Source organism: Plecotus auritus (genome assembly GCF_963455305.1).
Source record: "Plecotus auritus genome assembly, chromosome: 1".
Taxonomy (NCBI): domain Eukaryota; kingdom Metazoa; phylum Chordata; class Mammalia; order Chiroptera; family Vespertilionidae; genus Plecotus; species Plecotus auritus.
Genome location: NC_137770.1, coordinates 54,842,445 through 54,914,533, shown reverse-complemented (window position 1 = coordinate 54,914,533; position 72,089 = coordinate 54,842,445). Strand labels below are relative to the sequence as shown.

General features: G+C 44.9%; 1 protein-coding gene across 2 annotated transcripts; it reads right to left on the bottom strand.

Annotated features, from left to right (window-relative positions):
• Positions 1–29,828: 29,828 nt before the first annotated feature.
• On the bottom strand, positions 29,829–71,709 carry ANXA2 (annexin A2). 2 transcript variants are annotated; one of them, XM_080667491.1, is made up of 14 exons: positions 71,591–71,704; positions 68,974–69,026; positions 60,219–60,277; positions 56,909–57,008; positions 43,648–43,742; positions 40,964–41,077; positions 37,868–37,958; positions 36,635–36,714; positions 35,181–35,240; positions 33,517–33,610; positions 32,882–32,977; positions 32,529–32,587; positions 31,292–31,414; positions 29,829–30,193 (listed from the first exon to the last, which is right to left on the bottom strand). In XM_080667491.1, the coding sequence occupies exons 3-14, from the start codon at positions 60,264–60,266 to the stop codon at positions 30,134–30,136; spliced, it is 1,020 nt and encodes a 339-aa protein (XP_080523617.1). In that variant the 5' UTR covers positions 60,267–60,277; positions 68,974–69,026; positions 71,591–71,704; the 3' UTR covers positions 29,829–30,133. The 2 variants fall into 2 exon arrangements, with proteins under 2 accessions (XP_080523617.1, XP_080523616.1); XM_080667490.1 differs by lacking the exon at positions 68,974–69,026 and having other exon boundaries at positions 71,591–71,709.
• Positions 71,710–72,089: the final 380 nt, after the last annotated feature.

The window sequence follows — 72,089 nt, the reverse complement described above, 5'->3', positions numbered from 1 at the left end:
CTTACCATAATGCCAAAACAGAGGGAGTACGGGTCAGCAATGGTTCAAGCATCCCAACTCTTTCACCTACTGGGATAAGAGCCAAAGTTACAACCACAACAAATAAACAGACTGGGGCCCAGAAACCCAGTTTCCACTGCCCATGAACTTACACTTGGGTCCTCACCTAGGATTCCCCTAGACCCACTTAGGGAGCAATGGGCCCCACGGGAGCAGAGGGTGGCTAGTTCCTGGGAAGCACATTTCCTTCTCTCTCTCTCTCTCTCTCTCTCTCTCTCTCTCTCTGTATATATATATATATATATATATATATATATATATATATATATATGGTAACCTGAATTTTTCACTCCTCAACAAACATATCTACCTAATAAAAGAGTAACATGCTAATTGACCGCACCTTTGCGATGCCCACCAGCCAACCAGGAGTGAGTATGCAAATTAACCAAACAAAGAATGGCGGGTTAATTTGCATACACAGGCACCGAGCGGCTGGGGCGGGGTGGGAGGCTTGCATTGTCGCCATGGTGACAACGCAGGCATTGCGCACCACCCCAGCCGCTCTGGGCCTCTGGGCAGCGTGGGAAGGCAGAAAGGCGGCTCCGGCCAGAGAGAAGGTGCTGCCAGCAGCCAGAGGAAGGAAGGCCCATTCTTGCATGAATCTTCGTGCATCGGGCTTCTAGTGTAAACATGTTTCTGGAGTAGTAAATGTTCCTCTAATTTATCACTTTACGTGATTGCATAGTATCTATCCCATTACAGGTCCCATAATTCCTTTACCCTCTACTGTTGGATATAAAGACTGTTTCCTTTCTTTTTTTTTTTTTTTTTTTTTTTTTTTGGCTATCATAAACATGATGACATTCTTATTCATACGTCTTTTCAAACTAGTTCAATTATTTTTCCAGAATAACTTTCTAGGAAGTGGAATTGTTAGATCAAGGAGTATGTACTAGTACATTTTTAAGACTAATACCTATGACCAAATTGCCCTCTATAAAGGCTGTACTATTAAATACCACCGTTTTCCCACATCTTCACCATCACTGTGTAGTAGCACTCTTTTCACTCTTTGCATTTAGTATTTTCAAATTTGAATGTACCCACCTTAGCTAAAAATGTTGGCTACAAGAACATCTTTTTCAGAAGTAGTTATGACTCCTGCTGAAATTAGGCAGTTTTGAGTGGCCTTGTCATTCTAGTTTGGGTTTGGGCATCAGTGCTTCTCACATTTATACATGGTTGTTGTTGTTTTTCAGTAAATCCCTGCAAGGTTGGGAGTCCACAGATGCAAAGAGCAGGCATTATGCATTGATCTGAGCTGTTTTATATAGGGACTTGAGATTCCATGGACTTTGGCATCCACAGGGGATCCTGGAACCCGTCCCTCATGGATACCAAGGGTAAAGTTTTGGGGGAGTCCTAAGTTATATGCAGATTTTTGACTGGGAATCGGGATCGGCACCCCTAGCCCCTTACGTTGTTCAACTAGGCACCTTCTAAATTCCTTCTCACTAGCACAGTTTTGAATATTGTCTTCCCTTCACCCCACAGGAGGGCACTCAGAAGCGAGGCTAACCTAGAAGCTGATGGTCAGGCAGCTGGTGACAGCTGAGTTTCCACAAGAAAGCTCCCTGAAGGGGGACACTGCTCCAGCCGACATTTCACCTGGTGATGCCAGGCCATCTTTTCTCTTCCCCAAAGGAACAGATTTACCAAGACCCTAAGGCTAATTCACCCATTAAAGGAACAAAGGGTGGAATAAGGGAGGAGACTGACAGAAATGTTGCATCTGTCCTGGCCCAGAGCCTGCGGAAGCCAGCTCTGGGCTCGGGAGTCCCCATGTCCTGGGCAGTATTTCACTTGGAATGGCTACTCGCCTCTGTTCTGTTTTCCCTTCTTGATTTTCTGCAACATGGAAAGGCGGGCAGACACAGAGCGTGATGCTTGGTGCCTGAGCTGACTGAAGGGGTTGCGGAATATGAAGCAGCACTGATAGACGTTGTCTTATTGATGGAAATAATGTGACAGTGGCAGTTCCTGTTCTGTAGGAACAGGACACACGGGCTATCTGCCCTGACAGAAGACGGACTTTACTGCTCCCCAGGTCACGTTGTCTAAAAAAACCATGGGCGATTAATTCAATGCCCTGTGTGTGAAAGACTGGGCCCTGCGTGGCAGAGGACACGATAGGTAAACTTTGTTGACTAAGAGAATAAATGAACAAACTCTTCCCTGATTTTTAGAAAGAAAGACAGACTGGACCAGAATGACTTGTAACTGCACCCTCACCCCCCCCCAAAAAAAAAAATAAATAAAATAAACAACCTTTTTCTCCTGCTTCTTTCCATTTACTAGTAGAGTTTAATTTGTCCAAAAATTCTTTTACTCACTCTAATTTCCTGTAGCTTTCTTTAAACAAGTATGTTTTTACTCTTAAGTGAACCTTCTTTTTTTAAGTACCAAACCCCTTTGCTTTTCTCTTTGTTTCCCACAAACTCAGGAAGCTTTGGTTCCTTAAATGAGGCCTGAGCTGAGTATATCGAGCAGCTCTAATCAAGGACATGGGCCCACCTGCCAAACCTACTATCGAGTCCACATAAAAAAAAGCAGCTGGCATCTTCCACATTTAACGTGTATGCTGCTGGGGGTTCCCCGGACCCACTTCCACTCTGCCGTCCTCGGAGCCCCTGGTTCCTCGCTGTTTGCCATCTCTCGCTCTCCCGTTTCGAGGTGCATTTCTCAGAAGAGCTGCTGCCCTAATTCCTCCTGCAGCTTGTCAGCCCGACCCAAGCAATAAGATCCAAAAGGAAACAAATCCCACCGTATTAGGTCCTGTTTGATCTTAAACCCACACCATCCGAGATCACAGCTACATAATGCTGGCCCCACAGTTTTCTGAGGAGAATAAATTAGACAAGCACGCAGAGAAGAGAGAAAGTGGACATGCAAGAGCTAACATGTTCGAGAGCCTTCCGTGTGGTCAGCAAGCTAAGCAAAGGGCCATGGTTTCTTTGGCTTCTTTTCCTTTCTTCTTGAGTCTTTCATTCCCTGTTCTCCATTCACCCTGCAGCAAGACAAATCTTTTTCTCTCAGTGAATATTTGTAAGGAATTACTTTTCAATTAGGGATGGCTTGATTTCATTGACATGTTGGGGTTTTGTTTTCCAGAAATTATCAAGTACACTAGAGATGGCAAACGCAAGCCCTGGGAGTTGCCTTGCTACAACCCATCAGCTGGGATGATATCGAGATTTATATACAGATTGTCAGGAACCCGCATGTCGCATTTCATTTTTCCTGCGCCCTCCCTAAGAGAGGCTCCAGCAGGGACCGCGGCGTTATTATTCAAGCTTCCTGGACTCGCTCCAAATGCAGATTGCAACTACAATTCAAAGGGAAACTTATACCAGGTGCTAGGAAAGAGACCTTCCAGATAACATTTTTTAATAAAAATTAACCTTTTCAGAGTTTAATTCCATTCTCTATACCCATAAATAGACCAGCTTTCAGGAACTAAAAACTAATCCTACAGTAATAACACAAAGCTCAGTTTCTCATTCCCTACGATCATTAATATTGCTTTAAAAATCACGAGAAATCTCTTCGACTTCTTAAGCTTTGTAATTCATTTCTGTACACCGATTCAAGAAACCTCATTAATTCAGGTGGTCTTTTTGCAGTACATCTGAGGCACGCAAATATTTGGAATTTTTACCTTAAGTCAGAGGTTAAGAAAAAATTAACTTCTCATTTTCAGAAAGGATTGAGGAATGTGGGGAAAAAATGCTTTTGACGATAACCTGTGTATGTCATCTAATGTGCAAATAAAATAGGCTAACAGAATGGAAGAAGTAAAAATTAAAAGGAAAGAAGGGAAAGGCTTTATATAAATGGTGCTGGTATTTGTTAAGAAAAAAAAAATCTTGTCACTTCCTTAACATTTTTCCCCCTATAACCCAGTTTCAATATTCCAATCAAATGTATGATGAAAGAACTTTGATTTGGGGGAGAAAAAAAATCCTTAGAACACTGATGGACACGCGCGCGGGGCAATTATTTTACTGGACTCCACGCCCCGCGCTCCGCTCTCCGCGGGCTGAGCCGCCCGGCTTTCCACGGGGCCGGATGCACAATTATCCTCAAACAAGAGGACCTTCAAAGGCTGCTCAATAGGTATTTTCCGTTCTTCATTAGAACTCGTAAATGTATAACCTGCACATAAACAAGTCACTCTACCTAATTAAATGGAATCTCTTCGTCTCTATTAAAAATTTAGAAGTGCTGCCCGAGTATAAACATGCCATCGGAGAAGGGGGAGGGAGGCTCTGCTAACATCCCTGCATGACCAGCCGAATCTCCTTTCGGCAAAGCCACGTTAATAATAGCACACGTGCACATAAATTTTTCTAATTATTTTATTATCAGTAACGATTGTTTAAACGTAAAGGATGTTCATTGCTGGCAACGATGCCCCCAGGTGTTATCTGTGTGCGAGGGAAACGCAGCCTGGACTTCAATTTCCTTCAGAGACCGCCACACGCCCCCCGCCCCCCTTTCTCTTTCCAAGGCCCGCATCCCTGGAGAGGTAACATGGCATTTTCTCTGAGAGTTCTATCCAGATTGGAGAATGGGTTGGCTTGGGTGGGTGGGTGTTTTTAATCACATATTTAGACTTAAAATCCTTACAAGCATAATCCAAACAAGCTCTAGTTTGGAAATGGACACGTTCCTAAAATGTTTTGATTTTGTATTGTTTATTTGGTCTTTTTAAAAAACATTTTGTTAATCCTCACCCGAGGATATTTTTCCATTTATTTTTAGGGAGAGTGGAAGAGAGAGGGAAAGACAGAGAGAAACATTGATGTGAGAGAAACGCGTAGATTGGTTGCCTCCTGTATAAACCCAACCAGGGCCGGGGGCCAGGGAGGAGCCTGCAACAAGGTATGTGCCCTTGACGGAATCAAACCCAAGAGCCTTCAGTCCGCAGGCCAGTGCTCTATCCACTGAGCCAAACCAGCTAGGGCTATTTGGCTTTTTGTTAAAGAAAGTAAAGGTTTGTAAATTCTTCCCCTTTTTTGGAAGTTGATGTAGGAATGATGTGGAAACCATTATAATGGTTTCTTTCCCCAGCTAATCAAAGAAGTTTAACTTGTACTCAGGATTCACTTCCAAGGATACCAACATTCTTTTTAAAAATATCGTTTCATGATGTTTAAAACAATATTTGTGACATTGAGCTTTATGTCATAAGACCAGCCAGAAATAGTAGCATGTAAATGTTTGAGAAGGATGTAGATTTTTTTTTTGAGCTGTGAGGTGTTTTGTTAGAGCGCCCTCTTGTGGTCATTTGTCATCAACACAATTTCTGTTCCACATTTTTTCTAAAAGGAACATTTGACAATCCACAATAGCATAACTTTGGCAAAGCTAAGCTGCAATTGGTGATTGAACTTTCTAGTACCTTCTTGAATTTTTGCTCCTCTTCTCTCCTCTAGGCAAACCTTAAATTGCATTCACTCAAACAAACAGGAATGTATGAGAGTTCTTAAACACGTAAGAGCTCTTAAAACACATATACACCAATTAAAACACAGATGCAAAGTAATGTCCCGTAGTGATTTGGGAACATAGACAGTCTTCTTCGTGGAATACCAACCAACCTCGAAGGTCCTTCAGCTGGCCTTGGGAGGAAGGATTTCTTTCCCCAGCATCAGCACCACTGTCAGACAGCGATAGCCTGAGTTTGATGTAGCAGCTGCAGGCTGTGAGGATCATGTCACCCATCACTGCCTGAGAGGTCTTAAAATGCTGATGTTGCCTGCACCCATCTGCAAGGAGGACAAATATCCCCAGTGGAGCAAGGGCCCAGCTGCTTCCGTCCTTGAGTGGAAGTGTTTCTTTTCTCTGGTACCCGCCTCCCATAGGGCTATAGGAATTGAAGGGCGTAAGTACAGTGAAGCATTTCCACAATGTGTTAACTATTAAATTTAAACTATTTATATGGCTTCAGAATGCTCTACCTAGAAGCTTCACTAAAACTAAGAATCTTTGCCCTAGCCAGTTTGCCTCAGTGATTAAAGTGTCGGCCCACTCTATCCACTAAGGGGTTGCAGACTCGATTCCCAGCCCCAGTCGGGGCACATCCAGGAGGCAACCAATTGATGTATCTCTCTCACATCGATGTTTCTCTCTCTTTATCTCTCCCCCTCTCTTCCACTCTGTCTAAAAATCAATGGAAAAAAATATCCTCAAGTGAGGATTAACAACAACAACAAAAAAGAATCTTTGTGATAAATCCTGCCTTTGGCCAGAAAACCTGAGTTAAAGAGGATTGAGAAATGAGGCTTTCTGCTTGATAAACAAATTTCAGGTCTTAAAGGGACCTTGGAGATTATACATTTCAAACCTGTCATTTTACAGGTAAACAAACAAAAACAATGACATGTAGGGGGTTTCCCAAGGTCCCATGGTAAAAAAAACAAAAACAAAAAAACAAAAAACCAGCAAACCTGGGAGTAGAGGAGTCCCTCAGCTATAACCAGCATGGCCTCCTTGCTCCATCTTGTCAAATTGCTTCCTGGCATGCAGCCCCCATCCTGGCCCTCGTCTACAATCTGTCTCTATGCTCCCTGAACGGCTACTGAAACTTCTGCTACAGATTCGTCTGTCCTGGTTCTTGCCTCACAATGATAAATAAATGATAGCTATATTCTGTAAGTCACTGGCAACAATGGAAAACCACAACCAAACTCAATATACACTAAATAGAAAACATTCTCCCTGGAAATTTCTGGAATTCCTATTACATGTAAGCTCATGTATTGTATGGCTTATAAGCCAAACTTCTTATACAAAATGGAATTAGAGGACGTAAGGGAACTGATATCTGCCTTTTTTAAAACTTATAAATGCCAATATTGGTAACCCTCCATGACTGACTTTAAATGTTATTAGGAAGTTCCTTTTAGTCATTTATGAATATAAAAGCACATAGAATGATTCACTGAGGTAAAAGAACTAAAGAGAGGCCCGTGATCAGTTGCTTTCAGCTGATACATACAGATGTGTACATAAGCAGAAAGATTCTCAGGGGTTGATGGACTTGCACCAGGATCTGATGTGGTTGTGGTAGTAATAGAGATGCCCACAAGGTGGCACTATTCTTTTTTTAATTTTAATTTTTTTTTGTTTCGGAATGCATTTTTTTTCTTTGTATTTCCTATTTTTACTTTTTATTGTTATTGGGGTGACATTGGTTAATAAAATTATACATGTTTCAGGTGCACAATTCTACAATACATCATCTATGTATTGTGTTGTCTATTTATCACCCAAAGTCAAGTTTCCTTCCATCACCATTTGTCGCCCCATAAAATACCCTCTTCTACTCCCCCTACCCCTTTTCCTCAGGTGATCACCATACTGTTGTCTGTGTCTATGAGGTTTTCTATGTTTGTTTGTTTGTGCTTAATCCCTTCACCTTTTTCACTCAGCCCCATAACCTCCTCCCCTCTGACAGCTGTCAGACTGTTCTCTATGAGTCTGTTTCTGTTTTGTTTGTTAGTTTGTTCTGTTCATTAAATTCTACATATGAGTGAAATCATATGGAACTTGTCTTTCTCTGACTGGCTTATTTCACTTAACATAATGCTCTCCAGGTCCATCCATGCTGTCCCAAAGGGTAAGATTTCCTTCTTTTTTATGGCCGAGTAGCATTCCATGGTGTAAATGTACCATGGCTTTTTTATGCATTCATCTACCAATGGATACTTGGGCACTTCCAAATCTTGCTATTCTAAATAACACTGCAATGAACATAGAGTGCATATATTCTTTCAAATCAGTGTTTTGGGGAATAAATTCCAAGAAGTGGAATCACTGGGTTATAAGGCAGTTCCATTTTTAATTTTTTGAAGTAACTCCATACTGCTTCTTACAGTGGCCACACCAATCTGCATTCCCACCAGCAGTTCACAAGGGTTCCCTGTCCTCCACATCTTCATTAATACTTGTTTGTTGAGTTGTTGATGATAGCCATTCTGACAGATGTGAGGTGCTATCTCCTGGTCATTTTAATTTGCACTTCTCTAAAGGTTAGTTACATTGAGCATTTTTTCATATTTCTATTAGATATATGTATGTCCCCTTTGGAGAAGTGTCTATTCAGGTCCTTTGTCCATTTTTAAATTGTGTTTTTTATGTTGAGTTTTATAAGTCGTTATAAATTTTGGATATTAACACCTTATCAGATGTATCGGCAAATATATTCTCCCATTCAGTTGTTTTTTCATTTTGTTTATGGTTTCCTTTGCTGTGCAAAACCTTTTTAGTTTATTTTTGTTTATTTGTTTCCTTTGCCCAAGGAGATATATCAGAAAAAAATATTGCTGTGAGAAATGTCTGAGATTTTTTTTTTAAATATATTTTATTGATTTTTTTACAGAGAGGAAGGAAGAGGGATAGAGAGTTAGAAACATCGATGAGAGAGAAACATCGTTCAGCTGCCTCTTGCACACCTCCTACTGGGGATGTGCCCGCAACCAAGTTACATGCCCTTGACCGGAATCGAACCTGGGACCCTTCAGTCCGCAGGCCGACGCTCTATCCACTGAGCCAAACCGGTTTTGGCGAAATGTCTGAGATTTTACTGCCTGTGTTTTCTCCTAGGAGTTTTATGGTTTCAAGCCTGACATTTTAAGCCTTTAATCCACTTTGAATTTATTCTTTTGTATGGTGTAAAAGGTAGTCTAGTTTCATTTTTTTTGCACGTATCTGTCCTAATTTCCCAACATCATGTGTTGAATAGACTATCTTTAACCCATTGTATGTTCTTTCCTCCTTTGTTAAATATTACTTGACCATAAAGGTATGGGTTTATTTATGGGCTCTCTGTTCTGTTCCATTGTTCTATATGTCTGTTTCTATGCCAGTACCATACTGTTTTGATTACTGTGACCTTGTAGTATAGTTTGATATCAGGTAGTGTGATTTTTCCAATTTTGTTCTTCTCTCAAGATTACTGAGGCTATTTGGGATCTTTTGTGGTTCCATATAAATTTCTGGAATATTTGTTCTAGTTCTGTAAAATACTCCATTGATATCTTAATATGAATTGCATTGAGTCTATAGATTGCTTTGGGTAGTATGGACATTTTAATGATGTTAATTCTTCTTATCCATGAACATGGTATATTCTTCCACTTATTTCTATCTTCTTCAATTTCTTTCTGCAGTGTCTTATGATTTTCTGAGTACAGGTCTTTTACATCCTTGTTTAAATTTATTCCTAGGTATTTTATTTTCTGATGCAACTGTAAGTGGGATTGTCTTACTCTCCCTTTCTGATAGTTCATTATTGGTGCATAAAAATGCAACTGATTTCTGGATATTTATTTTGTATCCTGCTACTTTACTGAATTAATTTATCAGTTCTAGTAGGGTTTTTTGGTGGAATCTTCAGGGTTCTCTATATACAATATCATGTCATCAGCAAATAATGGCAGTTTTACTTCTTCCTTTACAATTTGGATGCCTTTTATTTCTTCGTGTTGTCCGCCTGCTGTGGCTAGGACTTCCAGTACTATGTTGAATAAGAGTGGTGAAAGCAGACATCTCTGTCTTATTTGCAATCTTAGGGGAAATAAATGCCTGTAGATTTTGCCCACTGCTGTGTGTTTGTCAAATACGGCCTTTACTACATTGAGGTATGTTCCCTGTAGTCCCACTTTGTTGAGAGTTTTTATCATAAATGGGTGCTGGATTTTATCAAATGCTTTTTTCTGCACCTATTGATGTGGTCATGTGGTTTTTATCCTTCATTTTGTTTATGTGATATATCACGTTTATTGATTTATGGATATTGTACCAACCTTGCATCCCTGGAATAAATCACACTTGGTCATGGTGTATGAGCTTTTTTAGTATATTTGCTGGATTTGGCTTGCTAATATTTTGTTGAGGATTCACATCTATATTCATCCAGGATATTGGCCTATAATTTCCTTCCTTTGTAGTTTCTTTATCTGGATTTGGAATTAGAATAATTCTGACCTCATAAAATGAGTTTGGGAGTCTTCCCTCCTCTTGAATTTTTTGGAATAGTTTGAGAAGGATATATGTTATTTCATCTTTGAACGTTTGGTAAAATTCACCTGTGAAGCCAGCCAGTCAGCAGTTTTGTTTGTTGGCAGTTTTTAATTACTGCTTCAGTTTTACAAGTTGTAATCTATCCAGATTCTCTGATTCTCCCTGATTCGGTTTTGGAAGATTGGATGTTTCTAGGAACTTAACTAATTTGTCCAGATTGTCCAGTTTGTTGGCATATAGTTATTTATTTATTTTTTAATATATTTTTTATTGATTTCAGAGAGGAAGTGAGAGGGAGAGAGATATATAAACATCAATGATGAAAGAGTCATTGATCGGCTGCCTTCCTCATGCCCCCCACTGGGGATCGAACCCGCAACCCAGGCACAGGCTCTTGACCGGAATCGAACCTGCAACCCTTCAGTCCACAAGCCGACACTCCATCCACTGAGCCAAGCCAGCCAGAGTGGCATATAGTTATTTATAATATTTTTTAAATAATCCTTTCTATTTCTTTGGTGTCAGTTGTTACTTCTCCTCTTTCATTCCTAATTATAGTTATTTGGGTCCCCTCTCTTTTTTTTCTTAATGCTTCTGGTTAAAGGTTTGTTGATTTTGTTAATCTTTTCAAAAAACCAGCTCTTGGTTTCATTAATCTTTTTTACTTTTTTTTTTTTTTTTTACTCAATTTTGTTTATTTCTGCACTGGTCTTTATTATTTTCCTTTTTCTATTCACTTTGGGCTTTGTTTGTTACTATGCTTTAATTTTAATTCATTGCAAGCAACAAACAAACAAAAACATTAGTGATTTTCACACAGTCCAGAATAAATGAGATTGTGAAATATATAGCTGATTTAATATAGTATCGTGTTTAATGTTGTAACATATGCCACAGCAATGAAAATTTGCCCCCTACGACCCCCAAGGACAGGCTCCTGCCTGACTGTCCCAGGCCTTGGGAGGAAGGGTGTGTGTGTGTGAGTGTGTGAGTGTGGTGTGTGTGTGTGTGTGTGTGTGTGTGTACTGCATAATTCTATACTTTTCCTAAAAGGTGAATTCTGTCTAAAACATTTGCTCCTTAGATCCTCTCCTGTCTTAAGAGTTTTCTATCTTCAAGGCCAAAGTAGATGCTCTCTAACCAATGCCCCTTCCTCCATAAATTCCCTTCTGAAGGGACTTCACTGTCTTTGTCTTTTGTGGGCACACACGTGCACATACACACACACACAGTAGTTCCTCTCCTGTGCTATAGACAAAACAAAATATTTGTAGTTCTCTTTAGTTGGCAGCTGATAACATCTGGTTGGTCAGAAAGATGGGTGAATAAACACAATAAATGGAGGTTATGAGAAGACCTCAGTGACTGGGGCCAGAATTCTCAAAGCTTGCTTCCAGAGCACTCTTGTTCCACAAACTGAACAGAAATATTGGGCTAATGAAAAAATAAATGGTGCTGGAAGAACTGAATGTCCATATGTGAAAAAGATGAACCTAGACACAGACATTACACCTTAAACAACACTTAGAATGGATGGTAGTTCTAAATGTAAAATGGAAAACAATAAAAATTTCTTGTAGAAAACAGAAAATCTGTATGACCTTGGTTTTGTTGATGAGCTTTAAAATACAACACCAATAGCATCGTTTGTGAAAGAAAATGTAAGTTTGACTTCATTAAAATTAAAACGTTTGCTCTGTTAAAGACACTGTTACGAGTATGAAAAGATAAGGCACAAACTAAAATAAAATACAGGATAGGGCAAAATTAGGTTTATAGTTGTTTGTATGGAAAATATTACAATAATTAATAAGTAATAATACAAAAATAAACTCTGTGTTTCGTGTTCTCACAACTGTAAACCTATGTTTACCACATCCTATATTTGCAGAACACATCTATACTAATAAAAGGGTAACATGTTAATTAGACCAGATAGACCGGATGTCTTCTGGAGGACCTTCCGGATGTCCTTCCTGACAAAGCCGGGGCCCGGGCGGTGCCGCCTGGGGTCCTGGGTGCCTGTGGCCGGCCAGGGCGAAGCCGGCCAGGGTCCTGGGTGCCTGCGGCCAGCCAGAGGGAGGGAAGCCCGGGTCCTGGTTGCCTGTGGCTGTCCAGAGCAGGGAAGCCTGGGTCCTGGGTGCGGGGGCTGAGGCAGAGGCAGTTAGGGGCAATCAGGCAGGCAGGTGAGCAGTTAGGGGTGATCAGGTAGGCAAGTGGTTAGGGGTGATCAGGCAGGCAGGCAGATGAGCAGTTGGGAGCCAGCAGTCCCAGATTGTGAGAGGGATGTCTGACTGCCTGATCCCGCAGGGACAACCAGCAGGCAGACATCCCCCAAGGCATCCCGGATTGCGAGAGGGTACAGGCTGGGCTGAGGGACCCTCCCCCAATGCACGAATTTCATGCCCTGGGCCACTAGTATCTGATAAAGGGCTTACATATAAAATATGAGAGAACGCTTTAGTGGAGTGATCATGTTATAAGGTATATAAATGTCTAATCACTATGTTGTACATATTTTATGTCAACTGTAATTGAAAAATAAATTTATAATAAAGAACATACACAAAAAAGAACTATTAAAAGTCAACAATAAAAACACACAAACAGAATACAAAGGGAGCAAAAGATCTGAACAGACATCTCACCAAATAAGACATACAGATGGCAAATAAGTATATGAAAAGTTGCTCAATATCATTTGTCATTAGAGAACTACAAATGAAAACAACAATGAGATACCACTATACAACTATTAGAATGACTACATCCAGAAAAACTGACAACACCAAATGCTGGCACAGATGCAGAGTAATGGGAGCATTCATTCATTGCTAATGGGAATGCAAAATGGTATAGCCACTTTGAAAGACAGTTTGGCAGTTTCTTACAAAACTAAACAGTCTTACCATATGACTCAGCAATTGTACTCCTCTGTATTTATCCAAATGAGCTGCAGCTTATGTCCCCACAAAAATCTGCAGAGACATTTATAACAGTTTTAATCATAATTGCCAAAACTAGAAGCAGCCAGCATGTCCTTTAATAGGTGAATGGATAAACAAACTGGTACATCCAGACAATGGAACACTACCCAGTGATAAAAAGAAACAAGCTATCAAGCCATTGAAAGACATGGATGCATCTTAAATGCATACTGTTAAATTGAAAGATGCCAGTCTGAAAAAGCTGCCTACTGTTATGGTTCCAATTAACATTCTGGAAAGGCAAAACTGTAAAGCTAATAAACAAATCAGTGGTTGCCAGGAGTTAGGGGCATGGAATTGAGTAGATGAAGTGCAATGGATTTGGGGATGGAGAAACTATTCTGTGTGATACTGTAAATTAAAATATATGTGTGTGTGTGTGTGTGTGTGTGTGTGTGTGTGTGTGTGTGTGTATACACACACTAGAGGCCTGGTGCATGAAATTTGTGCACGGGAGGGGGGGTGTCCCTCAGCCCAGCCTGCACCCTCTCCAATCTGGGACCCCTCAAGAGATGTCCGACTGGCCAAGGTGGGATCGGGCCTACACAGGCAATCGGGCATCCCTCTCACAGTCCAGGACTGCTGGCTCCCAAATGCTCACCTGCCTGCCTGCCTGATTGCCCCTAACTGCTTCTGCCTGCCAGCCTGATCACCCCCTAACCACTCCCCTGCCAGCCTGATCAACACCGAACTGCTCCCTGCTGGCCCGATTGCCTCTAACTGCCCTCCCCTGCCGACCTGGTCACCCTTAACTGTCCTCCCCTGCTGGCCTGGTCACCTGTAACTGTACTCCCTTTCCAGCCTGGTCACCCCTAACTGCCCTCCCTGGCAGGCCTGGTCCCTCCCAATTGCCCTCCCCTACAGGCCATTTTGTGGTGGCCATCTTGTGTCCACTTGGGGCAGCCATCTTTGACTACATGGGGGTGGCCATCTTGTGTGTTGGAGTGACCGTCAATTTGCATATTACCCTTTTATTATATAGGATATTTATTTATTTATTTATTTATTTATTTATTTATTTATTGAGTGGCCAGATGATTATGGCCACCCCATCAGTACTTCATTGGGCCACCTTTTGCCTTCAATACTGCAGCGATTCTTCTTGGTATTGACTCCACGAGATGTTGAAAGGTGATGCGAGGAATCTGACACCATGCCTGATGAATAGCACTGTCCAGTTCTGTGAGATTTGATGGTTGTGGAACCAGCTGCCTGATGGCTCTTTAACTTTGTCCCACAAATGCTTAATTGGATTGAGATCTGGTGATTTTGGGGGCCATCTAAGCAAGGTAAAGTCTCCCTCATGTTCTTGAAACCACTCCTGCACAATACGAGCACCGTGGCATGGCGCATTGTCTCGTTGGAAGAAGCCATCTCCATTGGGATACGCCATCAACATGATAGGATGAACTTGATCAGCAACAATACTTAGGTATATTGTGCTATTTGGACATTGTTCCACATGAATTAAAGGGCCCATATCATGCCAGGAAAACATGCCCCAAACCATAACACTGGCCCCACCAGCTTGAAGGGTTGTACTCATGCATGTGGGGTGCATGCTTTCATGCTGTTTCCACGAAATTCTCATTCTGCCATCTGCATGATGCAACTGAAAATGTGATTCATTGGACCACATTACTTTTTTCCAATGCTCGACTGTCTAACCCTTGTATTCCTGTGCAAATTGGAGACATTTTATTTTGATAACTGTAGACAGCAAAGGTGTTTGAACAGGCCTTCAGCTTCCATATCCCATATGATGCAGTGTATGGTTAATTTGCCTACAAACATCAGGTGGTCATAATAATCTGGCCACTCGTGCATGGGTGGGGTCTGGCCAGCCTGGCCAGGGAGAGGAGACATGGGCGGTTGGCCGGCCTGCCTGCTGGTCGAACTCCTGGTCAAGGGGATAATTTGCATATTAGCCTTTTATTATATAGGATATACACTGAGTAGCCAGATTATTATGTGTTCAGTGTATACATATAGTTAGGAGGAAAGAGGATCTCAGGATGGCATACAAAATATGACAACCCAACTGTATTACAAATATATGGAAGGCAGTGGGTGAAAATGGTGCTGATCTAAGCATCATTGCAAATGAATAGAATCTCTCACACCAAAGGGAAAATGAACTGCTTGTAGTATTGAACTCGAGTTGATAAGGTTGTTTCTTTGGGGATACAGGTTAACACCGGTATTGCTATACATGAATACTGGAATTGAGCAATTAAGCAATGGGTGGCAAATGGCAGGATCCAGGTTTCTCACTGTTGGAGTGGGAATTTACAGATAAACAGGAGAGGAGACTAGAATGATGCAATAATGGATCAGAGTTGGAGATCTCAGTATGAGCTCATGTTTAACTTAATATAGACATAGATGGTTACATAGGGACAATTTTATAGATATGTGTACATACACAGGTTAGCACACACATACATATGTCCTTGTTCCTCCAGCTGATAGGACCTAGAAGCAATGACATTCCAGCAGTAATGAGCAGATTGTTAATGCTATCCTCCAGGGAAAGGAATCAGGGCTTCCTGGAGAAATGTCAGGTTCAAAGACTGGGACAGGAGATATACAAGATGAACTTGGAGCATCTTGTAGCACCAGAAAGTAGGGATTTACTAAAAATATATACATATAAATTGATGTATCAAAGGGACACAGGAGCCAACTGAAAGAGCTTCCAGTGGCCAAAGCTGGGACAAGTTGTGCAACAAAATAAAATGGTGCAGGCATAAACACAGACATGTAGATCAATGGGACAGAATAGAGAGCCCAGAAATAAACCCACTGCTTTACAGTCAATATTTGACTAAGGAGGCAGAAACATACAATGGGCTAAAGATAGTCTATTCAATAAATGGTGTTGGGAAAATTGGACAGTTACATACAAAAAAGAAAGAAATTAGACCATCTTTTTACACTAAACACAAGAATAAACTCAAAATGGTTTAAATGTTAGACTCAAAACCATAAAAATCCTAGAAGAAAACATAGGCAGTAAAATCTCAGTATTTTTTTCTGTATTATATCTCCCTGGACAAGGGAAACAAAAGAACAAATAATAAACTAATGGGACTACATCAAACTAAAAAGTTTTTGCACAGCAGAGGAAACCATCAACAAAGTGAAAAGACAACCCACTGAATGGGAGAACATATTTGCCTATACATCTGATAAGGGTTTAATATCCAAAATTTATAAAGAGCTTATAAAAGTCAACATAAAAAAACAAACAATCCAATTTAAAAATGGGCAAAGGACCTGAATAGACACTTCTCCAAAGAGGACATTCAGATGGCCAATAGACATTAGAAAAGATTCTCACCATCACTAATCATCAGAGAAATACAAATTGAAATCACAATGAGTTATCACCTCACACATGTCAGAATGGCTATCATCAATAAGTCAACAAACAACAAATGCTGGTGAGGGTGTGGAGAAAAGGGAGCCCTTGTACACTGTTGGTGGGAAAGCAGATTAGTGCAGCCCGTATGGAGTTACCTCAAAAAATTACAAATGGAACTGCCTCATGACCCAGTGATTCCACTTCTGGGAATATATCCCCAGAAACACTGATTTGAAAGAATATATGCACCCCTATGTTCATTGCAGTGTTACTTACAATAGCTAAGATTTCAAAGCAGCCCAAGCATCCATCAGTAGATGAGTGGATAAAAAAGCCACGGTAGAAAGCCCACTGCCTGGGAGAACATATTTGCCAATGTCATCACCGATAAGTGTTTAATCTCCAACATTTTCAGAGAACTCATACAACTTAACAAAAGAAATGTAAACAACCCAATCAAAAAATGGGCAATGGACCTAAATAGATACTTTTTGAAAGAGGACATAGGAAGGCCAAGAGACATACGAAAACATGCTCAAAGTCACTAATCATCTGAGAGATGCAAATTAAAAAGACAATGTGGTACTATCTCCCACCTGTCAGAATGGCTATCATCAACAAATCAACAAACGACAAGTGCTGGCGAGTATGCAGAGAAAAAGTAACCCTCGTGCACTGCTGGTGGGAATGCAGACTGATGCAGCCACTATGGAGAACAGTATGGAGTTTCCTCAAAAAACTAAAAATGGAACTCCCAGTGATCCCACTTCTAGGAATATATCCCAAGAAACTAGAAATACCTATCAGAAAGGATATATGCACCCCTATGTTCATAGCAGCACAATTTACAATAGCTAAGAATTGGAAACAGCCTAAGTGCCTATTAGCCGATGAGTGGATTAAAAACCTGTGGTACATCTACACAACGGAATACTACGCTGCAGTAAAAAAAGAAGGAGTTCTTACCATTTGCAACAGCATGGATGGAACTGGAGAGCATTATGCTAAGCGAAATAAGCCAGTCAGAGAAAGATAAATATCACATGATCTCACTCATTTGTGGAATCTAATGAACAACATAAACTGATGAACAAAAATAGATCCAGAGACAGAGATCAGACGATCAAACCTCAGAGGGAAGATAAGGGAGGGCAGGGGTAAGGGGGAGAGATCAACCAAAAGACTTGTATGCATGCATATAAGCCTAACCAGGGGGTGTGAGGGCATGAATGAGGGGAGTAGGGGGGGGCAATGGAGGGATAAGGACACATATGTAATACCTTAATCAATAAAGAAAAAAAAGCCATGGTACATTTACACTATGGAATACTACTTGACCGTAAAAAGGAAGAAAATTTTACCCTTTGCAGCTGCATGGATGGACCTGAAGAACATTATGCTAAGTGAAATAAGCCAGTCAGAAAAAGACAGTTACTATATGACTTCACTCATACGTGGAATCTAATGAACAAAATGAACTAATACTAAGCAAAATAGAGACAAACTCATAGATAGAGAGCAGGCAGACAGCTCTGGTGGGAGGGTGTTGGGAAGGGGGCATGAAGAGATTGAGCAAACAAGGAAAAAAGAGAAAGAATTCATGGACATGGATAACAGTGTGGTGATTGTGGTGGGAGGGGAGTGGGTGAAGGTGGAAGCAGGGTATCGGCAGGATAAGTGGCGATGGAAAGAAACTAAAGTAAAATAAGGAAAAAAAATACAGTGGCAAAGGCAGACCTCGGAGATACTGGGAGTTTGGTTCCAGACCACCACAATAAAGCAAGTACCATGATCAAGCGAGTCATAATCTTTTAGGTCTTGCCTTCAATTTGTAAAACACTCAGCATCTGTGATGTGTAATAAAGCAAAGCACAATAAAACAAGATATGTATGTATTGGACTGTAACCCAAAGCATAAAATAAAAATCCATGAGTCCATACTGACATGAATGAAGGAATCAATGAATGACTGACCGAGGAAAGGGACACCTCCATGGTGCCAAATTCTAAATGACATGTGCAGCTACTCCATCCTCATGATGGGTGCATTACTCCCCACTCCTTAAGGTGGCCTGTGCATAGGGACTTCCTTCCACAGAGGGCAGCATGAAAACAGGGGAAAGAGCAACTTCACAAGGGGACAAACACTGCCTCGGCCAGGTGATCAACATCAACACAACAGCGATAGGGCATGTTGGTAGCATGACCCTGATATAAGACGATGATGGCATTTTACTTTTATAGTCTCCCTCCAAAAACATATTACCCCGATCTAATCACAAGAAAAACATCAGACAAATTCTAACTGAGGGACCATTCTAGAAAATATCTGACCAGTAATCCTCAAAACTGTCAAGATCCCCCAAACAAGGAAAGCTGGGGGAACTGCCACAGCTAAGAGCCTGAGGAGGGAGACCTGCCTACTGAATGTAATAACCGGGATGGGACCCTGGGACCACAAAAGTACATAAGCGGAAAACTGAGGAACTGTACATAAATCTTTAGTTAATAACCATGTATCAATGTTGGTTTATTCATCGTATTCCTATAAGATGTTTAAAAAAGGACAACTGGGTGTGGGGAATATAGTAACTCTCTGTGCCAAATTCACAATGATTTTGTAAATCTAAAAACTATTATAAAATTAAACTGTTTAAGAGATGTTGATAGTCTTCTTCTACCATTTCACATACACACAATTGATGAATACATTTTTCTTCCATTTTTTTATTAAAATTCTGATGCTGAACCAGTAGAGTGAGCTGATTACCAACAAAGGTATTAGAGTAAGAGATACGGGTTCTGCCCCTTACTAGTTTTGTGACTTTGGGAAGGTGCTTAACCTGGCTGAGCCTCAATTCTCTCATCAGTCAAATGGGCTCATGATACCTACTTCCTAGGTATGCCATAGGAATTAAACATCATAATGTATGTCAAGCATTTAACACAGTGTCCATACTAGCTAGAATGTTATTTGCTAGTTCGTATGGACTAATTGACAAAACAAATGTCCTGGTAGTAAATAGATTTAAGGAGAAAAACTCAGAATCTATAAAATCTCTACCTTGAGTCCTTTATTGTGGATGAGAGAATGATAAAGTCTTAATCTTAACCCATCAAGCACCAACATCAATTCCAGAAAAATATTCAAACAGATATTTACTCCAGATTCAACTGATATATTGTAACAGAAAGCCTTTCTACTGGGAGAAATTTGGGGTTTCTTCTCTAATCTGCTCAATTTGACTCCTGGGCTCAGCCCATACAAATGAGACTTTAGTCCAGCCTTGGGCAAACTACGGCCCGCGGGCCGGATCCGGCTATTCTATCCGGTTCTCTTGCTCTCCCCTCCGCTCCTTTACTTTGAATTTATAATAGTTCACACAAACACTCCATCCATGCTTTTGTTCCGGCCCTCCGGTCCAGTTTAAGAACCCATTGTGGCCCTCGAGTCAAAAAGTTTGCCCACCCCTGCTTTAGTCCCTGGCTCTGGGTGCCCTGGAAAAGGTGCCCTCTCTCCCTTCTCCCCACCCTGTCTCTGTGCTTCTTTCTCTCTGCCTTTTCTTTTGCTCCTTCACTGCCCTGCCTCCCCGAAACCCTCCATGCCTCTCCTTTATTATGCATGGAGTGGGTATTCTCTGCTAATCTCTACCCTGTCTTCAAATCCTGAGAATAGAGGAGAAGATGGAGAAGACTAAAAGACCATCAAACCTTATGCCCAGAATAGGTTAACTCCCACCAGCAAACCTCCTTATGTTACTAGAGGCCCAGTGCACAAAATTCATGCACTCGGGGGCGGGGGGTCCCTCAGCCTGGCCCGCGCCCTCTCGCAGTCTGAGACCCCTCGGGGGATGTCCGACTGCTGTGGAGATAAGAGAGGGTCCTGCCACCGCCGCTTCACTCGCCAGCTATGAGCAGGGCTTCTGCCTGAGTGGCACTCCCCCTGTGGGAGCACACTGACTACCATGGGGCAGCTCCTGTGCTGAGCGTCTGCCCCCTGGTGGTCAGTACATATCATAGCGACCAGTCATTCCACCATTTGATAGATTTGCCTAATAGCCTTTTATTATATAGGATTAGGCTAACAGGGGAGTCTCACCCATTCAGCAAGGGCCAGTCTCCAGGAAAGGAGTTGAGGAGAGGTGCAAAAAGGACTAGCACTATACATGTCATTTCCTAGAAATATTTTTTTGCATATGTTTTCGAGGCATGGAGGCTGTACTTGTATGATTATAAAATTTGCCATCAATAAAACTGCTCCTGGCTTCTATAGTAAATGTAAAATGGATCATTATTCTGAGCTGTCTCTTGCAGGGACTTGGCTACAGGACCAAGGGTGAGAAGCACTGCCTACTAGTAAGTCTCACCATGTTGGTTTAACATGTCCAAAATGCCTCCTGGCCTTTCCCATATTTTCTGATCTTGTGAGACCAAAACTCCTCTGAATCTAGGCAGCTTGGTATTTCCTACAGTTTTTACGACCATCGTTTCACTGCAGTAATTGTCACACAGTTCCAGGAAGTGAGCCATTAACTCTTCTCCCTAAAGTAACTGGTCTCTGTTAGGTCATCAAATTAAACAATTGGCCTGGCTGGATGGCTCAGTTGGTTGGAGCATTGTCCCATATACCAAAAGGTCATGGGTTCAACTCCCAGCCAGGGTACATACCTAGGGTTTGATCCCTGATCCCTGAACTTGTGCTGAAGGCCACCAATCTATGTTTCTCTCTCACATCAATGTCTCTCTCTCTCTCCCTCTTCCTCACTCTCCTTCTCCCTCTAAAAATCAATAAAAACAGATCCTCAAGTGAGGATTTAAAAAATGTAAACAATTTTCAAAAACAGGAGGGAATGCCATCCATCATGTAACATTATTTCCTACCCATAATAAAAATATCCTGTTTCACAGTCGAGAAGATGAATGACATCAGCTGTGAAATAAAATCAAGGACACCCACACTAAGAACCAAACCCTATATGTTTCCCCTAATGAGCCTACAGAGTCAGGTCTTGTGGTCCATTGACAGACAGGAAGGAGTGGCAGGCACCTCCCAGGTTATGGAGAACTAAGCCAAGAGAACCAAGGAGGCCAATTCCCAAACAGAAGCAGGCCATAGAAGGACAAGCTACATGGGGCTCTTGAAACTACTGTCCACTACCCTCTGCAAACACCACACAGTGGGAACAGTTTCTCCTAGGTCCCTGAGGGCCAGCTCGCTAATGTTGCTATACAATATTACTTATTTACATATGACCTATCAGATTACATATGGAATATATTTATTTTATATATCAAATGTTGCCACTATATTAAGGACTGTGCTAAAGACATTACATGAATTATCTCTTTTAATCCTCACAACAATGTTATCCTATATAATAAAAGGGTAATATGCAAATTGACCAAATGGCAGAACAACTGGTTGCTATGATGTGCACTGACCACTAGGGGCAGATGCTTAATGCAGGAGCTGCCCCCTGGTGGTAAGTGCGCTCCCACAGGGGGACTGGGGCAGTGGGAGCGGGCCTAAGCCATCAGTCGGACATCCCCCAAGGGCTCCTCGACTAGGAGAGGGTACAGGCTGGGCTGAGGAACACCCACCTCCCCCACCCCAGTGCACGAATCTCGTACACCAGGCCTCTAGTAAGATAGATAATATTATTCCCAGGGCACAATGACTGGGGATACTCCAGACAAAAAATTCAACCTAAGTGGAATTCGCAGGCTCACAGTGGGGTTCAAGGGAAACAACTGGTGCTGGGGTGAGCCCATCATCCTCACTGTCCCATGCCCTCTCACCTTGCTGCAGCACAGCTGGACCCCACACAGGCAAACCCCTGGGCACCCTCAAATCTGTATTCTTTATTTGGGGGAGAATGGGGAACGACTGAGTGCGGTCACTCCTCTCTGAGCAGGAGCCCTCACACACTCCTGATACCTGCGCCAGAGTTCCATTATAAAAGACAGCAAAAGTACTAGCGTAGGCGGGACCCCTCTGACCTGGCTCCTCCAGACCCATGTGATGCTTATCCTCAGTTTCCAGTTAACCTGCACGCTTTTGTTAGCCTCACACCCCACTCAAACCTTCTGGCCCAGCTGCAGGGGCAAGGAGCGAGCATGGGGGAGGAGAAAGGGGGCTGAGCCTCCGCGCAGGCTGGGTGTGCGCGCTCCACACTGCGTCCTCCCTGGCCTTCAGGGCCTGGGTCCGCCCCTCGGCACTGGCTCCGTGGCTGTGCAGTGAGGCGCGTGGCTGGGCTCCCTGAGGAGGGTGCCAGCATCGCGCTTACGTCACTGCCTGCCTGCCCTCCATCGGCTTCCTCAAACCAGAATATGAGACCCTGCACTCGGAATTTCCTGAGCACTGTGTGCCTATAAGCCCCACTTCCCCAGAGAAGACTGAAACCCAGAGACCCCGCATCAGCCGGAGCAGGAAGCCAGTGCTCAGCATCAGCCAAGGCCGGCTTAACAGCTTAGCAGGAGGGTGGCGGAGCTGAAACCCTCCTTCCGGTCCTTTCCCCTGGAAGTGCCGAGCATGCACGTCCAAGTGCGAGGTCCTGCCCACCTGCTCAGCTCAGCCCTGCCCACCAGCACAGCTCCGCCCTGCTGGATGCTCCTGGCAGCCCTCTGAGGCAGGCGTCCTCAAACTACTGCCCGCGGGCCACATGTGGCCCGCCGAGGACATTTATCCGGCCCGCTGGGTGCCACTGCCTGTCCTGCTTAGCAGCCGACTCGTCCCGGCCCCGCAGTACACATAGGAATTTGTTCATAGTTTTTTTTTTTAAACTATAGTCTGGCCCTCCAACGGTCTGAGGGACAGTGAACTGGACCCCTGTTTAAAAAGTTTGAGGACCCCTGCCTGAGGCCTGCACCAGCCTCCTGCACCACACACAGGTCCCCGGGAAGAAGCCACACAGCTGACATTAGCTCCCACTTTAAAGAAGCAATGCATGTCATTGCCTATGGCAGGGAACAGGAGGCAAGGTCCTGGTCTAGTGCGAGCGGGATCTCCCGCTCGCGGACCAGCTGCATGAAGACCAAGCAGTTCTTCTGAGGGAGGCCTTCCAGCAGAGGAGCAGCGTGATCTCGCCCAGCTGTGGCTTCCTGGCCAGCCCCTGCAGTGTGGATTTCAGATCCTGCCTCCCACGCCCACCCCTGGGCTCCCTCCTGCCAGGAGAAGGCAGCCCACTCTGGCTCTGCCTTTCCAGCCCATTCTCAGACACTGAACCCTGGTGCACAGGGTTCCTGCTGCACATTCCCTACCTGGGCGCTGGCACTGGTGCCCACCCACTCAAAGGTCTCAGAGCTCAGCAAGCAGAGCTCACTGCTTCCCAGAGCAGTACAGAGCCCATCAGGGCCCAGGAGCATACGCTGGTTAAATATTCCATGCTCAGGCCAGCGTCAGTCTGAAACCAGGGCCAGGCCAGGCCAGGCCTGAATTTCCATGCAGGGATTTGGGGGCCTCAGCCAAGAAACAAAGGATCCAGAGTTTAGGAATAAGACTGACGTATCTGTATACCTTACTCCGTATCTGTTGATTTTAGAAGCCAGATGTTAACTCCAAGGAAACCTCGTATTAAAACAGAGCTAGCAGTTATCCCACTAAAGAGCTGGAAAGTTTTGATTCTGCCTCTTCTTTTGTTTCGTCTATGTTCTGAAATCATTTTCTGTTATTTCTTTGTGTTCCCAGCAACTTGGAATATGATATCAGCAGGGCATCCTTCATTTTCCTCCTCTTGTTTTATGACTCTAAACTGTTTTCCCTACTGATACACAAAGTTTAGCTGAGACTTCTTCAAAGCACAGAGTTAGATCTAAAGCTCTGAGGTGTTCTGGCATATTTATTATGATATATCTGGGATAGATCTTATACATCATAAATGTCAAAAGGTAAAATAAATCAGAAGGAAAACATAAAAATATTCCCTTCTAGCGATTCATAGTGGGACGTGGGCTGTTCTGGTGATGGAGGAAGAAGTGGCATAGAATCAGGTCAGGGTTGGAAATTAGATTTTAACATTGGCAGAGCCTCATTCCCCATTCGCCACGCCCAGTCACTAAGTTGTTCCCAGAGGTAGGCAACGCTGCTGTGGGCAGTTTTTTACCCCTGCAAGCACCTAGAGTTTCCCATCAAAGGACACTCAGGCACTTTGTCTGGAAACCCAGCTGTCCCACGGATAGGGGACCTGCTTCTTCCTTTCACCTCAGAGCCCTCCTTTTTGGCGCAGTCCAGGCCTTCTTCTTGGACCAGACTTTGAAAAATCAAAAGCCACTTACCTCTTCTGTGGGGCAAAGGAAGGCTGACTTTCACCACCTAATGCTCGGCCTGTCCTCTTGAGGAGGGGGAGGAAAACCTGCCTCTCGCTCTTCCCTGATGAGCTTACTCCAAGGAAACAAGAGCTAATTCTCAAACAGCTCAACCTGCCAACATGCTAACCATGACTGGTTTTGGCTGGAGTTCCGGGTGATTCAGATTTTCTTCTTTATACTTTACTGCATTTTTCTACCAATGATTATTCCTCGTGCACGTTAGAAAAAATACAACAAATAAAAAATCTTGCTTTAAGTATTGCCTCTCCCAGAAACCTTCCAGATGCTTCACCCTGGGTGAGAATCACCTACTCTGAACCCTGAAGTGCCTCACCTGTGCCTTCCTCCATCTCAGCCCTTATCTTTCTTCAGTGTTGCCTTGTTCTTCAAATCCCCAGTGCTTAGTTCAGAGGCCAGCACAGAGCAGGCCTGTCCACTGATAAACCAGTACATCGATGAATGAATAAGTGAATGACTGAGGTGCTATATTACCTGCTCAACTCTAGATTTTAAAAATCTCCCTAGTCATACATGAGTTCATATCTCTTAGGACAAAGGTCATCCATTAAGACCAAGATGGTTCCTCAAAGCTCAAGAATCCATGGTTAAATTTGAAATCTGGCACCATCCCTGACCTAAACCTTACTTGAAACATTTCTCTACTCCTGATTCAAATTCCTTGCCTATCCTTGAATTAGTTAATCTTTAGAAATGATAACCTTGGGCTACAATGGATCATAGCTGGGGAAGTCCTGATTTGTCCTCACCTAGTGTTTAAAAATAACAGCCCTAGACAGTTTGGTTCAGTAGGTAGAGCATTGGCCTGCGGACTAAAGGGTCCCAGGTTTGATTCTAGCCCAGGTTGCGGGCTCGACCCCCTACCCCCAGTAGGGGGCATGCAGGAGGCAGCCAATCAATGATTCTCATCATTGATGTTTTTATCTCTCTCCCTTCCTCCCTGAAATCAATAAAAAATATATTTAAAAAAATTAAAAATAACAGGCACCCCCACAGCCAGGTTCCATTGACATATATCTTTTCTGGTTCATTGCCTAATAGAAAGCTGATGGTTCAACTATATAGAACAGCAAAGAGGAGGAGATGGGCAAGCTGGTGATCATACTAAAAAATTAGCTCATTTCTTTAGAGTGATTTTAGGGGTCCAAGAAAGCTCTCTTGTGCCCCAACCATTCTCCATTTCCTCAGTCCCAATTTTGCTCAGAGCTCACCTAGCTTTTAGACCAAACACAGGCTATTTAAAGTTGGAATTGCTGGGTTTGGATTTCCGTAAGGCCTAAATAAAGTGGCTTCTGATTCACTCTCCCCTTACCCTCCTCTGTGGAGAACAAGACTGAGCAGCCTGATTAGGGACGCAGAGCTGGGAACAGCACAAATGCAAAAGAGGACTTGCAAAGGGGGAAAGTGTGCTTTTCTGTTTTCGAAAACCTGCTGACATAGGGAATGCTTCTGTTTTTCTGCAGAAATGCTGCCTTCCATGGACAAAATTCAGCCACAATCAAGCTAATTGAATGCACAAATGTAATATTTTTTTCCAGGGCACCTCCAATTTAATGCTTGATGAAATTGTGTCTTTCGCATATATTTACAAAAGCTTTTCTTCATCCAGAAATGTCTGTTAAAATTGCTTATAGATGCTGAGATAGCAAATCACTCTTCTAATGTAATGAGATAAGTCATCTCTATAAACTTTGCTTGCTCAAATGTACTCGCATAAAAGAAATCAGGCTACAGGCTTTCTTCAATAAATAGAATGAACAACTAAAACTTGATGGCTATAGCATGTTCTGCCTCATTGCTATGAGATGTTTAAAATTGCTCCCTCTCTCTCCCGCAGCGGAGTTTTCATTTTGGTAGCTGATGGAAAAAGGAGGTCAAATAAACGGATGTGGATAAGAAGCCAAAGCTGTTTGTCAAAACGTGGGGAGAGGCCTGGAGTCATTTAAACACTAAAAATTGATTTAAAAGATTTCTGTCCTCAAGTCATTTTTCTTGCTAAATGTAGCCAGTTTGTGAACCTGCCTTAGCTATCTTTACTAATAGTTTATACCACAGGAGCTCCGCATACTGGGTAGATTCCTACGCATAGTCATTTGTACATAGCCCCGAAAAACGGGCCCAAAGATCATGAGTCCATGGAAAAGATGAGGCCTTGTGAGGTTTATCCATCTGTTCCCAAGTAAGATTTGTCTTCCAGCTTCAATCTAGAAGCCTATTCTGTGACCAAATATCTAACAGGCCATCTCACACACGCATAGGGTCACCATAAGGGCCCTCATGCATGGCTGCTCAGGATGGGCACTGTCCAACTCCAGGGGAGACACCATTCCCAGAGACTACAGTGTGGAGGGGACCATTTGGAATTAGTGCAAGGTGACAGCCCCGCCCAGCACCACCACCGATGGCTGGGGGCGGAGGGGTGGGGGGGGCGTCCTCTTGTTCAGTCATGGTTCAGTAAACTTTCATGGCTATACGGCATGCATTGCCTCCCTACCTCCTCAAAGAATAAAATCAGTATATTAGCAGACAAAATGTGTGCCCCATTCCTTTCCTTTCCAAAGTAAAATTGTTTGGGAGAATACTCATACCTCCAGATGGTTCTTCAAGAAAAGGTTTCGACAGCTTGACTGAGGAAGACTGGCTGAAATCCAGGACAGTATGAGACCAAATTGCATGTGCCCTTTCTGTCAGTTTTGGAAAACACCAGACAACCATTGGTCGGCACAAGGGGGGGAGGGTGGGCAGAAACAGCAGGCAACATTGGGACCAGTTCTCCAGGAGCCTCTCTTGGGCCAGCCTGCCTTTTGGACTTTGCCTCGTGCCTGCTAGAGGGTCCAGATCGGCCAGACCAGAGGCCGGGCTGTGCTGGGCCAGCAGGAGCAGAAGCCTGCCCTCACACCAGCCACATAGCCCTGCCTTCTCCTCCACCACCTTCCTCTGCCGCCTGAAACACACCGCATGGTGGGAGGAAACAAAGCCTAGATCCTCCCTGATCTGAAACACTGCTGACAGCCTCTGCCCAGCCCTAGCAAAGCTGAGTTCAATTCAACAATTTGGGGTTAAACAGAAAGGTCTTGCTTTTTACGCAGTTCCTTGAACTCTGCCCCCCACACATGGAAAAGTACATTTTGGGATTTGAGGCATCAATTCTAATATGCATAGGAGGGTACATTTGAGAAAACATCCTTTGTTGCATAATCTGCTTTTTAAAGGCTAGCTCAGTGGACTTAGACCCTATGGGCCACTAGTAGCTCAAGAGCCATGCTCCACCAGAGTTCTTAGCTACAGTTTGCCAAAGGATCAAAATAGCTAATCATTCAGCCCACAGTTATGTTTGGTCAACAAGGTATCGTTTTAATTGAATTGAATTTGAATGTTTGGTGGGGCAGGCATCTTCCATTTCTCCAGACTTCCTAGTTCTGTGCAACCAGCCCATTTCTCACATTTATTTGTATTACCTGCCCAGCCCCTGCAGACTACAGTATTTGCCCTAGAATTTATTGGAATTTGCCAAGAATCATACAGGCGAACTGCTCGGGGTCTAGACACTGATTCTCATCCAGGATCAGCTAGGTGTCAAGAATTAGTGGTTGATACAGCACCCTCTAATGAGGAGAAAATTCAGTGTAAGGGTGTGGGACAGGCAATTCAACCAACCCCCACTGCCTCCCCCCTCTCCCTCACCCAGCCATACATCCTGTTCAGGGGAAGTACCTGTATAAGCAAGCTGTCTGCAGGACCTGTATAAGCACTGTCCTAGTCTGGCAAGCCTATGAGCACCACCTTTACATTATGAACATAGTAATACACACATGCTTGTTGTACAGTCTATCCATGAAAGGACAATAAACCATGTGGCTAGGGAAGGCCCCTGGCTGGTAGGAGAGAGTGGGAGACATAATTTTCACTATATATAATCTTTGTGTCTTTTGAAATGCATACCAGTTGTATGAATTGCCTTTTCTCCATTATCAGAACCCTAAGACTCTGTGTGGAGAGCTCCCTCCCAGCTATAAAACTTAAACCTTAGACTTCAGGGCACAGCTCAAATGTTCCCTTCCCCTCTGGGTCATCTTTCTTCCTAGCCAAAGGCAGTAACTTTCTTCTCTGTGGTCCTGATCCGGAAACTTCTGTTAACATCCTTTACAAGAATGCTATGGCCTGGCTCACCGAAGGTGGTCCGGGAGGTTGGGGCAGGATGTTATTTATTTCTATAAACCTAAGGGCTTAAAAAAATATTTGCTAAACAGAACCCACTGACCCCTCTCCTCTTCCTAGTTTGAGGCCACCACTGATGCTTATTTTCACCTTATTTAGCTGTAGAAAGATGAGCAGATGAGGGGTAACTCTGGGCTACTCCCCCATAGGCAGCAACATCTCCTCGGCATAGAAAGCAGAACTTTCTATTATAACTAGAAGTCTGGTGCGGTGCGTGAAATTCATGCACTCAAGGGGGGGTCCCTCAGCCCAGCCTGTGCCCTCTTAGTCCGGGAGCCCTCAGGGAATGTCCAACTGACTGCTTAGGCCCACATCCCTAAGCCATCAGTTGGACGTCCTTAGCACTGCTGTGTAGGCAGGAGAGGCTCCTGTCACCGCTGCTGCGCTCACCAGTGGTGAGCCCGGCTGCCTGCCGGCTGTGAGGCACTCCCCCTGTGGGAGCACACTGACCACCAGGGGACAGCTCTTGTGTTGAGCGTCTGCCCCCTGGTGGTCAGTGCGCATCATAGTGACCGGTCTTTCCACCATTCGGTCAATTTGCATGTTAGCCTTTTATTATATAGGATGGACATGTTCTCTCCCTGCGCTGTGCAGCCACTAGCTGCTCACCACACGTGGTACTGAGAATCTGAAATGTGGATGGCATGACTGAGGACATGAATTTGTTTTCTTTCATTTTGTTTTATTTCATTAGTCACATCTGTATAGTGGCCATCATATCGGGCTGCTCAGCTCTAGAGGGTTCATCCTCTAGGGACAGGCTTACCAGCTGAATCATATGGCCCTCAGGGATGTTTGATTTTTAAACAATTAAATTAAAAGCAAGGTCAACAAAGTGATTGGTTCTAAAGTAAAAATTCAGTTTATTCATCTGTTTACGACACAGTACACAAGAGGCAAAGTGTTTCACATCATAGATTTCACTTCCAACTCTTGGAATGTTCATTTCTTTGGCTAAAATGAGAGACTAGACGGGAAAGCCTGGCAATGCTTAGGCAACTGAGATAAGGTGAGGCAGAAGCAATGCTAACAGCATCCTCACAGGGACGGGCACAGGGATGGGCACTAGTCGCAAGCAGATTTCCTAGAAGTGTTAGCTGGAAGCATAGGAACACCACTCCTGGATGCTCAGGCCGCCACGGGCTCAGTCATCCCCACCACACAGGTACAGCAGCGCTTTCTGGTAGTCACCCTTGGTGTCTTGCTGCAAATGGTCAAAGAGAAAAAGGAAATTCGGTATGAAAAAAAAGATCCAAACTTCACCATAATATACAGGCAGAACCAGTGCACACAGAGCTTCTCCAAATTAACAGAGAAAACTCTGCAGGACCTGCCTAGATACAAAGGCCCGGAAGGCCACACCCAAACCATCATCACCACCATCCCCACCATCATCACCATCATCCCCACCATCATCATCACCTCCACACCACCCCTATCATCACCACCATCACCATCACTGCCACCACCACACCACCACCACCACCATCATCATCAGAGGACCCTCAGGGAGTGTGGCCTCAGGGGGACTTTCAAGTCACATTATTACCACAAAGGTGGAGCGAATGAGAGGTACTGGGGACTCATATGGTAAGTGACTGCTCTAACTGCCCTGAGGTCCTGCCAACACCACCATTTTCTCCCTGGTCCTCTGCCTTCCAGAGAAGGTGGCGTCCTTTCCTGCCTCACAGTGCTGTTTCCTAAATTCTTAAGGTCACACGGAAATAAGCTGGTGAGGTGAAGAAACAATGGTCTAATTGGGGCCTAAACTTTACACAGATGCCCTAATAAACCTGGGCACATCTAACCCACTTCTAAATTCATCCTTGTAACCACTGACATGCCTTTGGAAACGTCAGGATCTTTTATAAAAAGGGATTGCAATGCCTGTCTGAACTACACACAGTGGGACCGCTGGGAAGGCATTGCTGGTTACATCTGAATTCTCCATCTCTCCAAAACAGAGACTAAACTGGCTGAAGAGATGGGCGTTCTGGGCCAATCACAGAGGATTTTCCAAGAAATGGAAATATAATGAATGTAAAATGTAATTGATCTAAATCTCTTGAGGATGTCAGCAGCTCTTACAGGGTCATCATCAAGAACACCAATTATTATTGTGGAATAACACATGTGGGAAACAGAAAACATTTGCCTGTTCTATAGGATTCTGGGACAAATCACACTTTCAAAATAAATCCCTGGTATTTGGTGACTATCTCTTCCCCAGTGAATAAGAAAACACAGACCCTCCCCTGGGCCCCCCAATAGCAGTGCAGGTGACGCGGCACCGTGGGCTCACCTGGATGTAATAGTACAGGGACTTGCCGTACTTTCTCTTGAATTCAGACCTGATCTTCAACATGTCCACTTCACTGCGGGAGATCATGATTCTGATCAAGACCTTGTCACGTGTCCCCTTGCCCTGAAAGTCAAGGTGATGATCCAAGTTACAATTCACTGAGAGCAATGTTAATCACAAACCCATCGAGCACGTTTTCTTGCTAGAACTGATCTGGATTCTTGATGCTGCTCACTAAGACATCACAAATGGAACAGTGTGACTATTCCCTGAAGAGGAAATGAGCATGAAACACAGCAGGGTGACGTCTGCACAGACTCCCACGTGTGCATTCACTGAACGTGGGCTGAGCACTAAGCACTGCAAGGCTCGGTTCAATGAGTGTGTGAGTTTGCACATGTAACAAATAGGTCCCAGCTCTCCGGAGCTCAGAGAGGCCACACTATCACGTATCCATCGTGGCCCTGTGCCAGCATGCATGGCATGAGCAGAAAGACCACTGGGTTTACTTGCAGAGCCTCAGACCATGGGTGCCAAGGTAAGGGTCATATTTTACATGAGCCTGAGGAGAGATGGGGAGAGGCAGTGTGATCAAGGGGGTGACCTAGGAGGAAGTGGGCGGGCCTGGAAGATATAAAGTCCGGGCACATGTGAGGCATAGAAAATGGGATGGGATTGTGGGAAGAGATGCTTCATTCAAGGGACAGTTGCTGGGCTGGCTTTGGAGTCTGTAGACCCACGTTCCAATCTGGCTATGGAACCTCAAGCAAGCTAAAGTTTTCTGAGCTCCAGCCTCCTCACCTATACAGAAAGTAGTAACAACAAAACAATAAGCCTCAGGTTCTTTGGTAATTATTTAAGTTTAAGTAAGTTGCACAATGTCTACTACATCGTGGCTGCTTCACAGTCTCTCCCTCCCTTGCGGTTCTTCTCTCAGAGGTAATAGGAGGGAATCACTGAGAAAGTGAGCAGGAGTCAGGCACAACCATCCCCTGGCTCTCTCTCTTCCGGGTGCTTTGTTTTCTGCCTGTACACAAACAAGTGTCCCAGTGGTCAGGAGAGTGAGAAGATGGATTTGTGGCTTCCTCACCTGCCGAATGCAGCCACAGCTGGCTGGTGCACCCTGCACCTAGACCGCGGGGCTCCTTCCTCCATCACTAGGCAGGGGGGCTTAGTTTGGGGACATGAAAGAAGAGCCTAGTGTGGAAACCTAGACCTCTCAGCCGGCTGCCCTTACCTTCATGGAGTCGTACAGTCGGTCAGCAAAATACAGGGGCTTGTTCTGGATACACTGGACTGTGGGGAGAAGCAAAGGGGTCAGTTACTCCTCTGTCTACTAGTGGGGATGAGGCTCTGAGCTGGGCACACACCAGATGACCTGAATGGGCTGCAAAACGGGAGGGTTTGAGGGAGCACCAGGGACCCTGTGCGGCACTCGGCTCACTGAGGCTGTACACTGGGGACTCCGAGGCCACAGAAACCCAGGGACAATGAGAATGTCTCCAACAGAGCTCTTTCTCTTATTCCTTTTGCGTCAGTAGTTTACCGAGAGGAGACGTTCACCAGGGATGGGGGACCACACTTACTCACCTAGGTTGAGGAAAGCATTTTCCAGGTCTCCCTTGACCTCCTTCTTGATGCTCTCCAACATGTCATAAGGGCTGTAGCTCTTGTACCTGTCAAATACTAAGGAAAAGCAACAAGTAATTACTAAAATGGAGCCACTAGTCAAAGCTGTCAATGATCACCCACACAGTTATATACCACATTTGAAAAAGAAAAAAAAAAAAAGGATAATCACAGCATCCTAAGGGCTAAGGGGTTGCCATGGTAACTAGAGCTGACATTGTACCAGTTGCCCTGGGACAGCTGTCCCATGCACTTGGCCTGAATGGCACGGCCTGGGCCATGTTTGAACATCTCCACCTCCACTGAGTGGAACCCATTCTATCTGGAAGCCACAGGAAGTAATATGCAGCACCCAGCAAACTCCATTACTTCAATGCATGTAGCAAAACAGAAGGATCCTCAGACAAGAAGGGGCAGCAAGCTAAAGCACCAAACCATGGGAACTACTTAGGGGAAACAAGGATCCACAACGGGAGAGAAGGGCAAATGGATCTGGTGAGGGAAAACAGGGGGTGCAATGTGGAGAGTGGGCTTGGCTCTGGAAGATGTGAGCCCCAACACCGACACCGGGGGCTCCAGGAGCACACAGCACCCACCTTTCTGGAGGTGGAACACGCTGCGCTCGGTCATGATGCTGATCCACTTGGGAACATCAGTTCCTTTCCTCTTCACTCCAGCGTCATAGAGATCCTACGAGCACAACCCCCCAGGAAAGGTAACTACAGGACCCACAGCCAGGTCATAAAAACGTCATGTGAAAAGACCAAAACCTACACATTCAAAACACCAAATGAGGAAGGATAACTGGGAGAAATGATGAAAAGGGCGCAAGTTTTCATCAAGAGCAGGCTTCCTTAGACACAGACAGATGGCCATGAGACTAGATTGTTCGTGAGCCCAGCACTGCACAAATCTCCTTCCTTGAACACCGGAAGGACTGAGAGCTTCTATGCACACAGAGAAGGACATGCAAGCATTCACTGGCACAACCAGCCCTCCTTCCTTGTTGGCACCATAATAGCAAGTAAGCTAGTGGCCAAATACTGACGGTCCGGGGCCCACACCCGAGCTTCTTAGAGACTCGGGAAATGACGGAGCCAGGCCAACCTTATCTTCAGTTTCTGGAAAATTTAAAGGCTATAAATAACGCTAACAATGGTGGGGAGGGTGGGGGAGAGGCGTAGGCAAGGGTAGATACTCATTCTGTGACCATCCATTATCCGGAAGTTGCAAAACCCACCTTCTATTTATTACTTTATTTTAAAACCTTCTCCACCACTTGCTAAAAGTACAGTGTAAAATATATTGAAACTTAAAACTAAAATGAATCTAAATGCATCTTGTTCTGCAGCCCTTCCGAAAGTTTTGAGGTAGCTGTTGACACCTGGGAAAGGCACATAGCTCAGATGATGTGAATCAGCTTCACAATTCGCTCGCAGGGGAATATGCGACTAGAACCAGAAAGAGTTCTGCTGGGCTGGAAAAGCAGGCAGGGCCTCTGCCACGTCCCTGGCTCCCCCTTCCGGCCTGGCTGGGCCTCCCCCATCTCCTTCGGCTTTCTCGAACATTTACTCTGTTGGCATTCACTGTAGCAAATGCAAACCAGTGTGCACAGCCGACCACACCCTGCAGAAACTGGCACCTCCACACACGCAAAGCCTAAACTAGCATGTGAGTCGGGTATGGATCCTGTAATTACCACCAGCGGTGTAAGGGAATGTCCGCTGATAACCAGTGCTCCCCGAAAGTGCAAATGAAGCCCACAGACTCCCTGACATCCCTCCCTTCCCATGTGGCAGCTACTTCCCTTCCCCTCCCTCGGACTGTGGACCGGACACGGTGACTCACTTCCAGTGAACAGAGCAGGACAGAAGCGACTGTGTGACTCCCAAGATCAGATCACAGAGCACATGGCTTTCTCCTTGCTTCTCCCATAATCACTCAATCAGGGAAAGCTGGCTGCCATGTTGTGAGGACACTCAAGCTGCCATGCAGAGTCCATGCAGAGAGATGCCAAGGCCTCTGCCAGCAGTCCTGTGGGTGGCCCTCAGGTGCCAGCAGCCCTGGTCAACATTTTGTGTGACCCTGAGCCAGGCCACTCCCTAATTCCTGACCCACAGAAACTGAGAGGTAATAAATGGTTACGGTTTTAAGCCACTCTGTTTGGAGGTAATCTGTTACACAGCACAGATAATTACTCTACAAACTCTGCAGAGGCTTCCTAGAAAACAGAAACCCACAACAACACCCTGGCACCTACCCGGGCATCTTGGTCAATCAGCTCATAATCGATGACAGAGCCGTCCTCTGCTCTTCTACCCTACAGAGGAAAAGATAACAACATCAAATATATTCCTTTGCACATTTTAATGCTGTTTTTCTCTCCAAGTCATGTAAGCCATTATTTAATTCACTGAACAAATACCCATTTATAATTTTTCTTCACTTTGAAGTCTGGACCAGACCAAGGATGGATAAATTAGTTGAGGAAGTGGAGTGGGGTTGTGCCTCACACCATCACCCACTTCATGGTACCCAGTCCTGGGCTAAGCCTCTTATAGAATATCCTCACTTGAAAAAAAAAAAGAAGCTAATGATATTGAGTTTCTCCCCTCAGAGAGCGTATAGTCCCGATGGAGAATAAACATGGCCCACGTGGGAAGGCACAGCAATGTATGGCGCTAAGAAGTGAAATGCAAGTGAGGGAGAAGTCTGTCAGAGAGCAGAGCCAGCAAGGTCTGCGGACAGTGGGGATGGCGGAGGTGAACCTGGAAGGATGTCAGCCGGGCTAGTGAAGGGCAGGGGAGGAAGCCACTCGGCAGGCAGCAACAGCGCGGGAGGCTGAGACCCCGCAGCTCAGGTGAGGGAGGTGGTGCCTGGCTGGAGCAGGTGAGAGGAGGGAATCCCAGGAAGATCAAGTTAGGAAGAACCAGCCGTACAGAGGACTTTTTTAAAAAGCAGAAAGCCAAGCCTGGATTTGATGCAGCTGAAGTGGTTTTTGATCAGGGGAATAAAATGGTGGAAATGAATTGCAAAAGAGACCAGTGGACGGCGGCAGGCAGGGTGGGTGGAAGGCAGCAGAGCCGGGGAGGGGAGGCGGTGCGGAGCTGCCTCCGTGGAGATGCGAGTGGGCAGGAGGCAGCACCAGATCGGTCACTTGTCATCAGGTTCCTGGAGAAAAGAATTTCTCTTCCCTCCCTGGCACGTAGGCTTTAAACTGCACACTGGTCAGAACTCAGATTCAGAAAGGAAATGCCTTTCACCCTCCTTAATGTGCTAACATCAGCAAACCAGCGAAGGCCTCCCCACCCCTCTCCAGGCAAAAGACTACACAGGCAAATCCTCATCAGAAGTGAGAGCAGGTGAAAGAAACAGGGTCACTGCCACTGGGTCCTAGGTGACCACAGAGAGGCAAGGCGACCTTCCTGAAGTCACCTGGCAAGAGCTGGCACGGAAGTCCAGGCCAGGACGTGAGAGCCGCCCACCCCTCCTCTGGCCCACAAGTCCACCTGACCACGCCGTTTTGCTGGGTAAGAAGTCCCATTACACACAAACGACAGCTCTGCAGGGACAAGGCAAACCCACTGTGGGAAATGCAGCTGCCATTTCCGATGCGGGCACAGAGGATTGAGTTAATTCACTCTCACGTATAAAATGAGGTATGGGACTTGCCTGGGGACGAAGCAAGGACAAAGAAATAAACCGGAAACCAACCTTCGCGAGGGCAACCATCAGCTTGCGGAAGTCGCCAGATGTGTCGGAAATAATGTCCTTCTCCAGATCAGTCTTGTACACTTGGAAAGCAACACATGTGGGTTATGCTTCCTGCCTGTGCAGCCAGCCAGCCACTCCACCCACCCCCCACAAAGAGCCTCCGAGAAGCAGAAATGCCTGGGGCAGCATGGCTCTACCTGCCCAAACGTAAGTGGATTTCCCAGGACGAACTGAACCCTCATCAGACCAGAGCCAGTGTTCTTTCTTATCAGTAACAAGGGGCAGAGCGAGCTGGACCACAGATCAGATCACGCTCAAGCTCACCTTTGATCCGTGACCCCTTCTGTAACTAAAATATTGGTTCCCACCCTACTTGACTAGGAATACTCATTCTGAGCATAAAAAAATTTGAAGGGCTACCCCCCCGTCCCCCCCCACACACACACTAGTGCTTTATTATCCACTGACCAAGAAAATGCACAATGGCAGAAACTAGTAAGATTTAAATAGTACTTGTGAGTTATTTTCCATTATTCAAAAAAGCATCTATATTGAAACATAGTAACACATACCCATGTAAACTGCATCATTTATCCTACCCCCAGCCTTCTATACGGCTCAGTGCACACAGGTCCCCCTGCCTCTCACAACAATCTCTGGGTCCACAGGTGGGAACCCCTTGAGCAGAGCCTGGACGGCACCCAATAAATGAAAACCATGTATACCTTCCACTTCTCCCCATCTGACCTTTTCTTTTTTTTTCTTTTTAATATATTTTATTGATTTTTTTTTACAGAGAGGAAGGGAGAGGGATAGTTAGAAACATCGATGAGAGAGAAACATCGATCAGCTGCCTCCTGCACACCTCCTACTGGGGATGTGCCCGCAACCAAGGTACATGCCCTTGACCGGAATCGACCCCAGGACCCTTCAGTCCGCAGGCCGACGCTCTATCCACTGAGCCAAACCAGCTAGGGCCCCATCTGACCTTTTCAATAGATTTTGATTTCTCTCCTGTCTGTCCTGTAGAAGCTCTAGTGGAAGGTAATAATCAAAACCTGGGCCATAAGCAGATGGAGGAGAGGGACCTGGACCACGGCAAAGCCCTGGACAAAGGCAGACATTTCTGTATCTGTAACCAGGCCTCCTATACTGAACAATGGCCCAGAGAGCTATGATGGGGGTGAGAGAAGCTGGGCTGAGAGGATGTATTACAGAAGCAGGGCTACTCACTTTCCTTGTAGACTCTGTTAATTTCCTGCAGCTCCTGGTTGGTCCTAGAGCAGATGATCTCAATGAGAGAGTCCTCATCAGTGCCCAGCCCCTGTGAACCAGGCAGGACAAATGTCAGCAGGCAAGTCCTCCTGGCCATTAGCTTTCTCTGATCTCAACCAGGTAAAATGCAGACATGACCAGGTCTGTTCGCATGCTCCCTGCTGCATCCTACTGAGGGACCTGTACTATATTCCTCAGCACAAGCTAATGTTATTTTCTATTCTTTTAAAAAAATATTTCACCTGAATACAAGATGGTATGACATATTTGAGTTCAATTATATTAAATATGTTTTTATAGTGAATGGGGGGAGACACCAAAATGTTAAAAGTGGTTGCCTTTTGGTGATGGTTTTATAAAATGGGTAACTGTTTCTTATTCCCATTTTTCTTTCTTTTTCGATTTCTGTAATCACCCATTATTTTAATAGATGGGAAAACAACTTTCTTTACTAAAAAATTCTGCTCAGTAACTTAAAAATAAAGGAATATAGAGATTTCATGTTATCATTTCCAGCCAACATCGTCAGATTGAAATTAAGTCTTTTTTTTTTTAAAACCAGGGATAGGTATAGATAAGATTAAATTTCTAGCTTCACCTCTTTGAAATGTAAAATTGGGTTAATGTTAAAAATTTCATTCTTGTATTTCCATTTTTGCTTGATTACTATGCACTCTTCGGGCATTTTAGGGAAAGCAAAAGGAAATAATGAAGTGCCAAATAAACCTAGACATCAACACTTTATTAAGGAATAAGAATTTGCTGGGTGATGTATTCAAATTTAATATATACACTTTTGAGCGTGCCAGATAGCTTGAAAGGACGCAATGAAACATGTATTTCAAAGCTAGCTTCATGATCAAAGTCAAGATTTAATAATCAGGACTCTCTAATACTTGTCTTTCTGAATATGGAAATATCACTTTGAACTAAGTGGAATTACAACTGTTTAAAATGTAAATCAATTATAAGGTGTTACTACAATAAGAAACTTCCTGATCCACATGAAAAGTATGTCAACTATTAATTAAACTTATTAGAGTTTATATGCCCCTGAAAAGTGGTTTGTGTAATATAAACTAAGCCTCAGGTTAATGGTTAATTTTGAATTTTATTCTTAATCTAATCTGTGAGCCAATGCCTCTTCCTCTGGAGTTTTTAATCACAATTCATAGAGGTTCCAGCAAAGTCAAAATTTCTTTTCTTCTTAGCCAAGGGTCTACAAGCATTCTATACAACTGCTATAGAATGACTACCAAGCACCTTCAAATATTGCAGAGGGCAGTTTTTCCATCTAAAAATAACTCATGCATTGGAGGAAATGCATGCAGACATGTAAAGCAGGTATGCAATGTAAGGTCTGTTTTCCTCCACCCCTGAGAGACCAGTGCTAACATCTGAAAATTCCAATAGTGGTTTTACCTCTATATTCAAAGGTGACCTTGGCAATTTCTAAAACTGGGCCCAGCTTTCCCCAGACTGTCCACAATTCCTATCACAGGGCAACTTCATGGCAGATATTGCCACTAGTATCGCCAGAAGTCAAAACAGAATTTTTTCAAAAGCACAGTTCAGCTGATGTCACTTCAAGCTTTATGGATTTCAGAGGGGTACTCAGCTGTGATGGCTAATGGAAGAGCTGGCATCAGGTCAACGATTTAGAAGTCAAAGCACCTTTCATTGGGCCCAATCACACAGATTACCACGGTGACTGACAGCTCAAACAGGTCCGTCTCATGTCACTAATCCTGGTAATAGATACTAGTGAAACAGCATGAATCACAACTAATGAGTTCCTGATGAAAATAAGATACACGGATGTGCAGTGATGATGGTCAGAAGACACCCAGGAGAGGCCAGCTCATTGATGGCTCCAAAGATCCCGGGCTTGGTTTTCAGGAGTGTTCTTTTTATCAAGCGGGATCATGACGTGTTGTTGACTTTTATCATTCTTAATCAGATCTCCTCTGCAACATAGCCGACTTAGGAAACTCAGGGCAAGGCTGCTCAGATAAACTAGAGAAGGAGGGAAGATCTCACCATAAATCTTTCAGCAGCCTGGAGCGACCTATCGAGTTTGGGACCCTGGACATGCCTGGCGTGGGAAGCTGCCTCCCTTGAGAGGGGCTCTCTCGTAAAGGGATGACAACCGAACTGTGACATCAGCTCTGGTGACAGGCTCGGTCTCTTCATAGTTCAGGAACAGTGGCACCATAGAAAACGCACTCGGACTTAGAATAAAAAAATCAGAACTATAGTTTTCTCCCTAAGGCGGAGGCTCTCCCCAGGTCTGTCAGCAGAGGGCAGTATCTGATTACTCAAAGTGTTGCAGCCACACACTACGAAAGGGTGGTTTTGTGCTTTGCTGGAACATGCATTTATGTGTATGCATCTGTTACATTTGTATACTGTTTTAGGTCCACACAAAATTCAGGGGGTTTCCAAACTGGAATTCTGACGCTCTAACTTAAACTTAAATTCCATGTTCAAAATAACTTCAAAAAGAAAAACAAGAGGAAATACGTGCTACAATACTTGAACAAGACTCAGGTACCATTCACAATCTGAAATCACTCTTTATATGCACTGTGATGTTCTGATTTTTCCCGAATTTGAATTAAACAACAGGATTCACAAGGAGGTCAGGAAAAGAAACACCCAAGAACATGGGCAGAATATGCAAGCACCACTTAACAAAAGCTCTGAGTTTTACTTTTGCCTCAATATCACAACAAATCTTTTCTAAGGAGGAAGTGTAATCAAGGAAGTAGTTTTTCCAAATGGTATTTCAATTGCCCAGGTGCCAAGCAGTAGCAGCTGGTAACTGACTTCTCAGCATCATGAAATTTCTTTACAGGCTTTAAAAAAAAAAGTAATTGAAATATTTTTGGTACAAATCTTAAGACTTATCGCTTCAGTTCATTAAAAAAAAAAGATGGTTCCAAATGAGAATTCAACAAAACCGAAAATCACCCACTTATACTCAGAAAGCTGTAATTCACAAATATTAACGGCAGACACGGCCGGCCGAGATTGCATCCCACATGTGCCTACCTTCATGGAGGCCTTCAGCTCGGAAGCATCGTACTGAGCAGGTGTTTTCAAGAGGCCCAGAATCACGGTCTCCAGGTGGCCGGACAAGGCTGACTTGAGTGCTGATGTAAGTTCCTTCAGGAAAAAAAGGCAAGAACATGGAAAACTTGGCTGGTAACCAATATTCACTTTAAAACTTCAGGAAAACAAAAGAGGGATGTGTTTGGGAAGCAGGTTGTGATTCTGTGACTATTCAGGGTCTTGGATCAAACTATCCCTCAGCTGCAGGCCCTTCAACAGATGCAGGTGTCAGAAACCAAAGGATCAGAACGTATCCAGAAGGGACCGTGGCTGGAAGGGGCTCACGAAGCCTTCCTATGCAAAACACCTCACCCAAGACCAAGAAAATGCCGGTCTGTTCATGCCACATTGGGATGGGTTGGTAGTGACAATGGAGACTAAAGCCCCCCAATTACCTCTCTGACTTCCCCACTGCATGCTATTTCTCAAGGGTTCCACTGTCACATTAACACAGATTTTAAGTCATGAGTCAGTGGCACCCATGGATGCAGACAGATACCCCAAAATTCAATGCTGTTCTTAATGACGCTTCCTCAGGATTACTTTTCCTACAATTCATGAGCTCTGGGGGACAACGCACTCTGCTGTTTTAATTATTTTCTCCTCTTCCCTTTTCCCCTCCTCTTCTCTCCCTTCTGTCTCTCCTGCTTGCCAACAGCACCCCATGGCACCTACAGTGTCCAGCCCCTAGAGGTGCTTGTGGGCGCTAAGAGGTGATGAGAGAATCTTCTCACGTCATTCACAGAGGTTGAGAACTGAGCTGGATCATCCTAGAAGTGATCCGGCCCAACCCTTCCAACACCGACGTTCTCCTGCTTCCCGCCGGCCTAGTTACACACGGCACGTAGGAGGGGACTTTAAAAGCAACACCTTCCAATTATAGCACCAATTTTCCAACTTGGAACTTTGAGGTTAGGTAATTCCAAACTTAGCCTACCCTTGCCACTCCCCTCTCTCTACCTGTTCTCTGTTCAAACCTCAAATAGCATTTGTGTACCTACTGACGTCTTCCGCTTCTATTATAAACTCCTATGGGCTGAAGTTCAGCTTCCTCTGCTCCTAATGTCTAGCACAAGGCTCTGCAAGAACAGAAACTCCAGAAATGTCTGATAAATAAAACATAATCTCTCCTTATATGCAGAAACCTGGCATCTGGATCTGCTTGAACGTGAAAGCAACACAAAACTAGCCCTCTCTCCCAGCTCCTACCAGCTCTGCCCATGCTGCTCAAGTTCATCACCTCGGCAGCCCCATAGCCCTAAAGTCTCTGCACTACAGGGCTTTCTCCTTTCTTATGCAAACAACTCCTTCAAAACCATGAGGTTCTGCGTCCAGGGTTTCCTTCAGAAATTACAAGCAGTTTATGCATCTTTCTGTAAAGATGGGCATTCTTCTTAGCCCAGGGCTGAGGAGCACCAAGCAGCAGCAGGACAGCAAGCTCTCCAGCACACGGCAAAGCTGGGGAGGCCACTGAACCCATCATGATTCTGGCAATCTCTTCCCTCTAACAGGGCATGGAGAGCTTTGTCCTCCATCTATCTAATTTAAAATCAAGATCTAGGCTTCTATATTACCGTGCACCCCTATGTGTGTGCCAAGACCCCACTCTGTGGGTGACAGCTGAGGAGCAATTATAGGCACACTGTCCAAAGAGGTGGGCCTTCTATGCCAATAGAAACTCAGTTCCAGCTCACAGATCCTGTTGGGAAACTGGAGAAATGATACGCTCCCCTCGTGCCTCACTGCAAAAGATCACTATACGTCTATTGGAAGAAGAATTTTAAAGCACATGAGATGAAAGAAGCCAGATACCTTCTTATGTATGTCTTTTCTGACTGGTTCAGGAGGTGAGGGGGGAAGCAGTAACAGGGCTTGACCTGCAACTCCCGGAACCCTGGTTGTCATGTCAACCCCGAGGGCAGACATGTCTCCCAGAATGCACCCGGCTCAGCTCCATTTGGCCACAAGTGAAAGCCATAAGTCAAACAGGAGCCACAGGAAGCCATTCTTACTGCACCATCCCAGAATAAATCAAAAGCTTTTAATAGCAAGAAGTTAAAAATAAAGCAGCCCATCCTTAAAAATAAAATTTCCTAACACTGTGACAAAATAAAGGATGAATAAGCCCGGGTTGTTCTTTAATCACTAGTGGACAAGCAGGAGAAAAAGCACACAAAGACCCTTTCCAGAGTGGGACCATGGCATGCTGAAGATAGCCTGGGTCCTGGGAGACCAAATGAACCACTAAGCCCGTTCATTGCAAAGCTCTTAGAATTCAAGTGTTGTTGTTTTTAAAAAACAAGAGGAACGGCTCAGGACCAATACTTGGTGGAGGCTAGTGTCCAAAGATAAATTAAAAACGTCTTATCAAGAGGCTCCCTCCACACACCCTGGGTTGGAGGAGGGCATGGTCTTTGTGTAAAGGCTCCAAGCATTCCAGGGCCATGTGTATGCAAGTTGTGACTCTTACAAGGATGTGAGAGGGAAACCTTGGATCCCCAAGGGTTCCAGAGGCTCTTGCTGGTACAACCCAGAATTCAAGAAAAGAAAAAGCAATGGCTGCAAAAATAAAGTTAAAAAGAAATTCAATAAGGAATGCCCTCCGCCCCCCAAACTGTCCGTACCTTTTTGGTCCTTCGCTGGTAGGCGAAGGCAATATCCTGTCTCTGATCATTGCTGCGATTGGTCAAAATGTTGACGATGGTGACCTCATCCACCCCTATGGACATACAAGTTGTGAAGAGTTAATCACATACTCTAGTCCTCTGGGCTTATATAGAAGCTTTTAAACAGAGTTTTTAAAATAAAAACTTTTACCCTCTTTTCCAAACAAAAATGCCAAGACATCAAAATTTGTTCTCTTTTTGCCAGTACCCTCCCCCCAAAATGTATACCCCATTTTCTTTTTTTCCTGACAACTTCAAATCTCAAGCCTAAATGGTCCTTTTAAATATTTTTATTTTTTAAAAACTATTTGATTCATAAATAGGTTTCTGGAATCAACAGTAGGAGGTGTATTTGTGGGGTTTTGGCAGTCGGATAGAACACAAAGAGGTAGGAGAATTTTAAATGAAGGTCCCCAAATTGCCATTTCACTGAGGACTTAATAGACAGTAACTAGGAACCGAATTAATAGAGACAATTATTTATATTTATTGTGGGAGTATGACTATATAAGCAGCTAGGTATAATTTCTATAATTATAGGAACTGTCATGACAAATGAGTCATATTTAATATGGCAGTTGTATTTTAATAGCATAATTGATTAATACAATCATACTTATTGAAGACTAAATTGTTTTGTAAGGAAAATAAATGTTAAACTGCTTTTCATTTTCAACAGGCAATTTTAATAATCAATTTTATAACTTTATTAAAAAGAATAAGTGTTTTAATCTAAATTAAATCTAAATTGGGAGTTCTGAAGTGCCACAGAAATATTTTAGTGCCTATTTTAATTGGAACATGTGTATTTACACAGATAAGCAATGCCTTCTGGTGTCTGAAAGTTTCCCATTTTATGTCAGAAATACTCCTAACAGGCCATTTACCTTCAGAAAGCACAATTTTAAGAACTCAGAGAGTGAAAGGTCTCTCTCTTGACTGGATATGAACTTTGTTTAATGAAGTCTTTGCCATAACTGGACAGGTACTTCTTGGGTGAGAGAGCAGAGCAGCTATGCCCACAAGGTCACATGCCAACTGCAAGCATCCTGGCCCAGAGGTAGCCAGGAGTCCCAAAGTCACAGGAAGGTCAGAAGTTTTTTTGTTCCTATGGTGGAATACTACACAGTTAATTAAAATGATGCCATAAAATATTAATTGAGCCCTAGCTGGTTTGGTTCAGTGGATAGAGTGCTGGCCTGCGGACTAAAGGGTCCCAGGTTCGAGTCCAGCCAAGAACACATGTGAGGGTTTCGGGCTCGATCCCCAGTGTGGGGCGTGCAGGAGGCAGCCAATCAATTATTCTCTCTCATCACTGATGTTTCTATCTCTCTATCCCTCTACCTTCCTCTCTGAAATCAATAAAAACATGTAAAATATAAATAAAATAAAATATTAATTGACATGGGAAAATGCTCACAATATATTGTTAAGTATAAAATGAAAAAAAAACAGGTTGCAAAACAGTATACCCAGTATAACCCAATTTTAGTAAGATACACAATACATGTATAAGAAAATATCTAAAAGCCTTTATACCAAAATTTTAATAGTGTAATGTGAGTGATGGAATTATGGATAATTTAAAGTTCTCTTTCTTTTCATTATATATGTACTTCCACGTTCACCATAATGACCATAAAAGGTTTTTTTAATACACTGTGAGTGACATGCATTCATTGTTCTAACACCAACTAGTGATTTCACTTCAACAGATTCCTGGCATGGTTCAAAATACATTAATTAATAAAACATGATGTGCAAAATAATTAGGAGCCCAATCTATGTAATTCTCTCTGGATTCTAAAACATCCTAACAACTGTCTTATGTAATCACCCAGTGGGGAGAGCTATTGCTCTTCCTAGTCAATAGATGAAGACAGTGAACTCAGAGATTGAGGCCCTGCCGTGCAAATGTCACCTGTGTGAACATCTGCCCTCCTTGGGTCTCAGTTTCCACACCTGCACAGGTAAGGAGCTTAAACAATGACCTCCAGTTCTGCTTCCACGAAACACTAACAGACAGCATCGAGCTTTCACACATTTAGATTCAGTTAGATATGGGCAGGATAGAGTTATTCAAAGACTCATTGAAGTCGGGGGCTACTTTAGCGATGTGGGTCTGGGCATGGGCACCTGCATGCATGCCTAACCACACACGTGTGCTCCCTGGCCAGAGGGCTCTCTCTGTCTTTGTTCTGTGGTTCTAATTCTAAATTAGGAACACCACTTGTTATGTACATGTTTTTTTGCTTTATACTTAACTTTCTTACCCAAGTCTGAAAATGCACGAGAACAACAGCAAAATAGAGTTATATCCTCTAACCTCAATTCTAATAGTTTCTGAAATCGATTTTGGGGCTGCTGACCTGAACACATACCAAGAACACAGATCCATAAAAAACGATCCTCCCTTGGGAACAAATACAGTTACGTTTGTGTCAGAATGTGGCCCCGGGCCCACCTGAATTAGGATCACACGAAGCACTTATTAAAAACACAGTCCCCTGGGCCCCACCTGAGATCTACTGATTAAAGGCTCTCTGGGACTTTGGACCCAGGAAGCAGCATTTCAGCCACCTCCCTGGGGATTATTTAAGAATCACCCCGGGAGGTGGCTGAGCATCGGGTGCAGACTGGAAGCTCTTTAGAAATCTGCCCACGTCCAAGACTCTCAAGTACGCTTCTACCAACTGCTTCTGTCAGGTGCGGGGTCGCCTACAATTTTAGGGAGAGAAATGTTTACCTCTGTCCCAACAACCCAGGGAAGAAATCACACCTGAAAAGAGTCTACCACACAGACTGCAGTGCAGTCATGCTCTTAAGTCAACCCGATTTTTGCTTTTCAGTTCATAGCACCGGCTCAGTGAGTCGGAATTCAATCCAATTACTGGAAATCCCCATGAAGAGCCTGGGTAGTTAACCTGAATCTCACCTAGGAGGCAGCCGCTGCTGTGGTCGGAAGAAATCTAAATGCATTTTACCTAAATTATTTACCAAGCACACAGCCTGCTGCGACGCAGCACCCGACAAGCTGGGACGCCTTGCCAGGAACACTCCGACGCTTGACAAAAATGCTAACACAGAGGAATTAAACGGAGATCTTTCTTCAAGTGGAAGCCCACTGCCCCTTCTGAGCACCTCACCTACGCCAGCCATTTCTGCCATACCACTGTCTGCAAGTTTCAAATTGAGCTGGAAACATGAAAGAACCATGGAGCCCAGGATCAACTGCCTACTCCAAATCACTCCAGGCACGACCTGGGTCATAACACCAGAATACGCATATCTGCTTGTGGAACTTAAGCATCTTATCTTCAGAGCACTGCTGCTTCCTCCTGACCTGCCATCATGATTGGTGAGACCGTATATTCCTGTGGAAAACAGTCCAGTACAGGTGGAAGCTGCAAGGGTCATCCGGTTACTCACCATTCCTGCCCAGGATACAGCTGAAGGATGAGGACTGAACACCCGGCTCCCTACATCAGCACAATCATCGTCAACAATGGACAGAGTGCAGTCCGCTGGGAAAGCTTTAACAAATGCAACCCAGGCGCAGATGCCCGGGGGACGAGGCTCGGCCTCTCTGCATTTGTACATTTATTTAGATGGTTCACGTTCCAGTGTGTAGGGAAGTGTTTGCTGGGTGGAAGGGCCCAGGATCTAAACATAACTGTGTGGCTCGGGCAAAAAGATAAGGAAAAAACAACAAACCCGGATGACGTTTCTTTCCTATCCCACTGTACTTGTGTTTGATGTGGAAGGTCACAAAGTACTCTAAGCAAAGGCTCACACTGGCAAACAGTGAGCTGGGCAGGGGAATCCTACAGACCGTGGGTGAGAACACAGAAATCCTGTGATCCAGGCAGCTTTTTAGAAATTTATTTTCAAAACTAATCGAGGTTAAGAGTTTCAAGATTGGTGAGGACCTAAGACAAACTTTCTTGGCTCCTGATGGGAAATAGGACCATGAAGTCTGTAAGCATTTATCCCTTGAATGAAAATGTCGGCTGTCTTCATCGGTTAACTACAAACTGTTCCCAGCCCTCTGAGCTGGGCATCGGAAAGGTCAGTCACTGTCCCAAGGGCCAGTCAACCTCAACCAAGTGAGGCCACAGGGAGGTGCCGCGGATGGCGGGGCTCAAGCAGAGGAGTCGGGGGCGGTGGGTTCCTTAAACCACCGCTGTATTTTTAAAACATAAAGAACACTTGCAGTCTAAAATAATGGTTGAATCCCAAACCACAAAATCAGCCTCCTGGAGTTTCCTCCTCCCCTCTGCGGGCGGAACCCCAAGTCAGCTCCGCATCTGGCACCCACGGAAAATGTCTTTATTGTCCATGGGCAAGGAACCAAGAGGCCGTTCTGAACAGGATGCTGACTCACATCTGCCAAGACACACTGACTGCACAAAGAAAACGGAGCTCATTTGTTTGATGAAGGACTCGGAGGCTCTCAGAGGAGGACTGACTGATTAGGAACTAAGGGAGAACTCTCCTTATGTAGATCCTGGCGAAAACTTGGCTTAGATTACTGGGCATATCAGTATCAAACCTCAGAAGAAATCTTTACAACAAGGTCGCAGGCAGGCCACAGGGAGAGGAGAGGGCCACATCTACAGAGATGTGGACATATTTTATTTATTATCAGATCAAACCATTCACTGAGTACCTACCATGTGCCAGGCATTTTGCTAGGTGCATTACATAATCCTGTCATGTGATTTCACCACATCCAGGCGAGGTGGGGGATAATGTCAATCCCAGGGGGAAAGCAATGCTCAGAGAAGGCAGGGGCTCCCCAAGGTCACACAGCAGAACTGGGATTCAAAGCTGGGTTAAAGACCCAGGGTCTCTGAATTGGACTATCTTGCCTCCTGTTACAGAAAATTATCCAAACTTGGAAGTAAGGCAAGAGGAAGACAGCAAGTCCTCCCAGTGTGGCCAAGAGGCCCATTCAAGACTGTGCAGGAGCCTGCTCCCACTCACTTGCTACTACTTAACCACTGACTAGTAACCTGGTAACTGGAGACCTGGGTCCACTAGAAAGGGCAGCCCCAGGGGTCCTGGCTTCAGAGCCCTGCAGGACAGGAATGGTCTTGTATCCAGCCCAGCGATCTTCCTCCAACATTCTTTACTCAATGCCTATAAACGCCCAGCCTCTCAAGTTCCCTTTGAACCAGCCTTATCTGAGTTAAATAAATATTTGACATGTGATCATCATCCTATATTTATGAATCCTGTTTGTACCTTTAAAAAATTTTTTTCCCATTGATTTTAGAGAAAGAGGAAAGGAGAGGGAGAGAGAAACATGGATTGGCTGCCTCCTGCATACCTCCTACTAGGGAACTGAGCCCACAACCTGGACATGTGCCCTAACTGGAATAGAACCGGTGACCTCCTGGTGCACAAGAAGATGCCCAACCGAGTCACCCAGCCAGGGCATATTTGTACCTTTTAAAAATTATACTTCTTCATACCACAACCCTCCCCAGCCCCCCCCACAGTTCCTAAAAATTCAGGATAGTAATGTGTCTATATATCTACAGGATTCAGGATAGTAATGTGTCTATATATCTACAGAACTGAACTTATTTAGAACATAAAAATTTAATAATCGGTACACAGTGATTTGCCCCACTAAGTAACAATGCATGCCACTGACGAGACTACCCAGCTGGGTTTTGTTTTTGTTTTTTTCAACAGAAAGAGCTAGAAGACTTTCTTCTGAAGACAGTCATTAATAACTCAGTGGGAAAGGGGCAACAAATCACACACACACACACACACACACACACACACACACACACACACACGCACGCATGCACGCATGCACACTGTTGCCCAAAAGTATCCTCCCAGCCATCAGCCAGCTGTCTGGCCAGAATTCCTGCTCTCAAAGTCACCTCTCAGGATCACTCAGCAGAAGCGAGCATTCTCTCTCCAGAGAGACTCACCAGGAGCCAGACATCCAGGTGGGCAACAGATGCAAAGGGGTGGCATCTGTGGAAGTGGAGGCAACAGATGTAGTGCTCTAGTAGCGAGGTGGGACTCAGAACTTAGGGTCTCAGAATTCCCTATGCCTCAGTTTCTCACCCTATAACACAGAGATCATGAAAAATTTTAAACTATGGGGATGCAGCGAGCTCCCACTGGGAGCGTGTCTACTGCCTTCTCCACTCAGCTTCTTGGACTGCAGGCCTGGCTCCTGCCTGTGTTCAGTTTTTGGTCTATGAAAAACTAGGGCATAGAGTCCAGTTTCATGATAACTCTGGCAGTTGCCTGGGAGATGGGACAGAAAACAAACACTGCACAGGGTGGGAGGAGACCGGGACGCTCGGCCCCTCTCCCAAGTCTGCCACAGCCAGGGGACCTGGCTCCCACTCAGGGAAAGCATCATTTAGCTAAGTACCAAAGAAGGCGTAGGCCAGACATCAGATTTCTATTTTTATTCTACTCTGGTCTCTCCTCAGTTGAATCCCTTAGAAAGATTTAAATACCTAGATTTGGTAATCCCACTGGATACTTAATCTAGACCCCTGTCTGCTTTCCATGCAAAATAGTATGTCTGAAATACTCTACAACAAGCATGTCAAACTTGCGGCCCATGAGCCGCATGCCTCGTTTATTTGGCCCGTGTTAGCCTTTGAGTTTGACATGCTTGCTCTACAGGACCAGCAGAAAAACACAAACCAGGCCAGCACTCAGGATTCAAATCAAATAGAATCACAAATGAAGGGCTATGCATACAGTTGCCAGCACCATTCTATACTCTGCTACTCTACCAGCCTCTGGGGACAGAAAATTAAAAATCTGGACAGATGCAAGGGGACTTAACATCCCTACCCTGAACTCAACCCACAGTGAACTGACTGTTTGTTGACTTAGCACTGACACCAGGTAAGAATCTGGGTCCCCTGGGAGCTCAACCCAAAAGCGGAACACTTCAACCCATTACACAGTATCCTAGAAATATTGTTCAAACTCTACAGATCTGAAACTAAACCCAAAAATTAACATAGAAATAGAAAAGCTTTCCTCCTAGGCTGACCAATCAGGCAAGCTCCCTGACTCTGTCCCTTTCATTCTTTCCCCATATTCCGGACAATCAACCTTAAAAAAAAAAAAAATTAAGAAAGAAGAATCTGGATCCTCCCTTCATCCCTGGGTGGTGTGGTGTTTGGATTTCCGCAGGGAGAGGCAGGCAACAATCCTTGAGGCTACCACTTAGAAAGGGAGCACAGATCCTCAGCCATGTTTACCAGCGTCTTAGCTCCCCTTGGGCCTCTGCACCCCACCCCCGTCCCTGTAGACAGAACTCTTTTTGAAGAAAATCAGAAAACTGGTGCTGTAAGGTGGCCGTGACTCAGCACTGGCCCTCTTTGTTCCCAGCAGTGGTGTAAGAGCAGAACTCCATCGAAAGCAAATTTGTACAAGGCAAGGCCTCAGCTGCAGGAATGCTCCCTCCTGGAGGGTGAAACACCCTGGGCAACGCGAGTCACAAGGCCTTTCTCACAAGGACACTCTCACTCTGACGCAGGGGGTCTTGCTGGTTTGGGCCTGAGAGGAGAGAAGCTACTTTTCAGAGCCACTCAGCCTCCTGGCATCTTCTAAAGAGTATCGGCCCAATAGCTCTCTCAACTAAATGAATATGCCTCGGGGTGCAGGTGAGCCCGAGAGCACGTGCCCTGCCTTGCTCTCCACGGGCACAGGGCTGCTGGTGCTTTGGCCATGCTGGAAATAAATCTTAAGTGGGTCCATTTTTCAAACATAAGAAAAAATGTGCAAAAACTTGCTACAGTTACGCTTCTATACTTATGCTTCTGAGAAGGGGGAAGAACAAACTCGCTTTTACATTCCTTCCGGAGAACACAAATACTGCTGAAATCAAAACTGGCAATAATAATAGGGCCACTCATTACCCCCTTCCAGAGAGAGAGACCCAAGCTGTGCCAGTTTATTGGCACTTACACTAACTCCGGGGTTGTGCTGCCTCTAATTACAATCTATTTGATGTAGTCTAGATTCATCCTTTTCTCATTTAGCTGACTTTCCTTTCTAGTTATTTGGACCCATATGGTAAACCATTCACAGCTGTGTTGTACACGCCACAGTATATATTTAACCCAAGGCCAATCTAGACCAAGAGACTCCTACAGATTTAAGTCTCTGAAACCTCTTGTTAATTAAGCAATATTACTACTTATGCACGGCTTTATTCAGTTTCTAACTAGACATTAAATTAAGGTAAGTATTTGCACAGTCTACCTCAAGCCAGAGCATAATACCACCAAGTAATCGTGGATTGGGTGTAGGTAACACACCCAAGAACTACTGAGACCCCGTCAAACTAGAAACAAAGCAGGTTTAGGAGAGTGAGCTAAATTCATTTTGTGAAAACAGATCAAAGCTCACTAGGGGACTGGTACCCTCCTCGGATACTATCCAGATTCTGAAACTGTTCTTTGCTACCTTATCTGCCAGCCGTGTGCCCCACTCACTGTGTGCTCTGTGTCTGTGTACACTAGACTATTGGGGTGAAATGTATACCTTCTCACACAGTCCCGAGGGCTGGGTAAATAAGATTGAATACAATTAATGAAATAAAGTCCTTGCCCTCAAGGAGCTGACATTCTCGTGGGAGAATAAATCCATATGTAAGTAATTATAACACAATGTGACAAGATCTATGTATGAGCATAGAAAATACTATGAGACAGACCAAGAAATGATAGATTCTGCCTCCTCCTCAAAGACAGCTTGGAGAAGAGGCTGTGTATCAGCTGGGGCTGAGGGGTGAGGGGGAGCCACCTGGATGTCAGAAGTGGGCTAATGCTTCCTCGAGAGCAGCGATTTTAACTGGTGTGCCGAGGCACGCTGGTGTGTCACAAGAATTTTTAAAACATGCAAAACCTGACTATTTAGTCAGGAGCATTGACCTCTTTTCCCTTAGATGGTCACATAAGAAAATGACAATAGCCGTCCAGTGTGAGTGAATCAAAAGTATACTTTTTTTTTTTTAAATCAGATTGGCAAAAATATATTTGTGGTGTGCTACAGAATTTTAGTAATTGCTTTATGTGTGCCACGAGATGAGAAAGGTTGACAATCACCGCTCTAGAAGGGGGTGCCTCACTCCTACCAGAGCAAAGGCTCTGTTTGGGGCACCGAACAGCCTGGAGATGAAGATAGGAACAAATCTGCAACAGGTGAGGCAAGGAGGCCCACTAAAAGGGCAGACGCCACACCAGGCCAGGTGAGAGACGATAAAGGTGGAGGGGAAGAGATGGGTAAGAGCCGCTTTGGGACCTTCTGACCAGTCTGGGCCGTGCCAGCCCACAGATCTCACCCAGACCGACTCCTCCTGGTAATCCTCCCCTCTGGGCCTGCTCAGGGTTTGTAGTCCTTGTGTTTAACAGCAACTGATTAACCCTCCACCACAGGTGATTGCTCACACAAGGAAGTAGACTTTGTGTCAGATGGAGCAGGCTCCTCCCAGCATGCTCTGCACTTGGTGCACATGTGTGCACACACACTTAGGGCACCCTTTCTAAGAGAGAAGGCCCTCCTAGTCATCTTTCCTTTTCATGGTCCTTTGGCTTTTGTTTGCATCAGCATTTGAGGTTTACCCTTTGTTTCATGTCAAGGAAACACCAATTACTTAGCATGGTGTCCTTCTGAAAAGGGTTTGAGGAGGAAGTGTGGGCAAGGTGTGGCACAACTTCTTAATTACACTGAAGGGAGAAGGCATTCTAAAAGGGAGGGTTAAGATCTTAATTAGCTCATTCATTAAGTGGTGTTAGTTATCTAAAATCTAGAGTCCTGGAGCACAAATTCGTGCACAGGTGGGGTCCCTTGGCCTGGCCGGTAATCGGGGCCGATGGGGGGCCAGCCTGCTGTGGGGGAGGGACCGAAGGAGGTTGGCTGTGGGAGCGCACTGAGCACCAGGGGGCAGCTCCTGTGTTGAGTATCTGCTCCCAGGTAGTCAGTGTGTATCATAGCCACAGGTCGACCAGTCGTTTGGTCAACCGGTCGTATGGGTCACTTAGGCTTTTATATATAGATATCAAAGGGAAGTAAAAGGAACAAAAGGGATTTTACCCTCCTGAATAATGATTTCATTTTTGCTCGTAATTAAAAGTATTGCCTTCCATTATGATGGTAAATATGTCATTATAGACAATTTTAGAAATACAGAATATATTGAAAGCACAAGGAAGGAAAAGGATCAATTACCCATAATTCTATATATCAGTTAATAATGCCTTTTTTCCTTTTTGACATAAAAAAGTGGTGGTATAATCATACTGTACATACTCTTTTTTTTGTCCTTTTTTTAATGCAACTGTCTCAGTTATGGTGAATATATATTAAAATAAGTGTTGGAAAATTATGATGATGGCTGTACAAATCCATGAATACACGAAAAAACAGTGAATTGTACATCTCACATAGGCGAGTTGTATGGCATGTGAACTACATCAAATAAAAATTGTTTAGAAACTTTATTTTCTGGACTCTGTAACATTCTACAGACATTCTATGTCATGTAGCATGAGTTACCACCATTTACTAAGTCACTCCCCAGCTAGAAGCTATCTGGGTTTTTCACTATCATAACCAATACTGACACTCACATGATTGGTAGGTACACTGAGCTCTGTATGCATATCATAGTCTTCCTTCTCAATAGTTTCCTAGAAGGATTTAAGATTTTAAACATACTGACAATCCAGAAATTATTTTAAAGGACCAACTGACAACTCAAGAAAATCTAATGACTCTGTAAAATCATTAGGCACCAATGATTAGTTCCTGAAAGAATTCATTGGGCTTTAAGTCTCAAAGAGAAGAAGAGAGGAACCTAAAGCAGGGCCACAAACATGACAGGAGTCTGATAACAACAAAATCCCGTGTTCTGTGGCTGACATTCCCTCAGCAAAGAAAAGAGTCCAATCCTGGCAGGTCGGTGTCCCATCAGGATGCTCAGGCACACAGCCTGGGGCTGGCCAGAACTCTGTTCAAACCCGTTTGAACCAAGGCCAAGAGACCTAGAGCATGTTAATCCTCAATGTCCCCCCGCCCCCCATGGAGTGGGAGGATGGCATACTATGTCAGAGGGTGAATCTGGAGTCCACCTAAGATGAGAGTTCCAAAAGTGCTTGGTGCATTGCATGCCCATAAGGAGCATCAATAAATTCAATAAATAGCTGTAACCGGGATGATGGTGATGTCAGCTGCTTGTGACCAAACGAGAAAGCAGGAATCCAAAGCTCAGCCTGGCAGACATTTCTGCTTAGAAACTACAGTCTTTTTCTATGGACTTAGAAAGGGCCTGAAGGTATTTTTATTGCCATGGGAGTTTCAGCCGTTACCAGAGCTCCTTTGCGCAATCTTTACATTCCAGTGTGCTGAAAGCTTTCTCATGCAGGGATAAAAGCTGTCTTTGTCTCCAGCTGGTAAAAGGCACCATCTTCGTCAGCTGAGTTTAACTGTTGAACCTTGAGTGTGTTCCCACGATGGCATGATGGGAAGCCCCAGGAATGTAGACACACCCAAATACTAACAAGACAGACTGAGTTTTAGGAAAGTGGAGAGAGAGAGAGGGGGGGGGGGGGGGTGTGTTTTAAGGGAAACTATTTTGAGCAATGTGAAAATGCCCAGGACTAAGCAAAGATGTTAGGTGGTACTTCACAATAACCCTGTGAGGTGGAAGCTTTGATGAGTCCTACTTACTAGTAAAAAAACTGATGCTTAAGGAAGTTAAGTAATTTTCCAGTCACATAGCTAGTGAATTAGTGGCAGAGCCGAGATCTGAACCCATGATCACACACACTCATCCACTACGCTCCACTGAGTAGTACTGACTGGAATGAGATAAGACCTGCAGATTTTAGTTTATTTTCTGATTAGTGACTTCCTGACGTCCCCAACCTGGCCTTTGACAAGTATGGTCATTTACAAACACCAAAAAAAGAAGACTTTTTAAAGGCCAGGTTGGGACCTCAAATTTGATTGAACATCAAATCTGGACGCTTCCTTATTCTCCCTTCTGTGATCCAGGCAGCCATTCTGGGAAGTGCCCACGGCGTCCCCCTGGAACGCAAGGCTGCTCTGAGGCAGATGAAACAAAGCCCTAGGTCCTGTTAACAGGGGTGGGGAACCCTTCATCTGCCAAGAGCCATTTGGATATTTATAACATCATTCTTGAGCTATGTAAAATTATCAACTTAAACATTAGCCTGCTACAATTGGTCAAACATTTAATTAATGCATTGGAAGGGCCAGACCCAATGATCTCGCAAGCCTCATATGAGCCTTAGGCTGGATGTCCCCCACCCCTGTGTTAGAACCACAGCATGTAAAGGTTCCTCACGGCGAAGAGGAAGTCCAGAAGGGGAAACGAGTGGTGAAATCACAGCATCACCACAATGATTACCATGGTTCCCGGATTCCGGGGATATGGAAACCCCAAAGATAGGTGCTTCATTAACATGAGCCCGAAAGTTGGAACATTTACTCTCATAGGCACAGAGAACAGCGTGATGACTTGAACAGGCTCTTCCTCAATTCTATCCAATCCAGGGCTTTATCTGCAGGAGTTAGATAGGGAGGTTTTTAGCCTCCTGGTCCTCTTACTCATCCTGAAACTCGAGGAAACATACTCATTCCAACAATTCTTCCAATTCCAGCTCCAGGCCTAAGGAGTGGCGCAACTTGTAGAGTCACAAAAAGAAAAAAGTGTGAATTTTTCTCTCATTAGATCAATCTAAGAGCAAAGCAGTAAAATTTCCCCAGCCTTTTATTCAACAAACGTAATGGAACTCAAGGGGAATCAGGACAGAAAGAAAGGCCCTTAGGGATCACCATGACCAACTTCTTCCTTGACAGGAGAGGCACTGCAGCCTCGAGGGAAGGGCTGGGCCCAAAGCACACACCCGGGCACCAGGTCCTGGTGCTCTCGGCCTGGGCCTATTTCCATGCTGCTATGCTGTTCGGTTAAAATGTTCTCACGTTTTAGATCTCCTCTCCAAATTGAAGAGGGACGAGACGGAAAAGGAAGGAGGGATGAAAACAAGCAGGTGTGGGGTAAGGTAGAGTTGAATCTGCTCCATTAAAACAATTTCAAATGCCCACTGTATGGAGATTCGAGGCAGAATGAAGAGACAATACAAATGCCTCTGCCAGAGCCTGGCAAGAGGCGGGCAAATGCACCGCCTACCTTTGGTCTTGATGGCCGTTTCGATGTTCAAAGCATCCCGGTCAGCATCGAAGTTGGGGTAGGCTTTGACCGACCCGTACGCACTTACGGGTGTGGAGTGCTAAGGGCAAAAGACAACATACAACCACATCATGCACATTGAAGATCCTCTTGTTGAAACATCAGTTTCTACAATAGATTTATTTTTCCTATCGTTTCTTTTAACAATTCAAATCATTCTTAGACTAGGGAACTAGTTAAGTATGAACAAGCCACCAAATGTAAGATAAGGAACCACACTGTTTCTAGTGAGCATTCTTCCTCAAAGGCCCGGCAAGTTTAGAATGTGCTGTCTATATGTTCACTTTTCTCACTTAGTGCACGCTCAAAAGCAGGCAACACAAAGCTGGGCATTCGAAACCACCTGTGGATTTGGGAAGGTTTGAAAGAGCATTCACACTAGGCTGGCAACAATTCAAAACAAACTGAGAATGTGAAAATGCCTGAAATGCAAGTGTGTTCTGCCAAGTTTTTGTTACAGGCTCAGGAATTTCCACTTGGGCCTGTTGACTGAGCTCATGATTCGTTTCAAAGTAAATGTAAAACGCCGGCCGGCCTGCCTCTTAAAGTGAGGAAGCTCCCTCCGCTTGGGCCACCACTGTGACACCAAGGTGGTCAGGCCACGTGGCTACATCCTCCTTCCTGTGGGCCAAGTTCCTCCTGCTCTCCTCTTTCCTCTCTGTCCCCTCCCTCTGCTGTATTATAACTATCTCCCCCTGCTTACCACTCAACTAGTACTTTTTTTCTTATTGCCTTTTTGTTTTTAAACAGCGATCTTCTTTTAAATTTTATTTTTATTGATTTCAGGGACAGAGGAAAGGAAAGGGGGGTGGGAGAGAGAGAGAGAGAAACATCAATGATGAAAGAGAATCATTGATCAGCTCCTTCCTGCATGACCCCTACTGGGGATCGAGCCCACAACCTGGGCATGTGCCCTGACCGGGAATCGAACCATTACCTCCTGGTTCATAGGTCAATGACATGCAATCATTGAGCTACGTGGGGTAATGGGCTTTGAAAAACATTTCAAAGGAAGAGTGTATGGTCCCAATGTTTTTCAAAGCCCATTACCCTTCCTGATGGGATGGACCAACCCCACCCCACCTGAGACTGAGGTGAGGGCAACAGCCTACTCCTTCCCCCAGGATCAGCTCGCCTCCCCTTGGTGCTCCTGCAGCTCTCCTTCTCCCTGCTCCCTCCCCCAGCACAAAGGACAGACAGGAGGACGGACAATGTGGTTTTGGTTGGCCGATGGCCGGTCCAGCCACCCACAACTGTCCCACTTTCAGTGCCAGGGTTCCCCATCCTGAACCACCCCCGCCTCCACCAGTATATAAAACTTATCATAATATACGACTTTGTGTTGGCTAGGTTCCTGGAAAGAGGCAGAGACTAAGGCGCCCTGACTGACCTCTCCACCCACAGACATTACGTGATGGGCACCAGCTCCCTCCCCCACCGCTTGGTTGTGTTAGCAGGGAGCTTATACAGATAAGCAACTAAGAGTCCATCCTCTTGAATGTGTGTCCCAGGACAAGCCAGAAATCTAAGTTCAGAATTGGACAAAATGTCTCACAGTGCGCTTGTAACTCTCCTGGCCAAGCAGTAAGTCCAGTTCACACGTATAACTCTGGAACACAATGAACTATCCAGGTGTTTTCCACCCCATTTCACGCCTTAAACTTTCCAATAAAATGAACTCAACAGAAACAGAGCACACAGTCAGGGAAAGGTAAGATCAAAGTGCTCTTTTGAAAAGCTATCTCTGCTATGGTGGCTGCAAAATGTGGGTGGAACTCTATGGAAAAACATCTTCCTATGTAATGGCAGGGCCACCCATGATTTACAAAGGCACATGGTCTGGTCACTGAGCCACATCATGTGTGGCTTCTTTTACAAAGTGCTCTGTCATCCTACTCCCAAACATGAGAAGGGCAAAGTTTGGCATAATTTTATAGTATCCATGGAAACAAAATTAAATGGGTAACTAAACCTGTTACCTGTAAAATCCACTCATCTGAAAATCAAATTATTGAGGCAGAAGTGATCCTCCCTCAAAACGCTCGACATTTTCTATTGCAGGCCCATCTCCCCAGACAGAGAAACGCATCACACTGGAGTGCAGTGACCTCAGAGGCTACTCGGAAAGCCCTGTCAGGAAGCCTGCTTCTAAAGACGATCTAACGATCGGGTCCATTAAAGAAAGAAATCACTCAGTTCCTGGACCTCAGTGTGCAGCTTGTACTGTTGCCAACAGCAGTGGGCACCAGTTCCAAAAGGGAAGATTAGAAGTACGTATAGGCTCTCCACACCATAACACCTGTGCTTGCATGGACACCGTCCATCTGAACATTTTGATGGCAAGCACCACAGACAATAGAGGGTTCTGTACCCACATGCTCCAAGCTGCGGTCGACCCACGTCGAGCGCTTCTTGGTGTTTTAATTTAATTGAGAGTATATCATGAAAATTCTCCAAGACATGCCTACAAACCAGTGTCACTCACTGCTGAGTTTTTTTAAAAGCCATTTCAGGCAAGATGACCTAAAAGATGTATGATGTTCTTAGATACATTACATTTTCATAATTCATATTCTACTTGATCCTAAAAGTGTTTGCAGTGATATAATCTCACATGTAGTGTAACAAATTTTAACTATAAAACAGAGAAGCAAATGCACCAGAATTATAGGTTCACATATTTCCTTGGAAAGACAATGAAAAATAATTCTGAGCTCCCTGATAGCCAAAGCAAAAAAGGAAACATGATGAATCACAGTATGTTCATTATTTAATTTTTTTAAAAAAGAACAAACATCCTAGCTTTTTAGGAGAAAAGCTTTCCCAGGTACTAAAATAATTTTTTAAAGGTATAAGTTCTTGTGTGGAGTAACTTCCTGGACACTAACAAGTCCCAAAACCCAAAACCTCAGGATCTTTTTTGTTGTTAATCCTCACCCGAGAATATTTTTTACAGTGATTTTTAGAAAGAGTGGAAGGAAGAGAGAGAGAGAGAGAGGGAGAGAGAGAGAAACATCGACAAGAGAGAGAGAAAGAGAGAGAGGCATTGACATGAGAGAGACACATGGATTGATTGGTTGCCTTCCTCACTGGGGAAGCAACCAATGGGTTGGGGGAGAACAGAGAACCAAGAGGAGGAGTGATTGTCTGAATTTTGTCCCATTTTCTTAGATGTATAAGAAAAGAAAATAGTATTATCCAGAGATGTACAATTTGCAAAAATGACACCAAGTGAAAGTGATATACTTACATCACCCTCCAAGCTGAGCTTGCACAGAATTTCGTGAACAGTAGACATTTTGAAAGAAGCTGGGAAAAAAAAATACAACAAAAAGTCTTTAGAAAGAGGCTTTCCTTTCCCCAGAGCACAGCAGTGATTCATTACACTAATCTCTACTTCTCGGACCATTTCATCTGAGGACATTAGAGTAATTTTTACCAATATATGCAATTTCCATCTCATGATTGGGAAAATTAAAGCTTGCGAAGGTTTGCTGAGTGGGTTGTCCAGTCTCCCCTTGCGCTGTGTGAACAGACCCTGGGAGCCGGATCTGTGAATACCAAACCAAAATGCCCCCCTCCGCCCATGCAACTTGTTCCAACAGGATAACACTGCGTCTCCCACTTCTCACACAAAGCTTGTCAAACCAGCCACGACTTCTGTTATTTCTCACCAGGAATGTGACCTATTGAAAGGGACCTGAGAACTACGGGTGTGAACTGAAATCAGGAGCATGTTTAGGCTGACCCCTTCCTAGATGGAAGCCTTTACTATTTCCCCAATGACTTTCGTAGCTCACCGATGCTTAGAAGATATCGAACTGTTAATGAGAAAGACAGTGGGTAGATTTTCTGACATTATCTCATTCCACAAAAGACTGATCCTTGTATTTAACATTCAAAATGGCTGAAATGAAGTCATCTTCCAGTTAATACATTTAATGGGCTATGCCACTATCGTCTGATGGATTGGCTTTCCAGCTTTGCAATCACACAATTCTCGGAATCGATACGCCAACCCCTGCCAATAAAAAGTGCTCGACGGGCATTAAATTTATCTCAACTGAGCCAAGGTAGCAGCATCCCCAAATAAAGGAAATAGAGCAGAGCTGCATCTGAAATAGTGGGAATGACATTTGAATTGCAGTATCTCCTGCTTTGGTATTTTTTTTTCTTCTTAATATTCTTTGACCAAGGAAATTGTGTCCATGCAAATTCAGCTTTCTATTCTCTTCCAAAAGTTTGCTTTGTCTAAATATTTTCATAAAACTGGCTTGAGGGAATATTGACATAGACACTTGCTAACTTATCAGAAGGCTTTGATCTAAGCCAATTCCAAGCTCAATGTGGGGTGGAGGCAAGGGAATATAAGAGAAGGGGATTCTCCATTATTTGCAGTTATGGGCATATTTCTGCAAGGTTTTCTTTTTAAAAAAATACATTTTAAATTGATTCCAGAGAGGATGGGAGAGGGAGAAAGAGATAAAACACCAATGATGAGAGAGAATCATTGATCAGCTGCTTCCTACAGGCCTCACTCTGGGGATCAAGCCCAAAACCCAGGCATATGCCCTGACCCGGAATCGAACCGTGACCTTCTGGTTCATAGGTCGACGCTCAACCACGGAGCCATGCCGGCTGGGCTTCTGCAAGGTTTTCATCCCCATCTCACTCCTAGAGCACTCCTTTCTCTTCCGAATCTCAGAGACTATTTTTAAGCACAGCTATTCTAATCCCCCCACTCCCATAACTCTCAGACACCCACCCCCCACATATCCCAGAGCTGGGATATAATCCTGATGTGCAAAAAATCTTCCTCTATAAATAAAGTGTGGCACATCCAGACAATGAGTAATATTCAGGGCCGAAAAAAAGAAGCTATCAAGCTATGAACAGGCACAGAGGAATCTTAAATGTACATTATTAAGCAAGAGAAACCAATCTGAAAAGGTTACATACGATATGATTCCCTATGACATTCTTCAAAAAGCAACACTACGGAGACAAGATAAGGATCAGTGGTAGTCAGGGATTAGAGGGGAAGGAAGGAGGGATGTATAGGCAGAGCAAAGAGGATTTGAGGGCCATACAACTATTGTGTATGTCACGGGAATGGTGGGTACACATCATCATACCTCTGTCCACACCCATCGAATGCATAGCACCAAGAATGAGCCCTAAGGTGAACTCTGGACTTTGACTGGTAGTGATGTGTCAGTGCAGGCTCATCAGCTGTAGCCAATGTACCCCTCAGGTGGGGCTGTTGGTAGTGGGGAGGTTGCACATGTGTGAGGCTGGGAATCTATGGGAGCTCTGACTTTCCACTCAGTTTTTCTGGGAACCTCACACTGCCTGAAAAAGTACGTCTTTTTTTTCTTCTTCTTCTTCTTCTCAAAATGTCTTGCTCTGTAGGTGGACTATCCAATCAGCAGCCACCAGCCACATGTGGCTGCCAAGAACTTGAAAGTGTCCAGTGCAAAGGAGAGGTGCTGTAAGTGTCAAGTACACACCAGATTCGGGAAACTCAGTCTGAGAAGAAGAATGTAACAATCTCTCAATAATTTATATTGATTATGTACTAGTTATGACGTGGTGGGTATACTGGGTTAAATTTTAAAAAACTATTTAAATTCCATTTTACCTATTTCTTTTTTTAAATATGTTTTTATGGATTTCAGAGAGGAAGAGAGAGGGAGAGTACTAGAAATACCAATGATAGGAATCATTGATCAGCTGCCTCCTGCATGTCCCCTACTGGGGATTGAGCCCACAACCCGGGCATGTGCCCTGGCTGGGAACAGAACAGTGACCTGCTGGTTCATAGGTCAACACTCAACCACTGAGCTACAATTAGACAGGCCATTTTACCTATTTCTTTTACTTTTTCTTTACTGTGTCTACTAGAACATTTACACTAGCATATGCCCACATTCTATTTCTACTGGACAGCACTGGTCTAGAGGGCCCTGCGGTGCCATGGTCCAATCCTACCCCAAAACCTTTGGCATGTCTGGGTCAGTTAAAGACTAAGTTTGAGATTCCTCGTAAGACAAACAAGTCTGAGTCTGCTCAAGAAGTCTCCAATTCCAACTTGGGCCAAGAAATGTTCCACAGGGTCCCATCAGTATCCTTCCCCCTGAGAACCACCAAAGCAGAGATAAACCCCCCAGGACACTGCATCTCTCGCCGGCCTTGGCTCTCCCCCCTGGGGCTGCATCAGAAGTGGACTAGGTCTACAGCGACGGGTCGGCTCCTGCCACCCGCCTTGCAGAAGTCCAGTCCCCACTGTATGCACCTAAGAAATAAAAATGCCAAACCAACAGGGAACCATTAAGTCAGAGTTGCAGAGAGCTGCTTCTGCTTACAGGGAAATGAGGACTAAATTCCACTTATTTATTAAAGCAGGCACCTCCCTTTGGTTCTGTGTTTAAGAAAGCTCAGCCACAGAGGCACAGTGCATTTTTATGGAGCCCTGGCTTTGCAGGCAGCTGCTTCCCTATGTTCTGCATGGGGCCCTCGGGACTGTGCAAATCTACGACAGCGTGGTACACACTCTTCACTCAGGTCCATTCTCCTCCCACGGCCACGACACACTGAGGAGAGACAGGAAACAGGGATGTTTAAAAGCCCCACAAACTTCCTTCCTGTTTTCCTGTGCACAGGTTGTGCTGCCCTTTCATCCGAGCAGCCCTGCGTGCCACTCCCCATTCAGTTCCTTGATCGTGTTCAAAACCCTCCCTTCAGTGGCGGCCTCTCACTCCAGCTCAGTTTAGCCCTCCAAGATTCACATGGGTCCCTTTTGCGGCCACCGTAGCAGTGCCAGCGGGAAGATGACGTCTTCTCTGCTTTTCAAAGAGCGGAGAAGTACAATGTTCGATGCAGGCCCATCGAAAGGATGACGACGTTCAGGTTGTCCGAGGACATTACAAAGGGCAGCAAATGGGCAAAGTAGGAAGAAATACGTCATCTACATTGAACGAGTGCAGCGGGAGGAAGCTAATGGTGCAACTGTGCATGTGGGCGTTCGCCCCAGCGAGGTGGTCAACACTGGACTAAAGCTGGACAAAGACCACAAAAAGATCCTTGAACGGAAAGCCAAATCTCGCCCAGTAGGAAAGGAAAGGGGCAGATACAAGGAAAACACAATTGAGAAGATGCAGGAATGAAGTAATATTATGTACAACGTTCATTAAAAACTTAATATGAAAAACAACGACTGGCACGGGAACGCAGCCTCAGCGCCCTCTGTCCACTCCCCAGCAAAAGCGGACTTGCTTCTCACCAGACACACTGTGCTCAGTAATCCACGGCGCCTCGAGGCCGTTCCCCTCACCTCCTTACCCTCGGCTGCTCTAGTTAGAGAGCCTGCCCATTCCTCAGGCCGCCACTGCTTTGGCATCCGCTCTAACGGGGCAGCTGCAGCCCCCATGGCACAGTGCTCTCTCCCTCCTGTCAGTGCCAGGAGCACTTACTGATGCCGCTGGATTCATCCACTGACCACAAGTGTCCTGAGTTCCTGCCATGTACCAAGTATTCAAACGGCAAATGCTGAAGTCCAATTCAATGCAGCAGGCAATATGCTTTACCTCATCCCCCCCCCCCCCGAGTCTCAGTTTCCCCACAGATTTAAGGGTGTCTTTGCACACACTAGGTGCTAAATAAACGTTTTGAAACAATGAGCTGCTATTTTGCATAATCAATCATTTATATGTATATTATTTATAATCATTCTGCAGAAAAGGCAAATATGTCAATAACCACAAAGTAATTAATATCCATGAAACTGGCTATTACTCCATGCATGTCTTTTGTATCCATGTAACTATTTCCTATTTCCTGCAAGCTTAACGGCAAACTTTATCTTCACCGCAGAAATAAACTATGGCCCGTTTCTTTATTGCATCCAATTCCCCTGGCAAAGCCAAGTCATTCCGTGGATGATTGATTGGTCTCAAAGAGCTGGCTTTCCCACTCAATGTTCGTTAAAACATAAGCTTAATACAGTATAGTTGATTAATGAGTCCGTGTCAGTGTGCTGCTAATCCTGAAAGCGGAAAAGGAAAGTCTTGGCAGCATTACTGTAGGTTACAAACACTGGTAACATTCAATTAATCTATAAACAAACTCCTAACGAGTACACACTCGCCCACACGGCATTAAGGCTGAGAGACACACACAACTATGAAATGCAGACCCACCCTGCAGGGCCGTCTGCTCTCTTCCCTCCTCGCCCCAGTGAGACACCTGAGAGATTAGCCCAGGTCACCTCGCTAATGAGTAGGGAGACAGGGCCGAACCCAAGCTCTCTGACTCGTAGGTCTTTGCCCTTTCAACTTCACCACAGCTGTTCTCCGTTCGAAGGGATGAAGATACCAAGAGAATGATAAAAACAATAGGAGCAAGGTCACCTGAGAGCCTCAAGGGTGAGGTACTGGAAGATTTGAGCTGGAGAACCGTGGGGAAAGCCTGGCAGGTGGACAGAGAATGTCCCTGGGTGTCAGGAGAACAAGAAGACAGGCTTAAAACGAGCCATGTCTATTGTGGGTCCTCGTGGGGCCCTAAATACACATTTCTGAATGGTACACATGGAAGCTTGGGAATACCGGAGGGCCAGAAAGCCAACGCTATTCATTCCCAGTACGCATAGCCTCTGTTCACAGCATTTGCTCCGGAGGCTGAACTTCCTTGCTGAAAACAATAGCTCTGCCTTAGTGCACCTGTTGTTCTAAATGAGAATAAAATCAAGCCGATGCCACGAGGCCATTCCGTGCCCACCAACTCCTGAGCACAGTAAAATCCACCGGCACGCTGAGAGCAGAACCCCTCCTTTCTGCACACTGCTCTGCATGGCAGTCTGCAGCTCTCCTCCCAACACTTCTGCCACACCTGGATCCCCAACTGGTTTCAACTTGCAAAAAAGAAAAAAAAATCAGCAAATTCAATCTGTTGATGAGAATCTCTACATACCAGTACCTTCCATTCCCAGAGAAGGGCTGGGCTACCAGACAAGATCATTAACACGGACCTTTATCAGGGAAAGTTTTTCCTTTAAGAAAATAGAGAGACTTACTGAAAAGCCACACCTTCTTCAAACTGGTTTGAAATAATTCGCCACTGGAGTAAGAACAGACTCACTCAACTCCACCCTAACTCAGGGAACAGAGCAGTCTCCTCTACCTTTAAAACATTAATAAAGGAGACTGTTGTCTAACTGAAGTAGCTCTTATTGGAGTGAAAAGCTAAACATTAATGAAACACTGTCGAAAACCAAATGATTTACAGTTAGCATGAGGTCTAGCTCAGTGGTCGGCAAACTGCGGCTCGCCGCTCTGTTGACTAATGAGTTTGCCGACCACTGGTCTAGCTTAAAGATGACTTAAAGAGTCTGTACTTTTTAAAAAACCCTACAGATTGTTTTGTACATTATTGTTTCACTTCAAACACCGAGTTAGAACCAAAAACAGTTACAATGAAACGGCTTTCACTTCTCCCCACAAAAGAAAAGTAACAGTTTGCAAACAAGTGGAAACAAACCAACAACAACAAAAAAGAGTAAGCCTAAAAGTCAACACTTGAAATAGTAAAAACAAGTTCTACTGAAGTGAATTAAGTCAGCTCCAGAAAGACCTAACATGAATTCCCACAAACAAACAAACAAATAAAAACATGCTGCAACAGGGCTGGTCTGCAGAGCGCAACCTGACAACCATCCAACAGTTTCGCTGACACACCCACTTTATAGTTTCACGGTGGAGTGTTGATGCGTCACCACAAAACACAGCCCTAGCAACCATGCTGAATCAATCAGGGACTGAATGACACGAAAGAGGATTTCTAAACCAAAAAAATGCACGGGGGTGGGGGGAGTGTGGAGGTTTGGGCTTCCCCACCAAAGCCTTTACTGTGCAAAATGCTGAGTCTAAAGGACCAGACAACAATTTTAGAAGAAAAGGGGGAACCCATTTGTGGGGGTAGAGGGAGTGCCCACCGTACTCCACTCTCCACCCCACCCCCAAGCATTTTTCTTTAACAGAAGCTTCCTGAAAGCACACACTTTTCTCCTTGGTTTTATGGTCTTGATTAAGCCTGAGTCACAGGGCCAAGTCATTCTCCAGATATCCTGGAATTCGGCCCTAAAGCCTTGATTGTACTGGGCGGGAAGGACACAGCACCACTTGCTCTTGCTTGTCCCTTTTGCTGCTGGATCTGAGTCAATATTTGTTTGCTACCTACAGGCAGGTTGCAGCCTCCTGCTCTCAGAGCCACGCTGTACTCAGCCTCCTGATAAGGGATGGAGTGGGTGGAAAGAGACCAGCAGGAAGAATGAGGTCAGTTGGCAGGAAGCACTCTCAGAGCTCAGAAATCAAGGCCTTCACAACGACAGCTCCATTTCAGCGTTTCATGGCCTGCATGTAGTATTTCCAATGGGGCCTGCTGCCAACAGAAAGAAAGTCTAAACTCAGCCTTCAAGCTCTTCCACACTCTGGACTTGACCGACTGATTCATAAATATCTCTTACACACAAGCATACACGGGAGTGCATGCATGCACACACACACACACACACACACATGCACGCACACACACACGCACGCACACACACACATGCACACACACCAGCATTGAAATCGAATGCCAATGGTATTGTTCTCCAAACACACTTAGTGTTGTCCTGCTACCTCTAGGCCCAGGTCCTCCAAGTTCCCTCCACTGTGCTCTCTCCATCATGATCAGCTAACATCCTCCTAAGACCTCAGGACACAAAAAAATACTGTTACCTTTTCTCCTGCACCTCTCCCTGCTCTGGGCTGTGGCTCTCTGTGTGTCTGAAGTTTCAGAGCTGAGTGTATATAGGCGAGCTTCCATTCCATCCGCCCACAGGGTTTCTGTCTTACTCATGCATTTCCTCATGGGTCTGAGCACAGTGCCTAGCCTAGCACACACTCGGCGTTCAGCCACATTTTTGGAGGATTTACACACACCGCGTCTTTCCTTATTCTGTCTTTTTTTTTCTCCCCTCTTCTTTTCCAGTGTACCCACCTTCCTCAATTTTCTTTGTCTCCCACAGACTGAATATCTCCAATGGAGTTCCAGTTCCACTCATTCAACCCGGAGGCTTCAATTCCCAGCGTCCATGCAAATCTTTGCCAAAGCCTGGCAACTTCTTTCTCTTCATAATATGCAGCCCATTCCCAGCCCAGCTCAGCACGCCCCCCCCTCCTAGCTCTGTCCACTGGACCACGTGGGCATGGAACCCACATCTCCTATGGCAGGAAAGGAAAGGAAGTTGGAAAGGAGAAAGGATTTGGAGAGGCCTTGGGCCTCTGATTTCCCCTGCACTGAGGGTGTAGACTGGGTGTGGCAAGGAGACAAAGGGCAAGGATCCCAGTCACCGCCACTCCTGGAAGTCAGGACTTCCCACAGCAGCCTAGGATTTGGCTACGTGGATGCTATTGACCTCTTTGACCAGATTGAGCTCAGGTGGTTTAAAAGCTTCAGGTTGTACCCTGAAAAGGAGATTGGGAGGTAATCTCTGGGGAACCACCCAGAACAAGCCTGGGTATCTGCTGTCTCCTCCTGCTGACCTGCTCCCCAACAAAGGAGATGGGAACTGCCTCTGGCAATAGGAGAAGGAAAAATATACCAGACAGAGAATGGGCGGAAAGAATATTTTTTTTAAGGACTGGAATTTCCTCTGAGTTAGCCTAAAACTAGAATAGGGTGTGGCACCAGGGAAAATGAGGGTGGATTCCCATATCAAAAAAAAAAAAAGGCATTCTATTTCTATCAGAGCATTCCATTTCTATCGGATTCTCACAATCAAATCCAAGAGACAGGTTAAGCCCCAATAACTTTCAGAACAGTTTCCCTGAGGTTAAATGTGATGTTCAGATCTGTGGAGCAGCTGGAATAAAGGGGAAAAGAACCCAAGTCAACTTGGAAACTAACAAATTTAGGGATACGGAACATTCAAAATCCGATTGCTGCCTGGAGAAGGCACTTACTTTGTCTATTTTTCTGTCTTTCTGGTTCACTGCCGTATCCCCAGTGCCTGTTACTGTGAACAGAACAGAGCAGTGGTTAGTAAGTATTGTGAAACCAATGGATGTTTAAAGCAGCCCAGCAGAGCCTGGGGCTCCTTTGTGACACACCCATCCTCAATTAATGAAAAATGCCTCCGTAGGCCCAGAGCCTGCACAAGCAAAGCGGGGAACAAAGGCTCAGGACAGTGTGTTAGTGCCCGAGCCTAGTGCCAATGGTGCAGGAAGAGCCTACAAACCTCAAAATCAATAGTAAGTATAGGAAGATATCTATCTTGCCAGCAAAACTACTTAAATTAGAAATTAGTCGGGAAACTAATGGCCAGGACTACTGGCCTGAAGTCAATCAATAAAGTAGTTTAATAGCTCAGACACAGGATCTTAAAGATTGAGACGCCAACCCAAGACCAAGCTCCTGATCAAATATTTAGTGTCAGCAATATTTCCTGGGCATGTACCCCAGGCAGGCCACTTGGCACTGCAGGAAATTACAAAATCCAAGCGGTCTCCAAATCATAAACCCCCAACTGAAAAAATGCATATTGATGGTCACACCCTTCCACTGCAGATGCGGTGGGTCCTTTTGGAGAAACCCTTGAAGCTTTTAGAGAACAAAGGGGCTAAGGAGAGGGGAGGAAAGTGCTAAGCAGGAATGTCTTCACACCACTGGCCTCAGGGGACACCTCTCCGATCTTGGCCTCAACTAAAATCTTTCTTCACAATGCCTGAATGTTATGTGGCTTCTTGATTCCACCGCCTCCACTTCTATGAATTACAGGTGTGTTTGGGTAATGAGGTTTTCTTTTCTTTCTTTCTTTTCTTTTTTTTTTCATAACACAACTCCCCTGGGGTGTTGAAGATTAGGACCACCAACCATTCCCAATACTGAATATTAATGAATATTGATTCCATATGCTAATCTCTAGCTGGGTGTTAAGGCCAATGGAATGGGAAGGAGGGGGGGATTCAGAAGTGGATAAGCCTGGATGGCTTTGGTCAGATGTCAAGAAAGAGGGTCTTGAAGGAGGCAGGAGGAAGGCAGAGAAAAGTGGAGAGGGGGGCAAAGACATAATTTTTAAATTAAAATAATTTAATCTGTGTCCATCTTAAAACTAATAAAAGTTCCAGAAAAAATATTTCCGTGATTTATTCTTCCTACCCACATATCCTCCCTCACCTTTCCACCTTTCTGCCCCCACCCCCCTACACACATTAGGCATGTACTCTCAGTCCCTAGAAGCCAGAGCACCTGGAGCAGGTGTTTCTGAGCTGGCCTGGGAACCAAGGCACCTCCTCTTACAGTGTTTCAGGGGGAAGGTGCATTCCCTGTTTCAAACCTCCAAGTTGCAGGCAGGCACAGTAGCACACACACTTCAGAACAGAATCTGCCTGAACTCAGGAGCCCCGATTCCTGGACTCCAGAACTTAAAGTTCTTGGTAAAGATCCAACGTGCACCCATAAGGCCACTGCTCTTTTACACACAAATTCAGAAAACCCATAGCTTCAAAATGGCAAATCCTAACACCAAAATGACACTCTAGAATTGTATGGCACAATGTTTTCGGTATGCTTTACATATTTATTTTTGAACGAACATTTTTTTTGAAATTTTCAATAACCTCATGTGAATGGAGGTAAAAATGGATATCCTTAAACCACGTTCATAGATAAGAAAATTAATGTTCATCTCCTAGGTTCTCACCAGCCAGTTGGTGGAATCCAGCCTCCCACACCAGGCGGGCACCCACTCCACAGAGCTGCAGGGAGAGGGCCAGGCGCCACACCCTTTTCTGTATTCGGTCCCTGACTCACTGTGGCATCATGGTGACAACCCTCCCCACAGGACCCCGGGGGCACTGCCTCCCTGCTTCACAAGTGGTCAACCAAGTGGGAAACTCTCCAGATCTACGGAAATCAGCTGCTTCTCTTACAGGATAATCTAGACAAAGGAGAATGAGCTGAGTTTTTTGTTTTTTGTTTTCATTTTGCTTTGTTTTATTGGGGAGAGGGGTTTGCTACTAGAAATTCCCACCCCTCATCCTGTCCCCACGGCTTCCCTCCCGCTGGTCGGTTCAAGTCCCACAAATGAGCGTTTGTTTCAAGTAAAGTAACTTGGAACAGAGGGGGACTACTTTCGAGATTGCCGGAAAGCTTTCCTTAAACGTGGAGGTAAATGCCCCGCTGACTGCTCCGCTGGGGACTAGCGGCTCCCGGGGCGGCCACACCCTAACCCCCACCTTGCCCGGAACGCGGGGCCTCCCTCCACACCCCTCTCCTGCGCCGCCTCCCCGGGCTTCCTGAGAGCACTTCGGAGGTGAATGCACGACCCGGTCTCTCTGCCCTGCACCCCCATCGCCAGGGCACACCCGGCCCCTCACTCCAGCTCGGACCCCCCTGGCCACTGCTCCCTGCTCCGCAGAACCCCCGTGCGGACCTTCCCCCAGCTCCTCCGCCTGATGGCCTACAAGGTCCCCGTCGCCCGAGTCTCTTTGCAAGGCCGTCTCCTTCCCGGCCTCTCCGCGCCCCGCTAGTACTGCGGGCCCCGGGCCATAGCGGACGGGCAGGGCGCGCCCCGCTTACCTGGGCCGGGCGCCGAGAGCTGTGAGTGTCCCCAGAAGCCGAGCGCGGCCGCCTGGCCTGGGTGGGGCATTTATAGCGGCCACATCCTCACTCAGCAGGCGAGGCCCGCCCCGCCCGCCTGCCCCGCCCCGCCCCGCCTCCCCCTTCCCCGTCCGCTCCCACCCGGAGCCAGGCTGACTCACCCTCCCCGACCCGCCCGCCAGGAGGGCAGCCTCGCCCTGGAACGCTCCCCGCGCCGCGCCACGCTGGAGCGTCCCCCGCCACGGCCCTGCCTTCCAGTAAGGCGCCCCTGAGGCTTCCTCGACGGCCATGGTCTTCCTCCCTTCCTCCTTCTAGTTCTCGTGGCGTCCTCAGCCCTGGTTTTGATTAATTAATTAACAAGACTTTAGTAGACTCTGAGCTTAGTTAAGTAACTTTTTTTCTTTTTTGGCATCAATGCAATGGAAGGAAAAATTGTTCCAAGAAACATAAGTCGTTTTTCCCCTGAGCTGGGGCCATT

Bases quoted from the DNA above. Each gene is read 5' to 3' on its own strand.
- ANXA2 (XM_080667490.1), bottom strand. From the start codon at position 71,660: ATGCCCCACCCAGGCCAGGCGGCCGCGCTCGGCTTCTGGGGACACTCA. The intron at 35,241-36,634 runs GTTGGTTTCCGG...TTTCCTCTGTAG, and splicing joins TGATGGTTGCCCTCGCGAAG to GGTAGAAGAGCAGAGGACGG. The intron at 31,415-32,528 runs GTAAGGGCAGCC...CTTGACTTTCAG, and splicing joins GACTGTACGACTCCATGAAG to GGCAAGGGGACACGTGACAA.